Genomic DNA, 72,089 nt, shown 5'->3' with positions numbered 1-72,089 from the left:
CCCTGCCGCCCCGACCGGCACCCCACCTCCATAACCCTTATGTTGCTTCTTAGCTGTGTGTAGGGGAGGGAAATTTTTCTGTAGATTATTTTTACATCCAGAGGAAAGGTTTTGTATACTCAGACATTTAGAAAACCACCAACTCTGAGAGGAATGGGAAAAGGCCTTGCTGGGAAACTGGGTTGGGGGGGGGGTCTCGATTCAAAGGCAAAACTCAGCCTGTCTTAGTGCAAAGTTTCTTGCATTTTCCTTGTTTTTCTCTATTTATTTCCAGGATGCCTTTGTCCTTACCTCTTTATTGTGCAAACTTGTGCTGCTTGCTATGGGCTGGGAATGATGGAAGAGCCCTGGAAACTTACTTCCAAGGATAGGAATCTAGGGGGGAGTCCAGGAGCCTGCCCATTCATTCATTTTTTCCATTCTCTCACTTATTTATTCATTCGATAAATACATAGGAAGCATACATAGATAGGAAGCACCCCAAGGTGTTAATCCAGAGAAGACCATGAGTCATGGAGCCAGGATGCCCAAGCAGGGCATGTTAGCCCTGCCCCCATTTGGAGGGTGATGCACACTCGTTCTCATGAAAATTCCCTCCCTCCCTGTCTTCTTGGGTGGAATTGCTGGGCTGGCTTGTCAATGAGATTAGATAGGAGATGATATGGGAGAGGCATTTCACAATTTACATGGCTATGAAGACTGGCCCCTCATCCTCCAAAGGGGAAAAGAGCCCTGGCCTAGTAATTCCCCAGGGTGGTCTATGCAGAGCCAGATGGCTACTGTTAGTCGATTATTGGACAGATAATAGCACAAAAGAGCACAGACACCAGTTCAAATCCTGTCTCTATCTCTCACTAGCTGTGTGAGCCGGGGCAAGTTACTTCACTTCTCTGAGCTTCAGTTGCCACAGTTGTAAAATGGTGTTAATATCTGACTCACTGGGTTGTTGACAAGAGCATAGGAGATAAAATGTTAAGGTACCCAGCGTGGGACCTGCCATACAGCTCAACACATGCCAACAGAATGCCAGCCAATGAATTGGTTGTCAATTGCATTTTCTGGTTAGACCTTAAAATAAGGATGACTGTGGGGAATTTCTAATGATGAATCTAGGAGAGGTATTATTTAAAAGCCAATGTAGAGTGGGCAGCTTATAAAAATGCACTGTGCTAGCATGACATCTCGGTTCTCTAGAACATTTTGTGGCTGACAAAGTTAAGATAAACATTATTCCCACATTCCCCTTTCAATTCACTCTGTTGCCTGAAATCTCTTACATGCAAATTGGTAGATACTTTCAAAAATGGAACATCGACTCACTTAGGTGCTTGACCCCAGGCATTTGAAGGGCCTCCTGATTTCTTTATTCCAGGACAACGTAAAAGCCATCTCTGTTAATGGTGCAATAGTTACTCTAGGTCTATTGTAATGCCTTTAATAACAGTTGACAGTTAGAAAGGTGACAAATGCAAGTGTCCCCAGACAAATTGTGTGTTGCGGGTCTTGCCGAGGGAACATTTACAGGGCTTTGCCTTTTCGTCAGATGGCTCACTGACAAGTATCTTGGCACGGGGGTCAGTGACTCCCTCAGAGAAGAGGACGTGCCTCTGGAGAGCACGCTATTCCCTTGGGACTACCGAGAGCCCCTTGTCCTGGGTGACAAGCAGCTCTGGTCCTCTGCCGTGCCCTGGCTCTCAGCTGGGACACCGTCCTCCACGGACCCTTCCTCACTCACCTTTTAGGGTCCTGTGCGGTATCCAATCAAGAAGGAGAAAATGGCAAACGCCCCCCCGGCCCCGCAGCTGGAGTAGTTCTAGCCAAGTCCATGCGTCGGTGCACGTGGCTGCATTCACAAGTCCCTCTTACAGCCTGCACGTCGTAGTCTGGACTTGATGTCTATTGCCTAGTCCGCCTCCCAGCCGAGCAGAAGTAGCCATGAGCTGTGGGGTGACACGTTTCCAAGGGCAGGCTGCCAAAAAGTAGGAAGTGACACCTGACAGGGTAGGTGGGGACTCACAACTTGCACGAAGCTTGTACTTCAGTACAACGCTGGAAATGCCACACACACACCCCACCAGGAGCCCTGTAGACAATACCCAGAGCCCACATGGCGGGGTGATACCTGCTACCACCTGCCTAGCAAGACCAGCAAGCTGGCATGCTGGACGGAAGGGAACGGGTAGAGAGAACACTGGGCTTGGCCATTGCCATGAGCATGGATTTCTTATAAGATGCTGGAAACTGGGGATCGAGTTCCATCCAGGTCTGTCTCTAACTCACTATGTGAACGTGGGTAAGTCCCTTCTCTTTGGGCCACAGGCTCTCCCTCAGAAAGCCACTGGGGCTTGTATGACCTCACTGCTCATTGCTGACCTCTGGCCTCTGACTACAGCTGCTGCTATAGGTTGTATCGTGTCCCCGTCACTTCATATGTTGGAGTCCTAACCCCCCGTATCTCAGAAAGTGACCTTATTTGGAATTAGAGTCTTCGTAGTTGTGATCAAGTTTAGATGAAGTCATCAGGGTGGTCTCTAAGCCAGTATGACTGGTGACCTCACAAGAAGGGGAATTCAGAAATGGAGACAGGCTTGCAAGTCGGAAGAATGCCACGTGAAGATGAAGGCAGAGACCAGGGTGACCCCTGCTGACACCTTGATCTTAGACTTCTGGCATCCAGAACCGAGACAATACATTTCTGTTGTTTAAGCCACCGAATTTGTGGTACTTTGCTAAGATAGTCCCAAGACATGAATTCTACACAGCCTACGATACAGCCCAGATACTCTCCAATGTTCCTGCCCTTTCTGAAAATCGGAGTTCCCTTTGAGGGCATACGCTGCTACCGTCTCCTGAGGGACCAGCACAGGACTGTGTTTGTTGGTCTAGTGTATTGAATTCGGTGGTATTCCAGTCACTGCTCGGGGGTTCTTGGGGTTGGCAGGTGTGTCAGCTGTGGCGATCGATGCAGACCTCACAGCCTTGGCTCCTTTGAGCGAATCCTCCACGGCTGGGAAGGGCACGGATGAAATGAGGCCTGTCTGCAGGCCCAGCCCTCCACGGAGTGGTCCTCCCCAAGGACGCTGGGCCATGCCCCACAGGAGAGAGGCCTTGGGCCTTGGAGTCAGACACCCCCAGGGACTCTTTCCTGAGAGCCTGAGCTGGCCCCTCGGCTCTGGGGCTTCCGAGGAATGGAAAGTGGTGCCTACTCTCAAAAAGCAAGTCCAGGCATAGAGAACAGGCTGGTGGTTGCCAAGGGGGAGGGGGTTGGGGGAGGGATGGAGTGGGAGGCTGGGGTCAGCAGATGTAAGCTTTTATATAGAGAATGGATACACAACGAGGTCCTCTGTATAGCACAGGGAGCTGTTCTCAGTATCCTATGATAAGCCATGATGGAAAAGAATATGAAAAAAAAGAATGTAAATATATATATATATATATGTATAACTGAATCACTTTGCTGTACAGCAGTAATTAACACAACATTGTATATCAACTATACTTCAATTAAAAAAAAAAAAGCAAGTCCAGGAATGGGCCCAGTGAAGTGCCCTAAGATGTTAGGTGTTGCCTAAAGGAGGTGTGTGTGTGTGTGGGGGGGGTCATGTACAAAGTGCACAGTGGGATGTGAAGGAGCGTGGCTGCAGCTCCTGGCACACAGTAGATGTTTCATCTCTGATGGCCGTTAACAATCCCTCCCTCACCCCTCCATGGGTCTTGAAACTTCAACTCTCCAGGGAAGGCGTATTCATACAGGGTTCAGATGCTGCTTCAGAGTCCTTCTCAACACAGCACTGCACGCAGATACTCCCAGTTATTCAGAACCAGAGAGTGAGATGAATCCCTTTTGCTATTCCTGTTGTAGGTGGATCGCTAGGTCGCCCACTAGCCGAAACAAATCGGGACTCCTGGTTGGGGACATTCCAGAGTATCGGGCCGCAAACCTCCGGCTTTGCTCCGTCATCAGAGGCCTCCGTGGGCCCTTTTCCCAGCCTGCAGGGATGGGGTTTGTGGGGCGTGGGGCTGAAAAGCAGGCCCAGGAGAGAGTGTGATGAGGCAGGCTGCTCCCCGCTCTGCCCACCCCACCAGAAGAGCCAACTGGAAAGATGACCTCATCAAATAAAAGAGAAAAACGATCCCTCCATTTCTCTTAAACGGGTGTTTATGTGATTTGGGGTAACGAGAGCAATAATGATTATATTGCTCAAGTAATAAAAATCGAGGCGCGTCGTGCATCTTGAGCTGACCATATGGGAAGCATCAGGCCTGGCAGCAGGGGCACCGGGCGGAGAGCTGCCATGTGGCGAGCACAGCCAGGGCGGAGGAAGGTCTTCCTCCTCCTCAGGCACCACCCTGGCTCTGCCCTCTCTTGGGAGACCTCGCGACTTATGTCTTCTTCAAGCAAACAAAACCAGACAGAGCCTCTGGATGACCATATCCCAACGCACACCCATCTGGGCACAATCCCGGGACGGCCTTCAGAGTCTGGGATGACGCTGGGGAAGGGAAAGCCAAGGGTGCAGGAAGCCATGGTCAGCATCTGGCCTTGTCGTCACACCAAGCCTCCAACAGGACCCGTTCTTATCTGTTCCTTTCCCAGCTACTACTGAGGATGGGGGTGGTGCTTTCTGATAGGACCGCCCCCCTGCCCTTCTCACTGCTTTCCATCAGAATCTAATTTGTCTACAGGGTCACAAGTGACATTTCCTCAGGAAGCCATTCCTGGCACCTCCCCACCCCATCTAAATTAATTTCACCCTGTATTTTTTGGAACTCTCTTGAAGAACTCAGCAAGTCCTTTTGGACATTCGAAACTGTGCTGTGGGCCCATCTCTTCGCTAGAATGTGAGTGGCCTGGGGACAAACATCCTGCCTCCTGTCTCCGGAGCTCTCCAGGGGCTGAGTTGTATTTTTTGAGCTTGGTAACCCCATCCCAGGCTCACCGAGGTGGGCTGAGGTGTGGTCCTTGCTGGCCTTACACTTCGTGCCCCACTGCCTGGCATGAAGGCACACACTCTCTAGTGGGCGTGTAGTGGACCCCAAATCCTCTTGAGCTGGGCCAGCCCTCTGCGAGTTGCCTTCCTGGAGAATGGTTACTGGAACTGCACCCTAGTTCCTGGGTGGGCAACAGGCTATCACGTGGCCTGTACCGTCCTCTCTCCTGTATAAATTGGATAATAGCACGGGCCCATTCTTAAGTTCTCAGCTTGGAGTGGCTGGTCCAGAAAGGGGATGCCCCTGGGCCTTCTTATGCCTAGTGATCTCAGCAAGGTCCAAGATGCTATCTGATCCAATAAATTAATAGAACTCTAGTTTTAGAAGAACCTCGGAAAGCAAGCAGTCTTACCGCTTAAGTTTAGAAGTAAGGGAACAGAGAGAGGGGATATGACTTGCCCAGGGTCACAGAGCAAAGCCATGGTAGCAGTAGGAAGAAAAGCCAGGTCCCCTGACTCCATGCCTGCTGCTTGTTCGGTGCATCCTGCCGCCTGTTTCCTGATCGCTCAGCCAGCCAGCTGTGGCCAGGGAGGCCTGTGCGCTGGTGGTTGGTGTGCCCGGGAAAAGGGCTTGGCAATTTCTGCATTCCGCGTGTATAATTTTTAGAAAGCCATTTATCATGATTTGTACTTGATTAATGTAGAATGCCCTTTCAATATGTGAAGTGAAATTGCTATAAATAATTCACTAGATTCTCCATTTGACTGAGTATGTAGATTGTTAAAGGAGAGATTCCAGAGCAGAACGGCAAAATCCTCCTGGTCGAACTTCTCTGAATGATGGTTGTCAGTGTTGATGAGAGTTTGGTAAGAATGGTCCACGGATTGTGCAAATTGGAACAACCCCCTTGGGGTTGCTTTGCGTGTCATTCGCTGACAGACAGGCTCACTCGTCCCCTTCTTCATTTTTTCACCCACGACGCATATGCTAAGCTCTGAGTCTAGGCCGGGCCACCCTCTGCTTTGAAATCCTGCTTCCCCTCAGCCAGGCTGTGGAGTGGGATTTGGTCACAGTTCCCTGGAAATCATCCTGGGGAAGGACAAAGTTCTCTACTCAAAAGTGGCCATGGCAGCATTATTTGTAAATATGGTATATGGAAGTTACCTGCATAGGGCTGCCAGAATCACTCAGGGCCCATCACTGATGCAGCAATTAAAACAGCAGACTGTGAAGACAATTTAGAAGCATGTAAATGCTTATTATGATCAGTGGAAAAAAAAAAGCCTTCTCCAAAGCAGGACTGTCTAGACAGCATTCTATCCATGTAAAACTGAGTGCTGTGAACAGGGGCTGGAAAGGGGTTACTCAAAATGGAAGCGATGGTTTTGTTGTGGAGGGAGTGGTCTTGATTCCTTCTATGTTCCTAACTCCATGTGATGTCACTTGATTGATTTTATTTATTCACTTAAAGGGAAACAAAGCCCGCTGTCTGCAGTCAGGGCGATGTGCTGCAGTTCTGCTCTGCTGCCAGCAGATGGAGATGGCCTGCTTTCTGTTTTCTGGCAGTCACGCTATCAGCAGAAAAGGCTTGGTTTCAGCCTGAAGGTCCTGCAGATTCTCTGCATTTTTATTCAAATATCTAACCACGACTGCTCCAGCACCCGGTGAGCCCTGGAAGTTATTTCTGATCCTGTTCTTTGGCTTCCAGGGAGCAGATCCAGGTTTTATAGGGCCTGAAGCTTATATAATTTGGGGGAACCTCTTTGAGAAAAATAATTCAAAATCATAAATACAAAATCAACTGCAGAGCCTTGGAAGGCGGTCCGTGCAAATTAGGACCGATTTGCTGAATCTTCATTAGCTTCCCAATCAATGTACCGAAGATTGCTGCTTTTCCCCGGTCCGTCTGGCCTGGGGAGTAAGCGCACTGCCTAAGGGAGACCACGAGCTCCTTGAGAGGGAGACCATGTCTTCATTCCCATCAGGCATTGGTAAAAGGTCATTGTCTTTCTTCTTAGCAGTATGACGCTTAGTGGCTGGTAGATACTCACTGACTGGAGGTTATATGAAAAGAAGCAGAAACAGGGCCTGGGAGGAAGTCTGGAACTCAAACCCACTTTGGGGGAATGGGAAGCTTGAAAACGATGCCTCGTTATTCCGTTTTTCTGAGGACATGAGCTGGCTGGATGGCAATGGCCAGAAGGGCTGCTCTGTGGGCTGGATCTCTTCCTTCCTACCCATCAACTACCTGGTCCAACTTATGTCTGGGTCCCAGAAAGTCTGGATTATGCACTCTTATTTAGGTATAGTTTAACAGCTGGAAGACCCCTTCAGTGTGAAATAGGTAAAGGAAGTGGTTTTTTTTTCAATTCTCCTATAGGCAGATAGTTATATCTGTGATTCATCTTGATTGCCCTGTCTCATTTCCTTTCTGTATTTTATATACAAGTAGATCCCAATCTTCCATAATACAAGGATTCTTTGTTCTTACTTTTCTGACCATAGCAATTGTCAATCCCTTGTTATAGCCATGACACCTCCTTCTGGCATCATATCACTGCTTATTCTGGTCTATGATGAGTCAACCAGCATTGGTATCTGATCCTAATAATTTTTATAACTCATCCCTAGGGATAACTACACACTGAATAGGCTTCCCCGTTGTCTTGCCTTCCTCACTGTATTATTTTGGTTAGGCTAGGCTGCAGTAATAAATAAACTCACACATCTCATGGCTGAACACAGTAGAAGTTTATTTCTTGCTCGTGTAATAATCCAGGATGGTCCCAGATTGGCAGGGAGCTCTCTGTTCCACATAGTCATTAAGGGGCCCAGGCTGAAGGAAGCTCTGCCTTCTTTAGCATATGGTTTTCAGTGTCACCTGGGTTATCTCCAACTTAATCAGACAGAAGGAGGAAGGCATAGAAGAGTGGATGTTGGGGGGTTTTAATGGGTAAAGCTTACAATTGGCATACCTTGCTTCTGCTTAAATTCCATTGGCTAAATCTCAATCACATGGCCACATATAATTGCAAGAGATGCTGCGAGATGTAGTCTTCTTGTGTATTTAAGAAGAGGAAATAGATTCTGATGAACAGTCTCTGCCACACCACATACAGCAGGGGTCCCCAAACCCTGGGCCATGGACCAGTACCTGTCTGTGGCCTGTTAGGAACTGGGCTGCACAGCAGCAGGTGAGCAGCGGGTGAGCGGCGAGCAAGCGAAGCTTCATCTGCCGCTCGCTATCCATCCCCATAGCTCGCATTACCGCCTGGACCATACCCCCCCCCCAAAACCCTGCCGTCCGTGGAAAAATTGTCCTCCACAAAACCAGTCCCTGGTGCCAACCCCAAAAAGGTTGGGGACCATTGATGTACAGCACAGCAGATATAAGTTGAGCAGTCTAGATTCCTTCCAGACATTAATTTTAAGATATTGGAGTAAAAAGGTCTTTGCTTGTGTCTGAAGCCAAATTGGAAAAAAAAAAAAAAAGAATGAGAAACAAAAATGAAAACTCTATTTTTGTTGGAATGAAAACACCTATAATCATGAACCGCAAAAATAAGATGGGATGTCATGTGCTGTGAACATTGGATTGAAGTGATGTGGATGCCAATAGAGGATAAATGCCTTTCCAGATCTTGGGGAGATCTGGCAGAGCAGAAAATTCTCCAAAGTAGGTAGTCTACTCTGAGGGCAAATGCAACAGCCCTTTACTTGGAACAGTAAGATCTGGGTGCATGTTTGGCTGCAGGAGCCTCCTGAACCTTCTTGGCAGAGAAGGTAGGAATGAGTGAGAAAACCCACAGTCCCTCTTTGTAAATGTGCAGTGTGTGGAGGAAAACTTGGCGGGTGTTAAGCAACTTACTGGCAGCCATTTTTTTTTTTTTTTTGGTGAGCTAAAATCAAAGAAAAGTTAAACCACCACTTGGTCACTTGCTGTCTGTCACACACAAAACACATCCACAAAACCCAGACCCCCATCTTCTCCCACAAGACCATGAGTCATAAAGGACTTTACTGGGAATCAGGGGATTTTCTGCTAACCCAGACATTGCCCTGGCCCCTCCTCCACACTATTCCTTTCAAATATCTGGTCTAAGGAGAGTTCTGCTCACTCAAGGGTGACTAATAATGAAAAAGGAACCAGGAGATTGGTACAAAAATATCACAAAATGGTGGACAAAAAGGCAAACTAAGCCTACATAGTATGAGCATTTTGATGTGGAGCTGATGCAAGTCATGAATAAATATTTGTCTAAGAACTCAAATAACTTAATAAAAAGTCTTTTGTGAATTAAAAGGTCAATGCAGAGGTGTAAGGAATCAAGAAAGGCAGCAGAAGGAGATTAAAATTGAGCTGGCTGTGTCTAGGTCACAAAGTGGAAAAGAAAACTAAAATCATAGTATCATCATACTGTTAGCTAACGTAGTAGTGAACACTGATGACAACAGGATAAGGATGGCAGCCTTGAGACAATTGAACAAAATGAAATGGAAAATTTTAAAAGTGCTTAGAGAAAAATTGTAGATATGGAAGACAGGCAAAGGAAAAGCAACATAAGCATAAATGGTTTCTTCTTGAAGAAAAAAAGTAAAAAAATTAGAAAATTTTCAAAGATGTAATTTTTAAATCTTTCCTGATATTAAAGAAGATTTGCATCTAAAGAGTGACAGGAGGGACTTCCCTGGTGGCACAGTGGTTAAGAATCTGCCTGCCAATGCAGGGGACACTGGTTCGATCCCTGGTCCGGGAGGATCCCACATGCCTCGGAGCAACTAAGCCCGTATGCCACAACTCCTGAGCCTGTGCTCTAGAGCCTGTGAGCCACAACTACTGAGCCCGCGTGCCACAATTACTGAAGCCCATGTGCCTAGAGCCTGTGCTCCGCAACAAAGAGAAGCCACCACTATGAGAGGCCTGTGCACCGCAGCAAAGAGTAGCCCCCGCTCACCGCAACTAAAGAAAGCCCACGAGCAGCAACGAGGACCTAATGCAGCCAAGAATAAATAAATTAATTAATTAATTAAAAAAAAAAGTGACAGGACACAGTATGTCTTAAGGAAAAAAAAAAAGATTAGTACAGAACCATAGTCTAGTAAAATTGCCTGAATTAAAACATAAAGGAGGGCTTCCCTGGTGGTGCAGTGGTTGAGAATCTGCCTGCCAATGTAGGGGACACGGGTTCGAGCCCTGGTCTGGGAAGATCCCACATGCCGCGGAGCAACTAGGCCCGTGAGCCACAACTACTGAGCCTGCGCGTCTGGAGCCTGCGCTCCGCAACAAGAGAGGCCGCGATAGTGAGAGGCCCGTGCACCGCAATGAAGAGTGGCCCCCGCTTGCCGCAACTAGAGAAAGCCCTCGCACAGAAACGAAGACCCAACACAGCCAAAAATAAATAAGTAAATAAATAAATTTTAAAAAGAAAAGATGACTACTATCTTAAAAAAAAAAAAGATAAAGGAAAAAAATCCTACGGGCACCCAGGTAAAAATGATTGAATTACCTATAATAATAAAATAAAAAAATATAAGTTGGCTTCAGACTTATCCCTATTGAACATTAGAAGACAGTGAAGGAATGCTTACAAATTTTTCAACAAAAGACAATATGACCCAATAACTTTTACCTAGCTAAATTGCCTTTCAATTATACTGGCAACAGGCAAATATTTCCAAATATGCAAGAACTCAGGCGTATAGTTCTCATGAACACTTTTTTTGAAGAAACTACTAGAAGATGAACTTAAACCAAAAAAAACGAAGGGGGAAGCCTGTGGCAAAAATAAATGTAAAACTGTGGATAAAGGTGAAAACAATTATGGAAATTACCATTAAAGACAAAACATAAATGTAGCCAAACATGATAATGGAGAAATACTAAAATAACCAACAAAAGTTAGGGAGTATAAGGGGAGAGAAAGTGAGATTGTGTATATAAGTTGGCTTTCTTATTTTTCATAGTAGAGGTCAAAAAATATTTTTAAGAGTGGCAATTAAAGTTTAAAAGGTATAAATATATTTAAATGTATAAAGTTAACCATTAAAAGAACTAGAAGAACTAAGATGAACAGCATACCCTACAAAATTGAGATGGAGGGGAGGGGAAGTTAGAAGTAAGGGTATATTCATTTAGTTTATTACTGTTATTGAAGAGTAAATAGATACTAGCTAAATAAATAGAGAATTACATACAATATATAAAATTATTCTTACAAAGACTTTCATTAGAATTAAAAAGAGACTATACACCTTTGAAAGTAACAGAAGGAAACACCATACTGAACAAAGCAGAAATTCAAAGTTTTAAACGTTGTAACACTTACAGTAAACATATCTACCATAATAATACACAGAAAAAGTGATTCTCATATTGAATTGACAAAGCAAAACCCAATTAAATGCTAACTATATGATACTTATCTAAATGGAATGACTCAAAAATCAAAAGCAAAAAATAGGCAAAGACATATAAGACAAATGAAAATAAAAGGAAAGCAGACATCTGAAAAGTACTATTAGACAAGTATTAGACAAGCTTGAATTCAAGGAAAAATGAGACAAAGAAGGGCAGAGTACAATACATAATGAAAGTCTAAGAGCAGTGAATATCTATGAATTAAGTAACATGTCATCAAAACTTATAAAACAAAATGTAGAGGAATGCAAAGAGAATTAGAAACACATGCAGGGTAGGAGTTTTAAATTTAGCTCCATTATTCCATGACAAATAAGTAATTGTAGAGGACTTAACCAAATTAGTAAGGTACATTATTAAACTCAGGTTTTAAATCTTCCTTATTAATACCTAATCCATAAGGTAGATTGGTTCTATATTCTGAAATTAGAGAATATGTCTTTTCAAGGGCCCTTGGAATAATCACAAAAACTGATTGTATATTTAGAGTACAGAGGAAGCACTGATACCAAAAAAGATGCTAGATTGTCTGTTGCCAACTTGGCATCACCCTCATCCCTTGGAGAAAAAAGGGACTACATTTCTCAGAATCACCTGCCCTGGAAGTGTTCTGGGGTTGACTTGGCCAAGTGAGACTCTCATGAGATTTAGGAGACCGAAGGGAAGCAGAGATCATTTGTCTCTGGATATAGTGCAATCAGACATAGGGACAAATGAGAGATTCATGATGGCTACTTATTGATAGCTTGAGAACCACCACTTTGTTGCTGCAGGGTGGAAGCTTTCTCAGAGCTTCTTGAGAATTTCAACAGCTTCCAAGTAAGAATTCGAGGAGCCCTCACTTCCATGCTTCAGACTTGGATCTTCAGTGTCTGCTTCCTGGACCTTCCAACCGCAACTTTTACTGCTGACCTGCACTACTAGCTTTCCCCAAATTTAAATAAGCCCAGATTTCTATATTAATTCAAATAATTCAAATTAATCTTTAGTCAAATTTATCAATCTTTTGCATAATGGATAGTTGTTGGCCTACCCAAAATTAGTTTTTGCTTCATCCAGTAATAGGCCCTAATTTTCATTTGGAGTCCACTCTTACCCCCTTGCAGTACTACTGCAATAATAATTCATGTAATCTAAATAATTCAAATAATTCCAAATTAAAACAAGCCCAGATTTCTAAAGTAATACTTCTAGGATACTTAAGTGGCTCTGTTTTTCTGAGTGAACCCAGATTGATAAACAAAAAAGAAAATTAAAGCCAGTTTCTCATGTGAATATAGAAGTAAAAATTCTAAATAAAATACTAGCAAATAGAATTATTAATATTTGCACATGTTATACCTGGAAAACCTAAGAAAAACACTGCAAAACTATTAAAAAGTAAAAGCACTTAGTAACATAGCTGGGTATAAAATTAATATACAAATATTAATAGTTTTCCTTTATTCAAACAACAACCAGATTGAAAATATAGAGCAGAGGTCAGCAAACTTTCTTCTGTAAAAGGCCAGGTAGTAAATATTTTTGGCTTTGCAGGTCATATGGTCTCTGTTATGACTACTCAGTTCTGCCACTGTAGTACAAAAGCAGCCGCAGACAACATGCAAGTGAATGGGTATGGCTATTTAAACTTTGTTATAAAACTTTATTTGCAAAATCAGCCAGTGGCTGGATCTAGCCTGCAGGCCATAGTTTGCCTATCCCTGATATAGAACAAAGGGAAAAAAAGGCCACATTTAAAATCGTCCAAAAAGGGATATTAAAAAAACAAGAATAAACTTAATAAGAAATATGCAATATTTATATGAGGAAAACTGAGGGACATAGCAGAAGATGGTAACATATGGAAAGACACATCTTGGTATTGGATAGAATGACTCAAAAATACAAAGATGTCAAATCACCCTACATTAACATATAGGTTCAGTGCAACTTTTGATACATAAAATCAATTTAAATAAACAATACCTGTACTATTTAATGTTGTTTTAGGAAAAACTAGACACAGCAAAAAGTAATATGAAAAAAGAGGTCTCTGCCAAAAAGCAAAACCAAAAGTACAAAGACACTGGAAAAAAAAATCAGATTGGCTGAGTGCCAACTGGCACCAGCAAGATAGAATTGAAAGGCAATATCTAGGTCCTTACAGAACCATAGAAATGGAATGCATTTTCACGCACTCGGAGGAAAAACAGTTCTGTTAGGTTTATCATCAAACACTGATCAGGTACTTAAAAGGTCATGTAAGACACTAAATCACTGCCCAAATTAAAACGACGTAATAGAACCAGAAACATCAGCCTAAGATGGTCTTGGAAGAGGAGACACTGTAAGTTCAGCCTAGGAAGGTAAAAATAATAATAATAATAATAGCTCAATAGCACTTTTTAAGCACTTGTTGCAGGCCCTCGGTGGTTTAGATATAACTCAATACCTCATAATAACTCTATGCAGTAGCTACTGTTATTATACACTGGATGGAAAAATAGTGGGAGTGAGTAAAATAGTTAAAGGAAAGACATATATACATATACACATATATATGTCAAGTTCAACGTGAGGGCTTGAGAACTTCTTGGGTACTGCTGACTTGTTCCTTCTCCCTCTGATTTGGCTCTAGATAACGTAGATATTAGATCATGAAGTTGCCTATCTGTACTGTTCATATATGAAGCAGGTATAGAGTAGAGAAAGGCAGGATCTCAGTCCCCCAGGCCCCCTGGAAGCAGCTGGGTGCAGGGTAATTTAGGCAGCCTGCTGTAGAGTTGGATCTCCGGTTCAGAGGAGGACATGCAACCCAAGGCAACAGCTGAACCCTGGCAGCAGCTGAGGTCTGATGCCTGTCTCAATCCAGTCTCTGTTGTGGGGAAAGCAGGTGCTAGGGAATGCCGTGATTGGCATGTCCAGGTCTGATTATTTCCAGCAGGCTTCAGGCTTCTAAGCCATGCATACTGCAAGAGTGGGGAGGGGTGGATCCCAAATGAAAATTGTGGCCTATTACTGGATGAAGCAAAAATTAATGTTGGGTAGGCTAGCAAAAACTATCCATTATGCAAAAGATTGACAAACTTGCCTAAGTAAATATTAACAAGTTTTACATGGAAAAATGTAAGCAAAGCTGAAACATAAATGACAAATGGGAATACTAAATTCTAAAGTATATGGCTGATGAACAAGTAATTTCATTAATATATAAAGAGTGCCTGAAAATCAACAAGATAAACCTGTCCTTCTTCTGCTAAAACCCCCCAGTCACTCCGCATCTCACTCAGAGTCAGAGTCAAAGTCCTTACAGTAAACTGCAAGCCTACATGATCTGATAAAGCCTTCCATGTCCACCGTATTTACAACAGAAACCCTCCCACCCCATACTGCCTACCTTTCTTACCCTGCTTTATTTCTCTCCATGGTTCTTATAGTCATCAGACTGTGTTGCTAAGTCTTTGTTGTCTGTTTCCTCCCACTAGATGTCACTGCTGTGTCCTCAGTGCCTAGAACTGTGCTTGGCACACAATAGGAACTCAATGAATATTTATTGAATGAAAGGATGTGAACGAACAGTTCATAGAAATAGAAATGCAGATGAATTTTACTTTTAACTGTGTATATAGAGCTGTTTCATTGTTTCTAATGGTGCCATGGATTTCCACTGGATGGATGTGCTGGAGTTTATTTAACTGGTCCCCTACTGAGGAACATTTACGTTGTTTCCAACAGTGTGCTATTACAGATACTGCTGCATTTGTTGAAACAAGTGGATATTCAAATGCAAAAAACCTGAACCTTTACCGCTACCTCACCATCATCAGAAATTAACTTGAAATGAATTACAGACCAAAATGTCAAACCTAAAACTGTGAAACTTCCAGAGGAAAACATAGGAGAAAATCGTTGTGACTTTGGCTTAGGCAAAAAAATTTATATATGACACCAAAAGCACAAGCCATAGAAGAGCCAAATGATAAGGTGGACTTGGTCAAAATTAAAAATTTCAGCTCTTCAAAAGACACTGTTAAAAGAATGAAAAGACAAGGCACAGAAAATATTTGCAGAGCACATATCTGACAAAGGCCTTCTATCCAGAATACATAGAGGACTCTCAAAAGTGTGTAGTAAGAAAACAAACAGCCCTCTCCAGGCAGCCTAGTACCTTCAGGGACTGAAGCTTGTTTTCTCCCAGAGACCTGCTGCAAACAGTTATGTCGTTCATTCATGCAACAAGCATTTGCTGAGTATCTACTCTGGGCCAGACTTTATTCAAGCACGGGATACAGCAGTGCACAAAACGATCATGGAGCACTCATTCTTGTGGGAAGAGATGGGCAAAAACAAAGGAACGGATTGGTACAGTATAATTGTAATGTACTTACACTTAAGTCTTCCAGATAATTACATCTTCAGTTAACATTTTCCATTGCCACTGAGAAGACAGGAGCCTCAGTAACGATATCCTACAACGATACCAAGCTGTAGACATCCATAGGCATCTGAAGTCAATCTTTCCTCTGTCCTCGAGTATTAGAGGTATTTGATAATACACACCCCTTGAGTCTAGTCCTCAGAACCACTGTCTGCCAAGCAAATTTCAAGCACCTCGAATTGAGGGTACAACACATGAATCTGCTTTAGCGTGTTTACAAAAGTATGTGTAAAATGACCCACGCCCATCCGTATTTTGCCAGATTTCTTCCACACACCACAATCAAGGATGCATATCAGCTCACAGGATTTGGGGCTTAAATCCTTAATTTGGAACTCTCTAATATAGCCTTGCATGTTCTTGAGTTAGACGATGGCATCTTCTAGATCGCTCTCTAAAAGCTCAAGGTCCATTCAGTTGGAGCCTCTTTTACTCACCTTGAGCCCAACCGACGTGTCATTCGTGGAAGCTGAAACATCTTATTATTTGCCCTACTGCTCGTCAGGAGCCAGGAGATCCCCAAGGGAAATCTGCTACCCCAGGGGAAAAATAGATGCTAACGGCCTCTGTTTTTCTGTAGGCATTGGCACATGATACTTGAGTGCTTAAAGTCTGTAGTTCCAACAGCACCCAGCTAGCACTTTAGAAAGGTTAGAATTTATTCCAATCATTACTAACATTACACGCACACATCCTGAGTCTGGGTATCCAAGAGCGGGCGTATCCTCCTTCCTGCTGACTTCCACTGCCCCCTCGGGAGCGTCCAGTCTAATGGACACACAGCAATTACCTGAGAAGGCTCCACACTTCAATTAAGACACATGGGCCCAACCCACAGAGTCCCTGCAACGGGCAATATTTTGATCATCCCAGGTGAGACTGGGAGTGGGATGCAAAAAGAAGATTTTGATGATCTCTGGTAGTCAATGAATACCTACCCCGTCCATGGAGCCAGGGTAGGTCTATGATATATAGGACCACTTCATTGGACTTGTGCATCTGTCCGTGCAGGGAACCCTCACATTGGACTGGTATGTCTCTGCGATGCAGGGGAACTAGGGAACTACCTGATGCTAAAATAGCATCTGCTCTCATCACATCTGTCCCCTTATCCTCCTCTATATTTCTTTATAATGTGTCTTACCACCCACCAGATTGTTTGGTAGTTTGTTCATTTATTTATAAATATCTCCCTTCACTCGGAGCTCAGTTCCTTAGGAGCAGGGACTTTTATCTGCTCACTGATGTCCCTCCATTATTTAGCACAGTGCCTGGCACGTAGTAAATGCTCAGTAAATATTCTTGAAGGAAGAAAGGATGGAAGGAAGGGAGAGAGAGAGAGAAGGAGGGAGGGATGGAGAGAAGGAGGAAGGAGGGGATCCTTTTCACTATGAGGGCACTCTCACCTTTTTACTTCTGACTGACCAGGCTTGGTGGACCAAAGGCCAGAATTTGTCCCACGGAGTTGCCAAATCCCTGCTGAAGCCCCCTGCCTTCCACTTCCTCTGAAGCTCCTCCCCTTTGGTGCTGGGCAGCTGCAAGGCATTGCTGCTTCCATTGTGCAGATGAGGAAAACATGTCATGTTGTAAAAGAGGACCTCACTCCCTGAGGTTTCTGCAGGTGACTACCCAGTGGCCGTGAAGGCAAGAATGCCCATCTTTCTAGAAAACTCTCTTTCCCATGCTGCATTTCTTCCCTTATTAACTCTCCAATGCTGTGAGTTGGGGCTGCCCCCACTGTGAGCTCTCAGAAGATGTTGACTGACTAGCTAAATTATGCTATTGATGTGGCTTAATTAATACTAATGGCTTATCATGAGAATTACAGATATGTACCCGTGTCTAGGAAGTGTCAGTGACAAGAGAATTAAGGTGTCAGTTCTCATAAAACACGAGCAAAAAACTCCTCAGGGTAATTGGAGACAGTTACCTTCTCTCCAAGCAAAAATGCCCTTGAATTACTTTGGTACATGTTTGCAAATCTTGACTCTCTAGTCATCTTAGGTTTGGAATGAGCGTGGTAATATTAAAATTCCACATTCCACACCACCATGCAATTCTCTGTGAAAGGATAGCAAGAAGGATGTGGATCCAGGTGGCATGAGGGCCTGTGTTCAGGAGTGTGTTGAGCAGCACTGTGGAACGGTGGGCAGTGCAACCAAGCATCCGTGGGCAATATATATCCAGGCGGATGAATGTATAGATTAGCATCCTGGGGTTAATTTCACTCTGCAGGTAATTAGCATGTCCTTATTTTGGAAATAAGTGCTTCTGCAGTTAAAATAAATGTATTTAATTAGTAGAGACATTTAGTTCTGAAGTGGGAAGTGAATTTACTAATGGAATAAATGGTTGTGTAAACATTTTATATTCCAAACCCAAGTTAAATGCACCTCCTTCAAGCCATATATGTGAGAGGTGGATCTTACGTTATGAGAACTCATCACCGTGAGGCTTCACGGCACATGCCTCGTGCCAAGTTGAAGGCCAAGATCGCCCAATCTGTCTGAGCCTCCGTTCCGAGTCAGTGACATCGTTCTGGCCTGGTTGAGGGTTGAGTCATCTCATGCAGTCAAGGTCATGGTGCTCTCTCCAGAACTGACCTCTCTTCCCAACTGCCTGCTGGGCATGTGCACTCAGCTGGCTGCTGAGACCTCCTGTTGCCCCCAAGCCCCTCCAACCACACAAACACCACCCTGCGGCTCTTCTTCCATTCACCATTTCTGTTCCTGGCTCTTTGTAAGGCTTGAGTCACCTCTGACTGGACTCTTGCCTCCCACAGTCAAATCAAACCCATCTTCCACAATTCACCATCATCTCCTTGACATCCTGACCTGCTCTCCACCTCTCAGTATTGCCCCAGCTCTGCTAAGTCTGTCTCCTAAACATCTCCTCAATCATCATCTGTCCGCTTTTCCCCATGTCCTTAACCATCATGGTCTCCCTTCTTTGTCCCTCTGTGCCTAAATCTTGCCTTCATCCGGTCTGTTCTCCACATGGCCACCAGAGTGTCTGTTTACAGACCCAAAGCTGGTCATGCCACAGCCCTGCCTAAACTCATAGACCACCCTCCCCCTCGCATCAGAATGAAGCCCCACCTTATGGTTGAGCCTAATTTCTCACACCTGCCTTGCATGTATCTCCGGATAAACTGAGCTCCCCACTGTAGCCTGCGGAAATTTCTTCAGCGTCAGTGCCTTTGCTCCTGCTATTGCTTTGTCCTAGGATGATGAGTTCCTTGGGCCTCTAACCTTGATTTATGAGAGGGGCTGTAGGCGAGAGTGGCCACGGATCCCACAAAGGATCACTCTTCCCTACCCTATTCATTCAACCACACGAGCAGCGTTCAGCCTCTGGGGACCCCTCCTGTGGATGGAGCTATGAGTCTGGGGAGGGGTGTGCTCTTCTCTTCCTGAAGCTCTCCTAGGGCTTGGCTTATAAATTGTGCTGCTTTTCTTCTATACCTGCTCTCAGACTTCAGAGTTCCTAAGGGCACCCCAGGGTGAATATCCCTCCGTTAGGTCTACTTCCCGAGTTTGCTTTGGGCTAAAGGTTTCCCCCCCAGCCCAGATTCTGGCCTGGTGGTGACAGGAGAACGAGGCAGCTCTGCCCATCCCCGCCCCAGCAGCACAGGAACATTGGTTTCCTCTGGTGCTCCCAGGAGAACCCATGAGCTCTGCCTCCTCCTTTTCTGTGTGATGGAAATACCTTGAGCCTTCCTGCTGGGGATCCCACATCACATGCATACAAGCCATCTGCACACATGCAGCTGCATGCGTGCACATGACTTCATGCACACACAGCCACTCCTTGGCTCTGGACCTGGGCTGGAGACAGCTGGGACCCACCGAGGAGCAGACCACAGGAAGGTTCCGCGGAGGAATTATCATGCACCTTGCGATCACAGCTCAGGTGGGCAAGCAGAGGGCAGAAGACTTTGAGACCCAGCAGAGTCAGAGACTTGCGTTGCTGGAGAGCGCCTGCCTCCGGGTCAGGGACAAGGCCCAACAAGGATCCCTGGATCCAGTGGAATTCATTTATTTTATAAATATTTATGGAGCACCAACTACATAGCAGGCACTATTCAATCTAGGCAATGAGGGCGAAACTGTGAACGAGACAGACACAGTCTTCCATGTCACTTATGTTCTTGTGGAAATAAGAAACATTCAAGTCAATTGCCAGGTCCGGTCAGTCTACCTCATCATAACTCTGAGGTCCACTCACGCTGCCCCCTTCTGCTGGCGGTCCTTTGGTTCAGGCTCTCATCATCCTCATTCATTCATTCATTCATTCATTCATCATGTCAACAAATACTTATTTGGGACCTCCAGGGTGCCAGCAGTGTGCAAAACAGACCAGTCATGTTTCCTGGAATTTAGAGTCTAGTCGGGGGAGACAGACATCAGCACGTGACTTCATGAACAGTGTAGATGTTCTCAGCTAACAGTCTGTCCAGGGAGCCTCGAAGGCTGGAAGGAGAAGGAGAGCAAGGTTAGTACTTCCAGGTCACCTGGTGGCCAGGAAAGGCTTACCATGAGCTGAGTCTTGACAGATGAGGAGATATCCTCTAGGTGGACAGAAAAGTGGACCCTCTAGGCTCAGGGAGCAAGAGGGGCAAAGGCACAGGGACAGGACACAGTCTGGGGTATTCAGGGAAATGCCAGTACTTCAGTGTGTCTGAAAGATCAAGGTGGCTGATGGATATGACCGCAGCCACGAAACAGACTGAGCCAGAACTCCGCTGGTTGCCCTGGCGGGATTTCTGGAAGGGATTGCTGAATAAGGCCAGCAAGGTGCAGAAAAGCGTACACAATACGAGCTCGGTTTTGTAAAACAAAGACCGACCGGCCCAAATGTATTTATCTGAGTGTGTGTGTGCAAGTGTGTCTGTGTGCACGTGCGTCTGTGTGCACGTGCGCATATATCTGAATGTGATTATGTGAGCACGTAGAAAAATACGGAAAGATCAAGTCCAGGTTGACATGTGTTATAGAGGATGAGACAGAAGTGAGTGGAGGTGAAAGCAGAGGGAGGAGAGTAATGCAGAAAGGGAAAGAAATATTCAATGAGTGAGTAATGCCGTGGATTTACCTATGGAGGAGTGAATGACTGAACCACAGATTGTAATGGCAGGATTGATATGAGTCTAGCTTCCTGAACATGAGTCCAGCCTGGGGTGGGAGTGGGCTGGTATCAATAGTCTAGCCATGAACCTGAAGGTCCTCGCCAGAGTCCAGGGACCTGGGGTGTGGGATAAGCTCAGGCTCTTTCCAGAAGCCGGAGGAAAGCCAAGGCTCATGAACACTTATTGATAACCAACAGGAGTCAGTATTGTGTAACAGCTGACACATGTTTGCATTGGAATCATTTTGGCTGAGAGTTCTATCTTTGCGCCCTTACAAGCTGGGTGACCTTGGGGAAGGTACTCAACACCTCAGTGCGTACCTCCATTGATTCATTTATAGAATGGAGATACAAATAGCACCTCCCTGGTGGGTTGTTGTGATGATTGAAGGAGTAAATGTATGTACCTCATTTGGGACGGTGCCTGGCATACAGTAACCACTCCATAAATGTTAGCTAATAACAATGGCAGTAATAACCATTTCAGAGTTGAGAGTGCCAATTCTGAAGAATAATTAGAACTTTACTTCATAATTAGACTCAGAAGAAGGGAAAGGAAAATAGCGTTTACCCAATGCCTACCACATGCCAGGTAGTAATACTTTTCCTCATAGAACTTTCATGACAGTTCTCTTGGTATTATGTCCACTACACAAGTGTGGGCACTGAGGCTCAGCGAGGGGAAGTAACTGGGCTGAGGTCACACAGCCAGCAAGTGGCAGTGCTGCCATTGAATCCCAGGTTATCTGATTCCAAGGTCATCTATTGATTGACTTCATGCTTACATAAATGGTGCCCCAAATTCTTGAGTCCAGCTCCTTTAAGTCAGGATAGACCTGCACAGCGATAAGGAAACTTGAGCTGGGGAATGAACGGCCAATGGGGAGAGGGTGCCTTCCTGAGGGATTGACTATGTCCTCTACTACCCTCTTTGGGGTCCTGGACTCAAATTAAAGCTAGAGCTGCTTTCTCCACAAAAATCCACCCAGGCATAGGCACACAGCATTGTGTGGACTGTTTCAGGGATCTGTAGGTCTCTTGAAGCCTGTCCACGAACCAAGTTAAAAAATTGCTGCTCGATGGGGAAAGGAAAACCTCGTGGCTTTAGAGGCCTTCCACCCCCTTCCCTTGCTGCTTTCTTCTTTCTATTCACCCGCCAGCACCCAGTATTTCAGAGAGCGAGACTATAGTGATCTAACCCCCTTTAGTTTTTGGGTGTAGAAACCGAGGCCCAGAGCGGGGCAATTCCTCAGTGATGAGGAATTGAGAGGAGTGATGATCGCCAGCCTCCATGGACCCCTGCCTAGTGCCCAGCAAACTCTGTACCTGCACAGGCTCGCTTAATCTTCATTAGACTCTGGGTTCCAATCCAGCTCTGCCAATTTACTACCTCTGTGGGCAAATAATGAATCTTCACAAGCCTTGATTTTTTTCAAGTGTAATCTGGGAATAAGTCCCAGGGCTGCTGTGAGGATTGAGATACTATGCATGTTCCTGGGGCAGGTGGCGCCCTACAGATGTGATGTCCTGCTCTGTTCCCCTAGGACTGGTCCCTTGTCATGGGATGGTGTGTGGCCACCGACAGAGTGAACACATCCTGGCCCACAGTAGAGGGGGCTCCGAGCATCCGATCTGGGGGCAACAACACGGATGCACACATTTCTGGACACCCGCAGTTTGCAGGAGCTTGGGCAAGGTGCATGCAGGACAGCAAGGCCCTGCCTTCCAGAGCTATATCCTGACAGAGGAACAGAGAGCGGTAGTAATGTAGGGGGCTTAGAGGGCACAGGCTGTAGAAAGACTCAGGGAAAGAGCTATGAGACCCCAAAGGATGGAGCTGGGCAGTGAAGGCCAGAGAACTTTAGAAATCAGGTGTCAACCAATCTCCATGTGGAGCAGAATGCATGATGGGAAAATCCCAGCAGAGTCAACAGTTCTGTGCTCCAGCCAGTAAAGCCGATGGCAAGCCTGACTCTCCTGGAGATGCTGTCCTTCCACGGGCCCAGCCTTCACTGAGCCATACAGGCGACTTCCAGTGCCCCCACCATCCACTTTCTACTCCCGAGTTGCGTAATGGCTGATTAGCCCCCTGCCTCAGGGCCCAGCCAGGGGAGTGAGCACAGAGTAAGCAGAGTATGGGATTGTGGCCCAGCTGGGGTCTTTTCTGAGCAATCTGTGGCAGCTGCTGCCTCACTAGAGGCCTCTGTGTGCCTAGTGGTGCCATGAGGAAAGCGCTGGTGGAGTAGGGGTGAGGATAGCTCCATCTTTCCCACTGCTAGGCACTGTGGAGGTGAGAACACTAAGAACTAAGGAGTTGAGATCAGCTCACAGTGCGGGCAGAGCCTCCCCCGGCCACCAGCCCTAACACTGGGGCCCCCCATGCAGGCCTCGGCCAGGGCTCGCCGTGTTACCCCAGCGGGGCTGCCAGATCAGTCCCCCTCGTCCTCCCCTCTCGCGTCCAGGGCTGTAGTGAAAACTCTCTGGGAAACTAAGCTCCCAGCTAGAGGAGGTCATTTTAAAATAACCTGCAGAAGTTCTTTGAAGACATCGCTGTCGTGGCAGATAAAGGAAACTCGGGGGCTACAGTGTGCTTAGATTTTTAAAAAGCATCTGACAGTGTTCGGCATCTGGGATGAATGGGCGACATGGAGGGTAATGGGAGAGGCCGGTAGATGGTGTGAGGGCTGAATTAAAAATAGCACTTGGCCCTTTTGTGTGTCTTTGAAGGGTCTCTCCTACGAAATGCCATTGGCTACACCCAGTTTCTCTCAAGCCAGACTCCTTCATGAGCCCATTTATTTCTTGCCAACAGACCTTCAGCCCCCTCAGCCCGGCTGCAGGGCTGGCTCCGTAACCCTGACCTTGGAAAGGGTATACCCGGGCACAATATTTTGGACTCCCAGCTAGGATTCCCTCCGACGCAGGGCTCATGTTTCTATGTTGCCCTTTGCCTTAGCTATTGAATACAGTAACCCCAACAGGGATGCAATATGATGTCAAGCCTGGTTTCCAATAAACTGTTTCTTCCCCAGTGCGCTCCCAGGATCTAAATAACACCTGCTAACCGATGCTCACTATGGCAGCAAGTCTCAAGGGCCAGGATGGAATGGGGGGGCATTGGAAAGACCCCCATGTCATTGCACTTTGTCCTCCAGTCTCCCCCATTTGAGCAGTGTTGCTGTAGAGTGGGCAGGAGAGCGGCGTTCGCATTGTGGTCTTATCATCTGTTAGCCGTGTGGCCTTGTGCAAGCCACCTCTCTTCTGTAGGCCTGGTTTCCTGATCTGTGGAGCGATGACTTCTGTGGTTCCTTTCACTCCAGTTCTCTGTGATTCCCTACTGGTGTTTCTTTCTGGATCTACCCACCTAAGAATCACCTGAGGGTAGAAAGACACAGATCCCTGGGTCCCTTGTCAGGCTACTGACTCAGAATCTCAGGGGGCGGGGCTTGGGGCCCTACGTGCCTAACAAACTGTCCAAGGATTCCTGAGCTTTGCAGAACCTGAGAACCACTCGGCCCTCGTGTCAGTAATGTGGTGGTTTTCAACCTTTCTGACAAGGCAGTCTTTTCAACGTGTCGTGAACACTCGTCTCCCAGTGAGCTGTCCAGCACGCCCCTTGTGTAATGTAGATGTGCATCCATAACACGATTGCTAGCTATAGTGTGCCCTGTTGCTGTATTGCCTGTGAAAAGGGGGCTTGGCCTCCCCGGATGGGTGCTGCGGGTTAACAGAGCGCCTACCCATTGGGCCATGCCTTTATTCCCCTCATGCTTCCATCTTTTTCTTTTTTAATTGGAGTCTAGTTGATTTACCATGTTGTGTTAATTTCTGCTGTACAGCAAAGTGATTCAGTTAGACATATATGTACATTCTTTTTCATAGTCTTTTCCATTACGGTTTATCCCAGGATATTGAATAGAGTTCCCTGTGCTCTACAGTAGGACCTTGTTGTCCTGTGTCCATCTTTAAAGGCCAACTGTGACCTTTGGTTTCCATGTAGACTTCTACCCATCCTGCATGGAGAAGGGACTTTTGTGAAAGGCCTGGGCTGGCAATGAGGTTCTTAGACAGCCGTGGAGAGGGGACCAGGCAGGAGAGAGAATCACCAATGAAGGCTGAGGGTTCCTTGGGGGTGAGGCCTCTTCTGATTCACTTCTTTACTCTGGTGCCTTGCACAGTACTGGGCGCAAGGTAGGTGCTCGCAAAGTGTCTGTTGAATGAGTGACCGTAGACCTCTTGCAACAAGCACTGGTCTACAACATATGGTATTAGGTACCTAAATGCTCCCATGCGTTAGTGCCTGAAATGGAGTGTGTATTCGCTCCAACAAAGGAGTTAATGAAAAGAGCCAGCTACCAGTTTCAGGTGGTGAAGGTCCAGTGTCCCCCCAGTATCCCACAGTCCCAGACCAGTGCTGGCGTCTGGCGCAGTGGTGTGCTTCTCTGTGGATTGGTGTTGTCCAGAGACAACCTTGATTCTCGGACTTGCTGGAGGCAAGTTCTACCAGAAGCCATTTGAGCCTGAGATGGTCCTTCGGGCCACTACTCGGACTTGAGGAAATTGTAGGCCAGTGTCCTTGGAAGGGGGGGCAACGAGGGCACACACCTCTCCTCAGAGCTTCCTCTGCACGCCCCCCATGTCCGGCAGGGGTCTATGCATACAACTCCCATTAGCTCGACGGGCTCCTCTGAGAATCTGCTGCTAATAATCAAAATCATAACAATATCTCTGTGACAAGTGACATTTATTGAATGAGTTCATTAAGAACCAGGCACTGAGCTGAGCATTTTCACAAAGATAGTGTTATGCATGATCCTTTAAAATCCTTATCACGGGACTTCCCTGGTGGCGCAGTGGTTAAGAATCCGCCTGCCAATGCAGGGGACACGGGTTCGAGCCCTGGTCCGGGAAGATCCCACATGCCATGGAGCAACAAAGCCCGTGCGCCACAACTACTGAGCCTGCGCTCTAGATCCTGCGAGCCACAACTACTGAGCCCATGCGCCACAACTACTGAAGCCCGCGTGCCTAGAGCCTGTGCTCCGCAACAAGAGAAGCCACCACAATGAGAAGCCCGCGCACCGCAACGAAGAGTAGCCCCCGCTCGCCGCAACTAGAGAAAAGCCCGTGCGCAGCAACGAACACCCAACGCAGCCAAAAATAAAGACCTCCTAAAAAAAAAATCCTTATCACAACACTATGAGGTAAGTATGATTATGACCCTCATTTTACAGATGAGGAAACAGAAGCACAGGCAGGTCAAGTAACTTGCTTAAGGTCACAAAGCTATCAAGTAAAAGAGCCAGGAGTGAGACCCACGTTGATCTGACTTGAAGCTGCGGCCTGAAACTCCACACCATACAAGGCATGCCATGAAGAGACTGGACACACACCCACACAGCACAAACACATGAGGGTGCATAAACGCCTCTCATACCTCCAACGCTCACACACACAGGTACATCTACAACTCGCTCAAGTATATAGTCACATACAGGTAAATATGCAACCCACACAAGTATGTACTCACACACACACTAAATGTACATAAACACCCTCTCACCCGTAGCCTCTCTCACACGTACATACAAATACAGTGCCCTGATTTAAAAACACACACTTAAATATACAGCCCATTCAACTATACTCTCACAAACACACATCTGTATACATCTCAGTTGTCAGTACACACACACATATACAGATCCATATACAGTCCACACAAACACACACTCACACGGACATGTACACTCCCTCACCCATATGCCCACACATAGATACATAAAAATCACACTTATACATACACCCTTCACACCTGCACTCTCACACATGAAATTAAAACCCATCACATGTATATGCACAAATACACATACTCCACTTAGGCCATATACTTTTAAACACACATATACATAATCCCTCATCCATACATTCAAACACTTTCATGCATACAGATACAATTGTCCTACACATCCACACAGACACAGACACATACACAGTTCCAAAGAAATCCTCTCACCCTATCACCAAAGTATACACAGGCATATACACCCCTTCACATATGTACTCAAACATATACATATAGATGCTGTCTCCACTATAAACTCACTATTCACACACTTACTTCTACCCCTACCCATAAATACACACGTACACGTGTGTAGATATATGTATAAACATAGATGCATACATGCATACATACATATATCCCACCCATACACCCGCAAACATTCACAGTTACGTATAGAACTCCCTCATCCATACATTTACACATAGGATATAATCATGTGCCCCTTAATCCACACACTCACATCTACAGACTTAAATATATATGGAATCTAAAAAAAAATGGTTCTGAAGAACCTAGGGGCAGGACAGGAATAAAGACGCAGACGTAGAGAATGGACTTGAGGACACAGGGAGGGGGAAGGGTAAGCTGGGACGGAGTGAGAGAGTGGCATGGACATATATACACTACCAAATGTAAAATAGATAGCTAGTGGGAAGCAGCCGCATAGCACAGGGAGATCAGCTCGGTGCTTTGTGACCACCTAGAGGGGTGGGATAGGGAGGGTGGGAGGGAGGGAGATGCAAGAGGGAAGAGATATGGGGACATATGTATATGTATAACTGATTCACTTTGTTATAAAGCAGAAACTAACACACCATTGTAAAGCAATTATACTCCAATAAAGATGTTAAAAAAAAAACCCAAAACACAGACTTAAATATACGCCCCTCACCCAGCTCTTCCGAAACACATACATAAATGCCCCTTGACATATACTCACACAGTGACACGTACACAAACACTCTCCACAGCCACACACTTTAACATACACACACACACACACACGTACGTAAAATGTGGAACACACACACAAAACACACAGACACCCCTTCCTCCATATACTAACACACAGATACATATAGATTCCACTTGCACATATACCTATACTCCTCCTCCTCCTCCGTACATTTATGCACACACACATATATATACACATCTCTCACACATGTACATTTACACTCACTCTCACACACGTACATATAACCCTATCTCTGCCATGTCTCCCTCAGGCACGTATGTATATACATCTCACACCTACAAGCTCACACATGCACACACATGTATTTCCATCCTATCATGCTTCAGCTCACACCCACAGACCCACAAATGTACAGCTTCAGCTATAACCTCACAGCACACGCTGCACACGTATACACGGGTGAATATAAACCTCCTACCCCATACCCTGAGACACAAAGACATATGTATATCCTGGCCTCATCCATGCCTCTCACGCACACAAATACACACCTGCCTCTTGCAAAAACTCACATATACACACAGGTACCTATACTGACCCTTCACAAACACACTCAGGCACACTCGTTCATATGCACCCACGCCTCACCCACAAATTACACACAAACAGAAATACATATACAACCATTCACCCATTCCATCCACACACACACACCCTCTGTACTCAGACACTCCCAGACGTGGACGTGTACATTCCACCCACTGCCCCGCCATATACACATACGTGTCGTCCACGCTCTCCCATACACTCTCATGCACAGATTTATGTGTGTGTGTGTGTATAAATATATGTATATATATCTCTCCATCACAAGTATAAACATATCCATCACCTACACACTTACACACCTGCACACAACCACTATATATACATGTACACCACCCTCACCCAATCTCCCGCAGACATATTCAAATATAGCCCATTGCCCATACCTTCCCACACAGAGACCTATACATGCACACCCCTGTAATGCATACCTTTAAAAATACACACTCCTTCTCCAGGTGTCCAGACACTCACACACGTGCGTACCACTCCCTCGTTCACACAGTGACATGTCCACACTCCTATACACTCTCTCAGCTGTGCATAGATGCATCCACACTTATCTATAATACAACCGCCCCACCCATGCACTCACACCCACATGCACACGTGCACCTCCCAGACACATTCACACCTGCCGACTCGGTACAGACACCCCTCCCCCTCCCACATACTCACAACCAAGTCCAGATGTATTTCCTTCACCCGTACAGTGACACACGCATCCATACAGCCCCTGAGGACTCCTTACACCATCACGTGTGTACTTACAAACCCCGTCACTCAGATACTCAAACACACATCCTGTATATCTATCCTCCACCTACACACTCATATACACACATATACGTGCTCTCCTTCACCCGTACGTCACCCTGCACATACACGTACACCTCACCCACACATGTAGCCGCCCTGCATTTGTGTTGGCACCAACACCGCCCACATCCAGTTCCTCACCTAATCTTCCATACACACACGTTCACACATATATATACACGCCTCACCCACACAGGCGTACATGTAGAGACCCCTCACTCATACACTTACAGACACGCACACGTAGGCACACATAGGTACATACGCACCTCTCACCCATTCTCTCTCTCTCTCTTTCACACATGTGCACGTGCGCACACACACACACACACACACAATCTCAGATGCGTAGTTACATATACACTCCCTCACCCATTCTCTCACACATACACGGGTTCCTACACACTGTTCACACATACAGGTACCCAATGGGTGCCCTCCTCACCCGTTCTGTCTCACACATACACATGCACGTGTACACCATCATCACCCATACACTCACACGCAGCCAAGTTCATACACTCCATCATCCATTTTCTCGCGTGCACACAGGTACCTATACACAACACACACACACACCCTCACCCATTCTCTCTCCCACCCACACGCATGCCTATACACCATCATCACCCATACACTCGCACACATACGCACTTTTTCATACATTCGAGTTCTTGCTGCGCGTCTGGTGTTTCCAGGCCCTTTGAAAGCCACCCATGTCGTCCTCGGTGTTTGTGGGCCTCAAGCGAAGCGCCCTCTGTCCCTTCCTCCTCCCGGGAAGCACGTGCAGCCTTTCGCCTGGCATCCTGAGCTGTGAGAGGCTGCAGGCATGGGGGCCCGCCTTCTGCTGTCACTCGCCTCTTCCCTCCCTCCCTCTCCCTTCCACTCAGCCTCAAGATGCTGACAGAGAGCGAGTGACACTTCCTGTTCTGTTTCTACGTTTAATTACAACTAACTGGGGACCGGAGTGAAACATTTTAGCAATTTCATCTTAGTGTAAAATCGTGTACTTTCACTTCATTACCTAAAAGGGAAATCAAATGGCTTATCAAAGGTGGAGCTTCCCATTTGCATACGGCTCTGGGATTCATGAAGCAGGATTTCTAACAGTTATAAACTCCCCTCGACTGTCTCTGGGGACCACCGGCTCGATTATGCTGACTGCAGCGTTGTAAAATGACGTTCGGATGTGGAGTCGGGTGGGTGCCCTGCCTGCTGGCCGGGATCCTGAAGCCGGTGTCATCACTTCTCTCTTGAGTCACAGAGAAGCACGCAGAGGCTCCAGCTGTGTATTACGTATCTATGGTGGCAGAACAAAGTCATCCCCAAACTTACTGGCTTAACACAATGAACAATCGTTATCTCATGGTTTGTGTGGGTCAGAAATCAGGGTGAAGCTTAGCTGGGGGCCTCTAGCTCGAAGCCTTGTAAGAAGTTGCAGTCGTGATGGCTACAGTCATCTCAGGTGGGGGGACCCTCTTCCCAGCTCAGTCACATGGCCCTCTCTGAATGGCTGTGTCCTGGCAGGGCAGCTGCCTCCCCCAGGATGAGCGATCCAAGAGAGAGTGAGAGAGTATGAGTACGTGAGAAAAAGAAACCAAGATGGAAGCTGGAGTCTTTCAATGATCTAATCTCAGAAATGACACGCCATCACTTCTGCCATATTCTGTTCTGTTAGAAGTGAGTCCGGCCCAAATTTAGGATGAGTATATTATCCAAGGGCATGAATACCAGGAGGTGGGACCATTGGGAGACATCTAAGAGGCCCCCTTCGATACCACTTACTGCCATGTGCAAGGGGGCCTCGGAAGAGAAAGTATCATCAAAGATGGAGGAGCAGTTGACACCCTTCTCAGACCTTCCTTCAAACTCTCTCCTTCTTTTCTTCTTTCTAGGACTTCTCACCTCCTGAAGACCCTCACAGGGTATCTCATCAATTTATGGTGGGAACAAATGAATCACTTTTAAAATTTTGATCTCATGAGAAACTCAGTTGTGCAGGTAGTGTCTGGCCATGCAGCCATGGAAACTGAGAGAAGGACTCAATGTCTCAATATGAGAAAGCGTGCAGCAGTCCTTAAAAATGAACCAAAGTCCCAGGAGGATGGAGGAATGAGGGCGGGAGCACCATCAAGGCTGACTGAGAGCCACTATTGGAGTTTAAGGAGAAAGGGGAGAGAGAAGCAGGGCGAGTAGTGACCACAAAGAGTGGGTTTGGGGTGGAAAGGTGGAAAGAGGACTTGGGATATTGTGTTGCATATGCTGTGGGATGAATTTTTCTCCTTGCTCCCCCCTACCCTTTCCAGCCTTCTCCAGGGTCATTTAGGAACGTCCTGCCTTACCCCTCAAAGTGTTCCGGAGTTGAGTATGTGATCCCTTTGCAGAGACACTGGGCTGAGGTTGGCCTCAGAGTAACCCAGTTTCCTTCTAGTTACAGGTTGCTCTGCTTTCATGGTGTGCCTTGAGGACCAGATCTTAGTCATCACTCTACCCCCGTGGTTTGGCCCAGTCTTGGCAAACCTAGAGTAGGTATCATAGAGTGGAGAATGTCTGGGGGGTCAAGCCATTCACTTATATCCACATCTTTCTATGGAGCATATAGCAGGTGCCAGAAACTGTGCAAGGCCAGGTAGAGGGGAAGCAAATCACACGAAATAACTCTTGTCCCCTAGAGATGTGTAAGACGGTGGACAGAGGAGCTAAGACATGTGCCGAAATAACAAGGACACAATATAGTGCATACAGGACGGGTTAGGAAATGGTGTGAAGGTTAAGCCAGAGGCAGCATCACTTGTGGCTGTTTGTGGAGACGGTGTGAGATTTCCTGGAGGCTGGACTTGGGGATGTCAAGGAAGTGGGATTCAAGGTCAGTGGAGAGAGACAGACCCAAGCATAAGTATTGTGAGAAGCTGGGGTCCTCCGTGTGGCTCAGGCTTGGGGTCCACACTCAACATGGTGGGGGGCCGGGAGCAGTGACAGCATCACGTTGAACCTCGATCCAGAAAGCTTTGGAAGCCACACGGAGGCGCTTAGGGAGTCTTCAGAGGAATTCGAACAGGAGAGCGCACTGTGCTTTGGCCCAGAAAACATCTGGCAATTGTCTGTCGAGTGGGCTAGAGCTTTGGTCATGATCTGGGCGAGCGGGGCTAGGCTTCTGGATCAGGGCGGTGGTCAGGGGCATGGAGAGGAAGGACTGCATGGGAGAACCAAAGCAGCTGCTGACTCTCTGGGGCCTGATGACGGGTTGGACAGGTGAATTCAGGAGGAAGGAGGAGGCATATCTGGCAGGCTTCAAGCCAGGATCACTGGGGAAGGGTGACATTAGACAAGCACGGGGAGGACCGGAGCAGAGCTAATCAGAAGGCCAGGGGGCCGGCCAGCTTTGCGAGGATGGTGCCGAGGATGCTGCCGGCTGATCTAGCAAATGCAAAACCAGATGTCCAGTTAAATTTGCATTTCAGATAAACATTCAATAAATTTTTAGGATGCTCAAGTCTAAACCATACAATAGTTGACATAAGCGTAACTGTGGGACATACGTATACTCAAAATTTATTCTTTGTTCATCTGAAATTCAAATTCAGCTGGGCCTCCTGCCTTTTTTCCTGCAACCCTAGCTGAGTGGCTCTGTCACCTGGGAGTCAGGCTTGGCTCCCTGACATGTCTCTTCCTGGGGAGGCGGCAGAATAGCAGTGGTTAACTGCGTGGGCCCTGGTGTTAGACCAGCTGAGTTCAAATCCAGTGTCTACCACTTATTAGTTGTGTGACCTTGGGAAAGTGACTCAACCTCCCTGAAAACTCATCTAGGAAGTGGGGAGAATGACTCCTGTGTTGACCACCTACCAGGGCGATTGTGTGGGCCAGATGAGGCAGCAGCATGAGGTAGCGCTTTGAAAACCACGGGGCACCTCGAGGCACCGTAATGATCCCTGTGTGGCTTGGCTATGGATTGGAGAAGTAGGCTGAAGAAGATGAATACATGGGCCTCATTAAGAAACCTGCTGGCTGGTCTGGGATTTGGGGCTCTAATTAATTCTAAATATCAAATACTGAGCTGCAGCTTTTTCTTTCTTCTTTCTGGAAGCTGGGGGAGGGCAGGAGAGGGAAGCAGACCAGCACTGTCCACGAGCTCCCACCTCTGGGATTTCATAAAGTCCAACGGAGAAATATTCTCCAAATAGCTTGCACTTCATTTCCCTGAAGCCGTCACACAGCCGAGACCAGAGCTCCAGGTCCTCCCAGATACCTGTGTCATTGTCACACTGCCATTCCCCAAACCCATTTCTGCTCCACAGCTGCTGAACGCTGGCTGGGGGAGGAGCATGGAGCCTGAGTTCTGCGCGCATCTCTCCAAAGGGGCAAGGCCTCTCATGCAGGCAGGGCTGTCATAGAACAGAGGCGAGACAGGCACCCAAATCGATCACAGCCTGGCATTTGAATAGAATTCTAGGGAAAGGCATATTTATCAGAAAAAAAAGAGGGGGTGGCAGGTATCGGCACAGAAAGTGTGTGTATAATTGTGATTTTCCTCAAAAGCTTGACAAACAAGTCAGGGCGATGTGAAAGACAGAGCGAAGGCAAACGATGGCAATGCACATCCCTTTTATTGCTTGAGATATGCAGTGGCCATGGCAAAACCAACTACAAAACAGTGCCACAAAGCACAGAACTCCACAGCCTGTGTAGGCAGATGCAAAGATTCCCTGAATCAAAATGCTAGGAACTTAAACGTGCCCAAACGTGGGCGGATGGCTGTGTGTGTATGTGGAGGGAGGGGCCGTTTGTTTCTTGCAATAAATTCAGGAGGGAATTTTTCTTCTTTTGGCAGTGCAATGGCTGTCCCTGCTCTTTGGATTAACCTTGGGGTCTGGTATGGGCTGAACTGTGACCAACCCCCAAATTCCTATGTTGAAGTCCTAATCCCCAGTAGCTCAAATCGTGACTATTTGGAAATAGGGCCTCTAAAGAGGTAATTAAGATAAAGCAAGGTCAAGGAGAGACGCCTCAAAAGAAACCAAACCTGCCACCACCCTGATCCTGGACTTCCAGCCTCCAGAACTGAGAGAAGATAAATGTCTCCTGTTTAAGCCACCCAGTCTGTGGGACTTTGCTCCGGCAGCCCTAGCAGCAGGGAGTCAGGGCCATCTCTGCTGGGCTCTTTCTAGTAGAGTCAGTTTACCACATGGTTATTCAGGGCTTACAGGGATTTACTGCTCAATCCTTTGCAGCATCTTAAATCATTGGTTAAATGCAGGGCATCTTCTTGGAACCATAATTGTATTTAGAAATTTCAAGGGAAATAGTTTAAATTTAAACATCCACGGGTGTATTTTGGAGCAGAATACCAAAATTTCACATGAATATTTAAGACGTGGCGAGTTACCTTAAACAAACTGGCTGCTTGCTCCTTGAAAGGCATTAAGATTTAAATTATAGAAAAGCTTGTAAGCCAGTGTTAGGTGATGAGGACCTAATGAAAGGTTTTGATCAGGGAATCTGACCTCGGGGGTTAGTGTTCTGCAGTATCTGGGTGGGTACTTGATTCTTAGACAAGATTTAATCAAGACACCAGCAATTTAAAACCCCCAACTGCTAGCTGAGATCAGGAACGCTAAGGTAGGGGATGAGGGTGGGAGAGGAAGTGGGCAGAACGTTTGGGGGTTTATTTGTTTGATTGGATTTCTTGTTGGTACCTATGATGGTTAATTTTATATGTCAACTTGACTGGGCTAAGGGATTCTCAGTTAGCTAGGAAAACATGATTTCTGGGTGTGTCCATAAGGGTGTCTCTTCTGGAAGGCATTAGTATTTGAATCAGTAGACTTGAGAAAAGAAGCTCACCCTCAACAATGCAGGAGGGCATCATCCAATCCCTTGAGGGCCTGAATAGAACAAAAAGGTGGCAGAAGAGTGAATTCAGTCTCTTTGATTGAGCTAAGACATCCATCGTTTCCTGCCACTGGACGTAGGTGCTTCCGGTTCTCAGGCTTTTGGACTCAGAGCAGGACTTACTCCATCAGCTCCCTGATTCCCAGGCCCTTTGCACTCAGACTGAATGACACCACCAGCTTTCCTGGTTCTCCAGCTTGCAGACACAGATCGTGGGACTTCTCGGACTCTATAACAGTGTGACCCAACTCCTATTTGTATATATGTGTGTATATATATATATATATATATATATATATATATATATATATATATATATATATATATATATTCTATTGGTTCTGTTTCTCCAGAGAACTCTAATACTGTGCCCATGGTTGTAGAAGATGGTAAGTTACAGCAGAGAGTGTGGCAAAGATGGACTGGATACTCACCAGTCCTGTTTTCTCTCCTGGCCACACAGGAAGACTACATTTCCCAGCCACATTTGTGGTTACGTTGGGGCATGTGACCAGGTTCTGGCCAATAGAATGTGGGCAGAAGTGACAGTGTGCCATTTCTAAGCCTGGCCATAAAATCTCCTGCATGCTGTCCATGTTCTCTCTTCTCCTTCTTTAGAGACAGTGGAAGTTCTCTGTTGAAGACTGCAGCATCACTAGATGGAAGTAACCTGGATCCCTGGATCATCATCTGGAAAAGCACCACCAATGAGAACTGCCCAATCCACATTAGATCTTGATGTGAATGAGGAATACATCTTTATTGTGTTAAACAACTGAGATTCAGGGGTTGTATGCCACAGCAGCTAGTGCTACCTGTTTTGACCAATACAGGAACAGAGAGCTTTGATGATTCATCGAATAATTATTGAATGTCCATTATATTCCCCGTACCTTGCTAAGTTCTAGGAATGAGCAAATCAGACATGGTCCCCGCACTCTGAACTTCCAGTTCCACAATTGCACAGATATAAATAAAGTTGCAACTGTGGTAAGTGATAAAGCAAAAAGGTACATGGCGTGGGGAGAATATATAATAAGGGGATTTGATCTATTCTGTGGGGGAGGGCATTAAGGATGGCAGTGGCAGCTGTGCTGTCTGAAGGATATGTAGGCGTTAGCTAGGTAAGGAAGGGGGAAGAGCTTTCCAGGCAGAAGGAGCAAACAGCATGCGTGTCAAACTGAAAGGAGGCCAGAGGGGTTGATTCCTTGGTAATTTTTAGCTAGAGTAACCTGCTCATTAGTCAAAAACTTGCTCATTTGCTTCCTTTAATAGCATCCCTTCCTCATCATTAGGACCAAGCTGCAGGAATGTCTTCACCCACATTTCTTTTCTTTCTTTTTTTTTTTTTATTGGAGTATGGTTGCCTTACAATGCTGTGTTAGCCTCCACTGCACAAAAAATTAATCAGCCATACACATACAGATATCCCCTCCCTTTCACATTTCTTATATACCAGAGATTCTAAGACAGGGAGAAACACAAACATGGTGAGAGGGAACTTTCTGGAGGTATCCCTTGGCATAATTAGGGTTCCTTTCTAATGATAAACAGGAACTTCTCATTTGGAGCTATTGTAGTTTATCACATCAGAGCCCAAGATTATTGACACTAAAAGCCTCAACAATGTGTCACAATCTGCTTGGGGACCCCTTAATCCATGGGATATTGACACCATTGACTATAATGACTTCTTCGGAGGGGAAATAAAATAACTGCCTGATATTGCTGCAACACAATAAAAATGGAAGTTGTGAACTTGACAGTATGAAATAGTTTATTTTCTTTTTTATACAACAGATGTTGTTTGACCTAGAAGAAGGAATACTATTATAGATATTGTGATCAGTCTGAAGGAAAAGAAGTCTAAAAATAAAATACAAATAGCAGCTGTTTGAATTGTCTTCCTAATATATCAGAGTTGACAGCTCTTACTTTTTCGTTTGAGTTGGGATTTGCAAGGAGGCATTTGGATGGGAAGATTGTTTCAGGAGGGCATCCACCGTGTGTGGCATGTGGCCCTTTCTGGCACCGAGAGGCCTCATAGTCTCAGGACATCTCTGAAGTTCTGGCATTAAACCCTGGAACCAAAAACAATCTCAGATCCATGAATCAGGGGCTCTCAAGAGCCCACATCCTTTGCCATGGCATGCCCTGGCTTTCTTTTGCCTCTTTTCCTTCCTGACCACCGATTTTGATGACACACTGACATGTAGATTTCCATTTTTGCACACGGCCCCTATTCTCTACCACAACCATATTTCTTCTTCAGTAGAGAATCAGAAAAAACTGTGAAGAGGCAGAAAATGTAATTATAAAACCGTTCAAAGAATTGAGAGCAGAATATGGCACTGGAGTGACTGATATTAACTAGTGGAGAGCCACGATAATTTGCGAACTACGGAGAAACCTTCCAATTCATGGTTTTGTGTAATTGAACCTTGCCATCATCGACAAATAACAGCTATTTGTTTACTCACACAATGAAGAAGTCTTGCCTTGCCTTTGTCTCCTCTAGCTGAATCTACTTTAGGCACATCAACCTTGGGCTCTGGCTTGCTCTCATTCCTGAGATTATCTTGATTGGAACTATCAACATGGAACAGCATGGTATGATTCTGGGTTCTGTTGCTACAGGAGCTAGGTATTCCTTGAGGACACAGTTCATGACACCCTCAAGTTCTTGGCAGCTAGGTTCCACTCCACAATGGTTAGCCAGACCATGGCTTCCCTGGCTCCAACAATGGTCTGTTCCCTTGAGTCCTGCTGCTAGCCTTCACCTCCTTGGACCTCTTGGTAGTAGAAATCTCTTGACCAATATCTGAACTTGCTTTTCCTTCTAAACACTTCTCCCATTGTCTCACTTCAGCCCTGTGGAATGGAGATACCCAGCCCTGTTTCTTTTCCTTCACCCTACATGTCTTGCTGAATATAGCTCCTAAAATCCCTCTTGAGTCTGTCTGCTTTTCCTCCATTCCCCACTATCTCTACTTCAGTTCAGGCCCCCATCATCTCTTACTTGGACTATTTCAACAATCTTCCCATGTGGGTAGAGTATTTCCTCCTTTAATCCATCCTCCACTCTTTCTGGAAACCAGAGGGATCTTTCTAGAATGAAAATCCAACCAGCTACTTCCTTGATTGAAACCTTTCAATGGCTTTCCATTACTGCAATGATAATTCAAACTTTTAACATGGTTTCATGATCAGGCTCCTGCCTGTTTCTCCAGCCTCGTCTCCTGTTTCTTCCCCATCAGTCAGACTAGACTTGGCTCTCTAACCAGACTAAGATTTGTTAGGTCCCCAAAACATGTCCTGTTCCTACTCATCTCCAGGCCTTTGACCATGTACTTCCCTTTGCCTGCAAAACCCTTTCCCCTTCATCTGGGATAGTGCTACTCCTTTCTCTGATCTCATCCTAGATGCCACTTCACCCATCCTCTCTTGACACTAAATGCTTTCTCTAAGTGTTGGCATAGCACCTTGCCTGTCTCCACACTGATCATAATGAAATTTAATTGGGTTATATGTGTCTCTTCCTGCTACCTTGTGATCTCTTTGAAGTCCAAGGCCACATCTTCTTCCACGCTGTATTTGCGGTCCTTTACATGATCTCTGCCCACAAGGAGATCACAAAGTCACTTGCCACTTTGGGTACAGCAAATGTTTGTAACATAAATGGAGAAATGACAAATGAGGAGCAAGTTCCAGGTGTGAAAATTGGATACCCCACTCCTCCCCTGTCCAGTGCCCTGGTGCTTCTTTTTCCTTTCTGTAGATGATAACGTGGGTCCACAGGCAAGCCCTGTGTTGCAGAAATTGGGAGGTCTGGTTGCCTTGCTCTTGGCTAAAGGTGTGGGGATCCTTTAAGAAGTTTATCCATTTAGGTTTATATTTCCACTAGGAAGTCATGACAAACAGCCTGTGCTCTGAAGTAGTTGACATTGAAGAAGACCAGCAAGCCATTTTTTAGATGCCAGGGCAGCTGAAATTCAGATTGCTGCAGAACAGATACCATCCATTTTTATTTTTATACAAATGTGCTGAACTCCATTCCTTTCCCTGGGCTGCCCTGTCACAGGGGGATTCGTGATATTCACTGGCCATTTCTTTGTCTCTGGCCTTGCTGTTCCCAGAGGGAGGCACGTCCTTTGGATTGATGGCACAATTGCTGCAAAGGGTACTATATTCAAGTAATATCAGGAGGATTTTGTATTCTGTGGCTCTGTTAAACCAGAGGGATGCAGCTTTGGTCTGAGATGGAAGGAAGCTTTGGTGATTGCTAAGCAAACCGCAAGTAATTCTGCAGCCTCCTGATAGGATCGAGGGTTGGGATTAGAACAGAGCCAGAGGGCAGCTCCGTTTGTTAGGCCCTCACCACCTTGAGGCCACAAGTATTTCCTGAATATCTGTTATGTGTCATCATGTCCAGAGGTGATGTCTCTGGTCCACTTCCTGTTCTCAGGAAGCCCCTCAGTCTTTACAGTATGCCTTTTAAACCCATCTCTCTCTCTCTTTCTCTCTCTCTCTCTCTCTCTCCCCAAAAGGAAGGCTTATTTTCTCTTCTCTATGCCTGTAGAGAGTTGGCAACCAGAAGACTCTTCTGAGCACTCTACAATTTGGGACGATCACAATAGGCTACCTAGGGTAGCTGGAACCCAGTAAAGTTGATGAGAAGGTGGCACTGCCAGGTGCCTGGGAACCTGTGAAGGAAATGGCAGCATACTGACCCTTTCCACGGCTGCTGGAGATCACATGCTCCCTCTGTGCGCCCATAGCCAGCGATCATGGCTCCAGGTGGGGTTCCCCTAAGGGCCCTGCATCGGCTTCTTAGCAGAAGCTTCCAACTGCTCTTGCCCAGGTGAAAGTGCTTGCTGGCTTGTGCCCGTGTCTGTGAGTGGGAGGGAATCCTAGCAATTCTGAATCCAGGGAGAATTCTTCTTCTTAAAGAGGTTCCCCTCACGTTGTATAAGGTTTATGCCAAACAAAACCTAGATCCACTCTTTTTTTTTTTTAACATTTTTATTGGAGTATAATTGCTTTACAATGGTGTGTTAGTTTCTGCTTTATAACAAAGTGACTCAGTTATACATATACATATATCCCCATATCTCCTCCCCCTTTCATCTCCCTCCCACCCTCCCTATCCCACTCTTCTAGCTGGTCACAAAGCACCGAGCTGATCTCCCTGTGCTATGCTACTGCTTCCCACTAGCTATCTATTTTACATTTGGTAGTGTACATATGTCTATGCCACTCTCTCACTTTGTCTCAGCTTACCCTTCCCCCTCCCCGTGTCCTCAAGTCCATTCTCTATGGAGAACAGTATGGATGTTCTTTAAAAAACTAAAAATAGAACTACCATATGACCCAGCAATCCCACTACTGGCATATACCCTGAGAAAACCATAATTCAGAAAGAGTCATGTACCACAATGTTCATTGCAGCTCTATTTACAATAGCCAGGACATGGAAGCGACCTAAGTGTCCATTGACAGATGAATGGATAAAGAAGATGTGGCACATATATACAATGGAATATTACTCAGCCATAAAAAGAAACGAAATTGAGTTATCTGTAGTGAGGTGGATGGACCTAGAGTCTGTCATACAGAGTGAAGTAAGTCAGAAAGAGAAAAACAAATACCGTATGCTAACACATATATATGGAATCTTAAAAAAAAAAATGGTCATGAAGAACCTAGGGGCAAGACGGGAATAAAGACGTAGATCCACTCTTGGCAGGATGATTTGACTGTCTTCTTCTGTTTCCATTTGTACTATATTTCATCTGATTTATTCTTACCAATGCTCTGTATTTTTAACCTTTTAGCCTCTTAAGTGGAGATACAAGACCAGACTGTATCAAAAAAGGAAGCTGAGTTTCCTGTTCATTCATTCCTGCACTCATTCATTCACAAATATTTGTTAAGCCCCTTCTGTGTATCAGGCACTGGCATAGAGGTGAAACGAGAGTCAAGGTCCCTACCCTCAAGGGTCTTGCATTTTTGTGGGGGAAATAGATATCAATAGTCATACTAATAAATGTAAAATTGCAGTGATGACAAGTGCTCCAAGTGAAAGTTCCAGACCCTCAACAGCCTATAAGTAAGGGGTTTGTTCTGACCCAAGGATCAGGAAAGACTCTCTGAGGAAGTACTCTCTAGGCAGCCAGAGATACTAGGCCTGCCCTCGAGGACAATTGCAGGGAGTCAGAGGTCAGTTTTACACACAACATCACTGCCCTTGGCAAACCAGGAGAATGGCTACATAACAATTGCGTGGGGCAGCTTACAGCTGGCGTCAGCTTTGTCTTAAGTATACTTTCCCCATTTGACGTTACTTCTGATAACAGCTTGAGCCAAACATTTGGGAGTATTTATTCCCTGTGAGAAAGTGAGCATCTATGCTGCCTACTTTCATCCTCAACTAGTAACAACCCTCCTAAATTTCCTTGATTCTAATTTAGCAAGCTTTCAACTTGACCTCTCCATGGAGGCCACAAGACATAGTGGAAAGAAAATATTCTTTTAAATTAGACAGGTCTGGATTCAGATTGTGGTTCTGCAACTTCTAAGTGTGATCTTGAGCAAGTTTCTTAACTTCTCTGATCCTCAGTTTCCTCATATGTTTTTTAAGTGTACAATTCAATGACTTTTAGTAAATTTACTGTGTTGTACAACCATCTCTATAACTCAGTTTTAGAACATTTTCATCATACTTTCCTCATCTATTAAAGAAGAATAATACCCATATTAAAAGGTTTTTATAAGGATGAAATGAGATCTTTATAAAAATAGATATTTCTGTGCATGTAACATAGAAAATGTTCAAAAATGGTATGAAAGGTGACTTCAGCAAAATGCCAGAATAAGGAAACCTAAAATTATGCCCCTCCCTCCAGAAAAAGAATGAAAAAAATGGCAAAGACTATCAGAATCAACTTTGGAAATCTGGAAGTTAAATAATGTTTTCATCAACCCAGGAGGACACTTATTTTAAAAATGCACAACTGAATCTCAGTAAGAACAGCAAGCTTTATGGTGTTTTCATTTACCCTAGTCCCATCCACCACTACCCACTGCAGAGGTAACCTTGAAATTCACAGCCCATGTTCCTGATTCTGGAGGGAGCAGAAGAGATTTCAAGCAAAGAATTGTTATTTCATCTGTCTGGTGGTTCCCTGGAAGACCTAGTCAAAAGCTTTCTCTTTATTTCACCTGACTCAGAAGTCACCCAGTGCTAAAGTTGCTACCCTGGGGCATATGTCAAAAATATTTACAGGCAAATGTTTTAGTCTCTGCTGCTTGAGGCAATGGATAACAATTGGGGCAAACACTAGACTAACCAAAAAGGTTTGGAGGAAAGGCCAGGGGATGAGATGTCTATAAGGGCTGTATAAAGCTCCAAAAATTTAGATCATCCAGTTTTAGGAAAAGGAAGAAAAATGAATGAAGAAAAATGAACAGGGCCTCAGAGACCTGTGGGACACCATCAAGTCTACCAACATCTGCATAATGGGAGTCCCAGAAGGAGAGGAGAGAGACAGAGGAGCAAAAAGAACATCTAAAGAAATAATGACTGAAAAATTGTCCAATTTTTGGAAAAACATTAATCTGTACATCCAAGAAGCTCGATGAATTCTGAGTAGGATAAACTTAAAGAGATACACACCTGGACACTTCATAATCAAATTGTTGAAAGACAAAGACAAAGATAAAATCTTGAAAGCAGCAAGAGAGAAGTGACTCATCACATACAAGGGAGCCTTGATAAAATTCATAGCTGATTTCTCATCAGAAACTATATATGGTGGCCAGAAGGTAGTGGGATGAAATATTCAAGGTGCAGAAAGAAGAAAATCTTTCAACCAAGAATTCTATATCCAAGAAAACATTGTTGAAAGAAATTTAAGAAGACCTAAATAAATGGAAAGACAGCTCATGATGATGGATTAGAAGACTTAATATGGTTAAAATGGCAATACTCCCCATATTGATGTACAGATTCAATGCAATCCCTATTAAACTTGCATCTATTGCAGAAGTGGACACGCTGATCCTAAAATTAGTATGGAAATGTAAGGGAACTTCAATAGCCAAAACAATATGTAAAAGAAGAACAAAGTTGGAAGACTCACAGTTACTGATTTCAAAACTTACTACAAAGTGTCAGTAATCAAGACAGTGTGGTAGTAGCATAAGGATAGACAAAAATCAATGGAAGAGAATTGGGAGTCCAGAAATAAACCTGTACATTTATGGTCAATTGATATTTGAGAAGGGTGGCAAGAAAATACAATGGTGAAAAATAGTCTTTTAAACAAATGGGACAATTGGATATCCAGTTGGGAAAAGAATGAATGTGTACCTGTACTTCACACCATATGCCAATATTAACTCAAAATTGATCAAAGATGTAAGTGTAAAAGCTAAGTCTATATAACTGCAAGAAGAAGATATAGACATAAGTGTGACCTTGCCTAGGCAATGATTTCTTAGATATGACACCAAAAGCAGAAGCAACCAAATAAAAAATAGTTAAGCTTCATCAAAAACAAAACTTTTGTGTATCAAAGTACACTATGAAGAAAATGAAAAGATGACCCACAGAATGGAAGAAAATATTTGCCAACCATATTTTTATAAGTGATTTGTATCCAAAGTAGAATTCAGTAATAAAAAGACAAATAAAATTAATAAATGGGCATATGAGTCTTCTTCAAAGAAGATATACAAATGACCGAGAAATACATGAAAAGATGCTCAACATCATTAGGGAAATACAAATCAAACCCACAGTGAGATACCACTTAACACTTACTAGGAAGGCTATAATTTTTTTAAAAAAGGAAAATGCAAGCATTGGCAAGGATGTGTAGAAACTGGAACCCTCATACACCACTGATGGCAATGTAAAATGGTGCAGCTGCTGTGGAAATCAGTTTGGCAGTTCCTCAAAAAGTTAAACATAGGGTTACCATATGACCCAGCAATTCCACACCTAGGTATATATCCAAGAGAAATGAAAACGTATGTCTACACAAAACTTGTATGCAAATATTCATATTAGCATTATTCATAAGAGCCCGACTACTCAAATGTTCACAGTGGAATATTATTCAGCCATAAAAAGCGTTAAGTACTGACACAGCTACAACATGGATGAACCTAGAAAATATTATACTAAGTGATAGGAGCCAGTCACAAAAGTCCATATATTGTATCATTTCCATTTCCATTAAATATCCACAATCAGCAAATCCATAGAGACAGAAGGTAGATTAGTGGTTGCCAGGGGATGGAGGTGTAGGGAGGGGGTTAAGAAATGACTGGGAACAGGTAAGAGGTTTTTTGAAGAGGGGTAATGGAAATGCCCTGGAATTAGATTGTGGTGATGGTTGTACAACATTGTGAACATACAAAAAAACTGAACTGTGCATTTTTAAATGGTGAATGTTATATGAATTTTATAGACTATATTTTTAATTTAAATTTTAGGTTCATGGCAAAATTGAGCAAGTGAGGTACAGAGATTTCCCATCTACTCCCTACCCCCCACCTCCCAACACACACAACCTCCTCCAGTATCAGCATCCTGCACCAGAGTGGTATATTTGTTACAACTGATGAACCTACATTGACACATCATAATCACTCAGAGTCTATAGTTTACAGCAGGGTTCACTCCTGGTGTTGTACATTCTATGGGTTTCAACAAATGTGTAATGACATGTACCCACCATTGACGTATCATACAGAATGGTTTTACCACCCTAAAAATCTGTGCTCTGCCGATTCATCCCTCCCTCTCCTCCAATCCCTGACAATAACTGATCCTTTTACTGTCTCCATTGTTTTGCCTTTTCCAGAATGTTATATAGTTGAAACCATACAGTATGTAGCCTTTTCAGATTGGCTTCTTTCACTTAGTGAGTCAAGTGAATTTTGTCGCAATAAGAAGTTGCCCAAAAAGGGGTGGAAAAAATCATAGTAAAGTCATGGTGTTGGTGGTAGTTATTATTAATAAAACTCCTAGAAATAATTTTTTCACTCAACATTTATTGACTAACTACAATATGCATGGAATAATTTATGCAAATATAAATAAGGCAAGATAGCTCAAGGCACTTAGAGTTTAGTAGGGGAGAGAGACACATAAACAGAAAATTAAAATATCAGTTAGTCATTCAGCAAATATTTCTTAGATGGCTCCTAAGGGTCAAGCCATGTACAGTGTGGCAAGTGTGGTGAGGGGGACACCATAGTGGTCTTGTGAGCCCAGTGTAGGGGGAGAAGCACAGCACCCTGGTCACATTCACCCAGTGGTGGGGTCAGTGAACATGACACTCTGGGAGGGTTAGGGACATACTGGATGGAGCATGTCTGAAACAGGGGATCCAGGATGGAGAGGGTGCATGAGGTCATGAGCTAACAAAGAAGATGGAAGTATCTGAGGATATTTAACCCAGAAAAGAGGAGGCTCAGTGAGAACTAGTTGCTTTTCACTAAGTATCCGATCCTCAGTGGGGAGGCTGAGCAGGGAGCAGTCCCAAGGGGTCAGGCCCACAGGGCCAAGGTGAGGCACTGGGAACGGGTGTGATGTGTGGTCCTGGTGGATGGAGCTCAAGGGTAAGGATCGGATGGGCTGTACTATAAGGAGAGGGTCAACGTCAAAGCAGAAAACGAGTCTAAAACAGGGCAACAGCTTCAGGGCTAAGACAGGAACAGAAGTTGAAGAACAAAGCCAAACAGGGATCAAACACAGGGGAGATGAGAACAAGGGTTTCTGAGTGGGGACAGCAAAGTGACTAAGCCTGTATGATCTGAGGACAAATTGCCTGCATTTGAATTTTGGCTTGGCCACTTGCTAGTTTAATGACTTTGAGCAAGTTACTTAACTCCTCTGTACCTCAGTTTCTTCATCTGGGGATAGCAATAGTACCTACTATTGTATTGTAAAGATTAAATAAATTAATATACATAGAGCATTTAATACCTGGCAATATGTGTTAGCTGTTATTATAGCTAATGTTTTACATACTTCTAAGTTCTGTTTGTGTTAGTAAGCTGAGGTCATTTGAAGAGACTAAGACAAATATCAGCTCCCTTTTCAGCCTGGAGGGCTACTGGACTTGTTTTGTGAAAATCCCCAAGGATGCCATTTTGACTATGTAGCTTGGAGGAGAGCTTCCATCCCCTTGCCACTCTTACCAGCAGGCATTGTGAGCCTATGCCATTGTCGAGAACTCTCCAGACACCTGGAGTGAAAGAGCTGTGCATAAGAGGGACACACAGCTTGGAGAACTGAACTCAAGGAGAGCCTGGGGGCTGCCATTTAACCACAAATTTCTTTCCTCCTCTCCTATAGCAGTTCTACCAATAGAGATTCCTTTGGAAGTCCAAGCCCCTCCCTGAATGTAAATCCATTTCACCAAGTCCTTCTGGAATCTGAAGATTACCAATGAAATTGGAGTTGCAGCGGGGGCCACAATGACTGAGCAGGAGGGTCTGTAACTGTGGTTGATCCAGAGGAATACTTCTCAACCGTGGCTGCACACTAGAAACACCCGGAGAGTTTGTACCATATGAATGGCTGGGTCTCACCTCCACAGATTCAGAATTAACTGTTGGTGAGGATTCTGGCCACAGGTATGTTTAAAAAGCTCCCCGGTCGATTCAACTGTGTAGCCAGGGTTGAGAACCACTGAGCTAAAGATAATGGCAAAGCAAGAGCAAGTGATCTAGACTAAGTGGACAACCTGGGAACTTCTGTAGTCTCCATTTCTTTCAATTCACCACTCATCATATGGCACGCATAACACTCCCCAGAGCAGTGACCCAACCAGCCTGGATGCATGGGCAGACAGACACCACCAAGCTTTAGACACACATGAGCCTCTGACAATAGACTGGCTGTGGAAGTATGGGTTTTCCATGGGCAATATCTGCAACAGAGAGCAGGAGCCTTGCTGGGTGCTTCCATGGAGATAGTGGTTTGCAGGATTAGCTATTTGAGTGAGTAAATAATAAATTTGTAATGTTAATTTGCAAAACGATTTGTTTTGGTGAATTCATTTATTTTGGGTGATTTGCCTTAAGAGTGTTTGAATGTGTTTACAACAGAGAAGACTAGAACCAGAGCCTATTTTCATTTATTAGGCATATAATTGTTTTGGATGGTCAAACGAAGTTTGATTACCTGATATAGCATAATGTGGCCATAATCTGACTGCCACAATCTCCACAAATGGTGATGTGATATATATGTGTAACCATCAGCTACCAATCTTGTAAACATGAGCAAACGGACAACAGCAGAATTCTGGCCTCGGATCTACAAAAACATAAAGCAGACCAACTTTCTAAGCCAAGAAAAAACAACACATGACTTGCCAGGATTCACAGAATTGACACTCTGTGTAATATTCCACTGTATGGATGTACCACAATTTATTTAGTTTTTCACCTGCTGAGGGACATTTGGATTGGTTCCAATTTGTGACTATTATAAATAAAGCTGCTTTAAGGATTGATATACAGGGTTTTGTATGGACTTAAGTTTTAATTTCTCTTGGAAGAATGCCCAAGAGTGCTATAGGTGGGTCATATGGTTAGTACATATTTGACTTTATTTTAAAAAGCTGCCAAACTGTTTTCCAGAGTGGCTGTACCATTTTGAATTCCCTCCAACAATGTGGAAGAGTTCCAGTTGCTCAGCATGCTTGCCATACTTCATTTGTCAGTATTTTTTATTTTAGATATCCTGATAGGTGTGTAGTGATATCTCGTTGTGGTTTTAATATGCATTTCTCTGGTGACTAGTGATGCTGAACATCTTTCCATGTGCATATTTGTCATCCATATATCCTCTTTGGTAAAATGCCTGTTCAGGTCTTTTACCCGTTTTCTAATTGAACTGCTTGTTTTCTTATTGTTGAGTTTCTTCCTATGTTCTCAGTATAAGTCCTTTATCAGGTATGTGATTTGAAAATTATTTTCTCCAGTCTTTAGATTGTCTTTTCATTTTCCTACAGTGTCTTTTGCATAGCAAAAGCTTTCGTTTTTGATGAAGTCCAATTCATCAATTTTTCCTTTATGGTGTCATGCCCAAGAACTCATTGCCTAACTTCGGGTTACAGAATTTTTTTCCTATGTTTTCTTCTAAACGTCTTATAGTATTATGTTTTACATTTAGATTGATGCCCCATTTAATTTTTTATAAAGTGTGGGTTAGGGAGAAAGAGATTTTTAGACTTTGGGTGGGGTGGGGGAGGGTTGTTTTCTTTTGCTTGCCTATACATGTCCAAATTTTCCAATACCATTTGTTGAAAAGACTATCTTTCCTCTGTCAAAAATCAATTGAACACATTTGTGAGGGTCATTTTCTGGACTCTCTTCAGGTCCATTGATCTATGTGTCTATCCTTCTGCCAGTACCACACTGTCTTGATTATTACTGTAGCTGTATAGTAAGTTGTAAAAGGGTTAGTTGAGTCCTCCAACTTTATCCTTTCAAAATTGTTCTGGCTATTCTAGTTCTGTTTCCTTTTCATGTAAATTCTAGAATTAGCTTGTCTATATCTACAAAAAGTCCTGCTGAGATATTTATTGGAATTGCATTAAATCTGTAAAATAATTTTGGGAGAATTGACGTTGTTAGTGTGCGAAGTCTTCCAATCCATGAATACAGTTTGTCTCTCCATCTATTTTGTCTTTTATTTTTGCTATCAGTGTTTTATAATTTCCAGCATATTATCCTGTACATGTTTTGTCAGATTTATACCTAAGTACTTCATTTTTTTAAGCTATTATAAATGGTATATTTTAAAAATTTGGGTTCCTAAATGTTCACTGCTAGTATGTAGAAATATGGCAGATTTTTGTGTGTTGACCTTGTATCCTGTGCCTTTGACAAACTCACTTACTAGTTCTAGGAGTTTTTTTGGTAGATCCCTTGGAATTTTCTACATTAAGCAATCATGTCATCTGCAAATAGGGACAATTTTAAACCTTCTTTTTGAATCTGCACGCCTTATAGTTCCTTTTCTTTCTTTATTGCACTAAGGCTTTCAGTATGATGTTGGATAGGAGTGGAGAAAGCAGACATTCTTGCCTTATTGCCAGTCTTGAGAGGAAAGCATTCAGTCTTCCACCACTGTGTGATGTTAACTGTAAGTGTTTTTGTAGGTCCCCTTTATCAGTTGAGGAAGTTTTTATCACAAATGTATAGTGGATTTTGTCAAGTGGTTCTTTTGCACCTACTGAAAGAATCATGTGGTTTTTTTCTTTAGGTTGTTAATATTGTGGATTTTATCCAGTGATTATTGAATATTGAACCAACCTTGCAATTCCAGGATAAATCCCACTTGGTTGCAACATTATTATTTTTGCATATTGCTGAATTTGATTTGCTAATATTTTGTTGAGAAACTTTGCATTCATGAAGAATATTGGTCTGTACTTTTCTTATAATTAATTTTAGCCTCATAAAATGAGTTGGGAAGTATTCCCTTCTCTTCTAATTTTGGGAAGAGATTATATAAAATGGGTTTTATATCTTCTATAAGTATTTGGTACAATTCACCAATGAATCCTTCTAGGAGTACTGATTTCTTTGGGGGAAATTTTTAAAATACAGATTCAATTTCTTTCATAGATACAGGGCTATTTTGATTATGTATTTCACATTTGATGAGTTTTGGTAGATTGTGATTTTCAAGGAATCAGTCCATTTCATCTAAGTTGTTGAATATATGTAAATAGAGTTGTTCACACGATTCTTTAATTTTACTTTTATTGTTTACAGGTCTGTAGGGATAGCCATAATTTTATTCCTGATATAGATAATATGTCTTCTCTCTTTTTCTTTGTACATCTTATTGGGTGTTATCAATTTTATTGATCTTTTCAGTAAACTTTGGGTTTTGTTCATTTTCTCTGTTAGTTTTCAATTTCAGTGATTTCTGTTCTTGACTTTACTATGTCCTTTCTTTCGTTTGATTTTTTTTTTTTTTGTATCAAAGTGGAAGCTTAGATTATTGATTTGAGAACTTTCTTCTTTTCTATAATAAGTGGTTAGTGCTATAAATTTTTCTCTGTGCATTCTTTTAGCAGCATCCCACAGATTTTGATATGTTACATTTTCATTCAGTTAAATATATATTTCTACTTAACTGAGACTTCCTCTTTGACTGGATTATTTAAAACCCTATTATTTTATTTCCAAGAGTTTGAGGGTTTTCCAGACATCTTTGTTATTGATCTCTCACTTAGTTCCCCATCCCTTGGAACCAAAGAAGTTTCACCTCTGAGGGTTTTAGGTGCCTGTGGGCCCTGCTCCAGTAATTGTAATTTGCCACCTAGATTCAAACACAGCAGATAAGTTGTGGAGCTGGGATTTAAAACTAGTCATTTCTGACTCCAAAACTTGAAATCATCCTTGACTCCTTTTCTTTCAATATACCTCATAGCCAGTCAGCAAACCCTATGAGCTCTACTTTCAAAATATATCCAGAATCTGAACACTTCTCACCACCTTCATTGATACCACTCTGTTCCAAGCTGCTATCACCTCTGGCTTGCCTTATTGCAAATAGCCTCCTGACTGGACCCCCTGCTTCTGTTCTTACCCCAGTCCCCTTCCAATTGGTCTCAGTAGAGCAGGCAGAAAGAAACTTTGAAAATATATCCTGTTTCTTCTATCACTGAAACTTTCCACTAGCTCCCCATCTCACTCAGAGTCAGTTAAAATCCTTACGGGGATCTATAAGGCCTTCCGTGCTCTGGTCCCTTGCTGTCTTTCTGACTTCATCTGCTACCACTCTCCCCCTCACTCTCTCCACTTCTGCTGACCCTCAAATAAGCTGGCCCTGTCCCTGACTCAGGGCCTTAGCAAGTGCTTTTTCCTCTGCCTAGAATCCTCTTTCTTCAGGTTTCTCTTCCCCTCCTTCATGGTTTTACTCAAATGTTACCTTCTTAGGGAGGACTTCCCTGCCCATCCTGTTTAAAATTATACTCCTCCCCTGTCCCTTTATTTTCCCTCTCTGAATTATTCTTCCCAGTAGCACTTTTCACCAACTAACATACTGTATCATGACTTATTTACCACATTTATTGTCTGCCCAAACCCTCACTGGAAAATAAACTCCCATGCAGGCAAGGATCTTCATTTTGATCATCACTCTATTCGAAGCATCTATCAAAATGCTTGACATTTAGTAGATGCTTGAAAAATATTTGTTGAATAATGGATGAATAAATGAATGAATGAATTCTTTTTACTACTCCTTGATGCTTCAGCAAAAATAATAATTGTCACTAATAAAAGCTACTATTGGGACTTCCCTGGTGATCCAGTGGTTAGACTCCGTGCTTCCACTGCAGGGGGTGCAGGTTCAATCCTTGGTTGGGGAACTAAGATCCTGCATGCTGCGTGGGGTGTGGCCAAAAAAAAAAAAAAGCTAGTATTTATTGAGGGTCTGCCACTCAGGTGCTGTGTGTGCTTCATCTTATTTAATCATCCAAATAATCCTGTAAGATAGGCTGTATTATCTATATTTTACAGAGGAATAAGACTGCTATTAGAGAGAATACAAGGCAAGACAGAGGTTAATAACAGCGACCATTTGTTGAACATGTTACTAAGTACCAGCTATTATCCCAAGAGCTTGCCATGCTCTATCTCATTTAATCCTCCTAAAACTCTATAAAATGGGTGTTATTATTTTTCTCATTTTGGCAATGAGAAAACGGAACCATAGTGATTTTAAATGAGATGCCCAAGGTTACACCACTGCCTAAAAGTGGCCTTGGGGTTCAAACCCAGGCATTGGACTTCAGGGCCCAGGCTCTGCTCTTCTATGCCCTAGTGTGATCTCAAGAAATGGGAATCAAAGGTAATGACTCCCAAGTTTCTGGCTGGAGCAGTTGGGGAGATGTTGACGCCATTTACTGAGGTGGACAAGGCTGGGATAGGAATACATTTGGAGAAAGAAAGAAAATCAAGTTTAGCTTGGCCCATACAAAGATGTTTATGAGATGTTCATGATGATGTTTATGAGACATCCAAGGGGAGATATAAAGAGAGCAGTTGACTATGCAAGTTTGCAGCTCAGGGAAGAGGTCTAGACTGGAGACATCAATTTGGAAACCATGTGCATAGAGTTGGTATTTAAAGCCATAGGAATGGATGTGATCCTGGCCCCTTCTGTGTCTGTGGTATGCACACATATATTGGAGCTAAAGGCTGCCTGGGGAAAGAGAGAATCCATGCCAAATGTATGAATGAACCTGCCCTTTGAGATGAGCACAAGCCCAGCTTGCATGTGATCCACAGGCTACCACCATGCTGAGTTGGAGATGGATCCTCTTTCTGTCAACATTGAAAAGCACCTCCCCTTCTTTCCAGCCATCTCTCAGGACCTGTAGTTTGAATCATCCGCATTACAGTTCCTGTCAAAAACCCAGAGGAAGCCATTGATATTCAAGAGTGCTAGTTTTAGGGAATTCCTCCAAAATTTCAAAGCTGTATCCCTATATCATACCAGAGCTCCAGGAAGCTACAGACCTGGTCTCTATCACTCTGTCCCCCAGTGGAATTGCCTTTACAGAACTATAGCTTAACATTATACATTTGGATTTTCCTGAGGGTCCACATAATAGATACCATATGTGGAATATCAGTACATTTCTTGGGTAAAAGTCCTGTTAAATATACCATCCATTATGTGGTGCAACTTTCCTTAAGCAAAGACCTAGGAAACAGTTTTTCTTAAAGTTCTGAAATGAGAAACAGGTTGTCTTTCTTGACAGACTAGGGTACTTGCTTTTGTGAGCTGCTGAAGGTCCTCTAGGCCATCACCTCTCCGTCTTTGCCTTATCTTCCAGGAACCTCAGAGTCAATTTGTTGCTCATTTTAAACAGTTTCTCTTCATCTAGGTCAGGAGTCACAAACTGGGGCCCAAATGTTGCCTATAGATGAATAACATTCAGCTAGCTTTGTATTTAAAAATAACCACATGGCTTTTGGGATGAATATATCTAGATGTAGAATATATATACATTTAAGACATCTCTCAATTGTCTTAAATCTGTCCTGATTTGCACATTTATGCTACTTGCCTGGTCCCTGTAGAGTTTGCAACCTCTGACCCAGATCTTCCCATGTAATCATTTTTCCTCCCCTCAATTCCTTATTAATATTTGGACCTTCTATTTTTTACTCTTGTTTAAACAATTTTGGTTTCATTGTATTGCCACTCAAATATTGTATTTAGGCTGCCTAAAATCCTTCTAGAGAAGTAGGTTACCAAAGGGGAAAGGTCAGGGGAGGGATAAATTGGGATTTGGGGATTAACAAATATACACTACTATATATAAAATAGATAACTGATAAGGACCTACTGTATAGCACAGGGAACTCTACTCAATACTCTGTAATAACCTATATGGGAAAAGAATCTGAAAAAGAATAGATATATGTATATGTAAAACTGAATCACTTTGCTGTACAGCAGAAACTAACACTACATTGTAAATCAACTATACTCCAATATAAAATAAAAGTTTTATAAATTACATGGAAGGAGAGGTGTCAAAAGAGATAGAAAATATGAAAGAATGGTTAAGAAACATTTAAGATAGAGTAAAAATTCCAATATACATCTAATGAGAGTTACAGAAGAAGAGGACAAAGAGAACTGGTAAGAAGCAGAATTTTAAAGCAAATGAGACTGTACCTTACTAATGTAAAATGTTAATAATAGGGGAAATTGGGTGTGGGGTATATGTACTACCTTCTATCTTTACACTATCTTTGTGCTTCTGTAAACCTAAAATTGTTTTAAAATAAAGTTGATTAACATAAAAAATAAAATAAAAATTTTAAAAGACCCCAAAACATTGCTTATACCTCCACATGCATTTGTATTTCCAAGGCTAATTATTTAAGAGTGGTTTCTTTCATCACACTACCCCATGAAATTGTGTCGGAATTCACATTAAAGCTCAGCCAACAAGCACTTTCAGAGCTCACAGAGTTCAAGTTGGCCAGAGATCAGATGGAAATGTTGGGGCCCGATTCCTTGGAAGGATGACAGGAAGGTGAGGTGGAGGTGATTTAGAGGAAAGGGCATTATTCTTAATACCCTTCATAATCCTATTATGAAGCTGGAGGGTGAAGATTAAGATTTATTAGCTATAGTAAGACCCTGTGCCTTCTGGAAAATGGTCAATTGGTGAAAATACTGATAGGTCCCATGTCAAGGTGGGCCATCTCACTTTTGTCCCCTGGACTTTTTGCAACTGTTTTCAGTGCTAAGCTGGGTATCCAGGTTGGACCATCTGACCCTCTCTTCCTCTATGGACATTTTTCTACCTTGTCTTAAAGGGCAAGAACACAGAAGGCTGCCATCAAAATTAGTGAACTTTGTGAAGCGGGAAGTAAATAGCCTGTGGATTAGGAGGCTAAAAGAAGGATTTAGAATGATTTGTGAGTCATTGATCTGTCCTCTTTCCAGTTAGCAAGGATCAATCAGTGATTTCTTTACAACACGTGTCCCACCCACTTCATACGTGCTTTCGAGGTGGTCAGGTCCGAACAGCTCAGTGTTGGTAGGGACATTGGAGGCTATGGGGTCTAACTTGCACCTAATGTCTGAATACCTGGCAGTTTTCATCCAGCTTCTGTTTGCATGACTAAAATGATAGAGAATTCACTACCTCGTGAACCGTGGATTCCATTGTTGAACTTCTCTAAATGTTGAGTGTCTCTTCTGTGAAATTAAGATCTGTGTGATATAATGGAAAGAGCATTGGCTATGGTAGAGGACAGAACTGAAGTCAAGATTCTGTCTCCCCTCACTTGACTCTTGGCAAGTCCCTTTATCTCCCCAAGTCTCAGTTCTACTGATTTTAAAAGGAGGATAATGGTACCGACTTCATGGGATTGTCCTGAGGATTAAAGGAGACCATGTAAGTGTATGTCCATTGTGTGGCATGGGAAAGGAGTTCAATGATGCTTGGTTCAAAATGCTTTACATGTAGTTTGAGCTCTTTCTCTGGGAGCCTAGTGACTACATATAATCCCTTCTCCTTGTGATGTCCCCACTAAAATGACTGAACACGCTGACGGTGCCCATCTGGAACCATCGCCTCACTAGCTGAAACCCTTTCCATCCTGAAAGGCTTTCCCATGCTGTGAGTTCAGACCCTTCCTTTCTCTGATTGACCTTCTCTGGACTTGATCTACTTTGACGGAGCAACCCTAAAAGTGGGGGGCCTAGCCAGGGTCCCCATATGTCATCCAGAAAAGCCTACCCACTAGCCAGTGTCTGTCAGCTCTAGCCCCAGAGGTAGCTTATGAGACAACGCCTCTACAGAGCCCCTCTTGCCTTGTTGAAAAGCTCTTCAGTTGTATTATGGCCTGATGGCAAAGAGGATGGCCTGCATCCTCAAGGGATAGACCACTTGCCAGCCTATCTTTAATTTTAATACTTCAATTATCCCCTAGTGCCTCTTTATGGTCACCATCACTTTCTGCTAATTTCTTGATTATTCTGCCCAGGCAGTAGTAGAGCCAATCTTCTTCTCAGTTCCCAATTTTCATATCTTTAACTGTAATTAGCCTTTATCAGACTCCAGATACTTCTCATCAGAATCCAGTCTTTAAATCGCAGACTGATTGGAAAATGAGGGGCAGGGTTCTAAGCAGCCCCGATCTGGAGGCCCTGTGGAAATGAACGGTTTGCCAGTGATAAACCTGGCTGTTTTTGTGCCAGTCTCTCCTTACAAAGGGAATGAGTTTGGTGGAAATATCTGAGACTAGGGGTTGGGCCACTTTCCTCTGTCCTTGGCTGGTTGGGTAACCTTAGGTAAAAAAATCTTCTCTGCGCAAAATGCCTTACCTGTTTTTTGGTTTTCTTTAACATGTTGATAAAAGGCAGAGTTTTATTTATTTATTTTTAACATCTTTATTGGAGTATAATTGCTTCACAATACTGTATTAGTTTCTGTTGTACAACAAAGTGAATCAGCTATACATGTACATATATCCCCATATCCCCTCCCCCTTGTGCCTCCCTCCCACCCTCCCTAACCCACCCCTCTAGTTGGTCACAAAGCACAGAGCTGATCTCCCTGTGCTAGATAGCTGCTTCCCACTAGCTATCTATTTTACATTTGGTAGTGTATATATGTCAAGGCTACTCTCTCACTCCGTCCCAACTTACCCTCCCCCCCCCCGTGTCCGCAAGTCCATCTTCTACGTCTGCGTTTTTATTCCTGTCCTGCCCCTAGGTTCTTCAGAACCATTTATTTTTCTTTTAGATTCCATATATATGTGTTAGCATACGGTATTTGCTTTTCTCTTTCTGACTTACTTCACTCTGTATGACAGACTCTAGGTCCATCCACCTCATTACAAATAACTCAATTTCATTTCTTTTTATGGCTGAGTAATATTCCATTGTATATATGTGCCACATCTTCTTTATCCATTCATCTGTCGATGGACACTTAGGTTGCTTCCATGTCCTGGCTATTGTAAATAGAGCTGCAATGAACATTGTGGTACATGACTCTTTTTGAATTATGGTTTTCTCAGGGTATATGCCCAGTCGTGGGATTGCTGGGTCGTATGGTAGTTCTATTTTTAGTTTTTTAAGGAACCTCCATACTGTTCTCCATAGAGGCTGTATCAATTTACATTCCCACCAACAGTGCAAGAGGGTTCCCTTTTCTCCACACCCTCTCCAGCATTTATTGTTTGTAGATTTTTGATGATGGCCATTCTGACTGGTGTGAGGTGATACATCATTGTAGTTTTGACTTGCATTTCTCTAATGATTAGTGATGTTGAGCATCCTTTCATGTGTTTGTTGGCAATCTGTATATCTTCTTTGGAGAAATGTCTATTTAGGTCTTCTGCCCATTTTTGGATTCGGTTGTTTGTTTTTTTGATATGGAGCTGCATGAGCTGCTTGTATATTTTGGAGATTAATCCTTTGTCAGGTGCTTCGTTTGCAAATATTTTCTCCCATCCTGAGGGTTGTCTTTTCATCTTGTTTATGGTTTCCTTTGCTGTGCAAAAGCTTTTAAGTTTCATTAGGTCCCATTTGTTTAGTTTTGTTTTTACTTCCATTTCTCTAGGAGGTGGGTCAAAAAGGACCTTGCTGTGATTTATGTTAAAGAGTGTTCTGCCTATGTTTCCCTCTAAGAGTTTTATAATGTCTGGCCTTACATTTAGGTCTTTAATCCATTTTGAGTTTATTTTTGTGTATGGTGTTAGGAAGCGTTCTAATTTCATTCTTTTACATGTAGCTGTCCAGTTTTCCCAGGACCACTTATTGAAGAGGCTGTCTTTTCTCCATTGTATATTCCTGCCTCCTTTATCAACGATAAGGTGACCATGTGTGTGTGGGTTTATCTCTGGGCCTTCTATCCTGTTTCATTGATCTATATTTCTGTTTTTGTGCCAGTACCATACTGACTTGATTACTGTAGCTTCGTAGTATAGTCTGAAGTCCAGGAGCCTGATTTCTCCAGCTCCATTTTTCTTTCTCAAGATTGCTTTGGCTATTCGGGGTCTTTTGTGTTTCCATACAAATTGTGAAATTTTTTGTTCTAGTTCTGTGAAAAATGTCATTGGTAGTTTGATAGGGATTGCATGGAATCTGTAGATTGCTTTGGGGAGTATAGTCATTCTCACATTGTTGATTCTTCCAATCCAAGAACATGGTCTATCTCTCCATCTGTTTGTATGATCTTTAATTTCTTTTATCAGTGTCTTATAGTTTTCTGCATACAGGTCTTTTGTCTCCTTAGGTAGGTTTATTCCTAGGTATTTTATTCTTTTTGTTGCAGTGGTAAATGGGAGTGTGTCCTTAATTTCTCTTTCAGATTTTTCATCATTAGTGTATAGGAATGCAAGAGACTTCTGTGCATTGATTTTGTATCCTGCTACTTTACCAAATTCATTGATTAGCTCTAGTAGTTTTCTGGTAGCCTCCTTAGGATTCTCTGTGTATAGTATCACGTCATCTGCAAACAGTGACAGCTTTACTTCTTCTTTTCTGATTTGGATTCCTTTTATTTCTTTTTCTTCTCTGATTGCTGTAGCTAAAACTATGTTGAATAATAGTGGTGAGAGTGGGCAACCTTGTCTTGTTCCTGATCTTAGAGGAAATGGTTTCAGTTTTTCACCACTGAGAATGATGTTGGCTGTGGATTTGTCGTATATGGCCTTTATTATGTTGAGGTAGCTTCCCTTGATGCCCACTTTCTGGAGAGTTTTTGTCATAAATGGGTGTTGAATTTTGTTAAAAGCTTTTTCTGCATCTATTGAGATGATCATATGGTTTTTATCCTTCAGTTTGTTAATATGGTGTATCACATTGATTGATTTGCATATATTGAAGAATCCTTGCATTCCTGGGATCAGGTGTGTGATCCTTTTAATGTGCTGTTGGATTCTGTTTGCTAGTATTCTATTGAGGATTTTTGCATCTATGTTCATCATTGATATTGGCCTGTAGTTTTCTTTTTTTGTGACATCTTTGTCTGGTTTTGTATCTTGAAGATCTCCTCTCTTACCTGTTTTAAGATTTTCTATGAAGAGAAAAATAAATTCATTGATGGAGAAATGCTTTGTAAAGCACAAGTTCTGAATTTGTGCCAGGCTTGCATTACCATTAATAATTATCTTCTAGCATCTGATGGGCTGGCTGTGAGTGTAACTAGAATCTTTGTGCATATATATGGGCCACCAGCCGTGACGCTGGGGCCTCAGCTTGTCTGGATCTACCAGTGCTGCTGTGGGTCTAGGGTTCCAGGCATGGACTCCTTGGTGAGGGCTTACCCATTCAGCCTTCACCTTACCAAGCCTGCCTCACCAGTGTGTTTGAGATCTAATTTTTCCTATCCATACCGTTGTTAACTTGCCACTGGCCCTACACAGGGTACAGCCCCTCCTACTGTATCCAGAGCCTGAGCACCAGGTGTCCCCCTCCCACTGTTGGGACCCCATTTCTCTGACTGCTCCATCAATGGTCAGCACCTTCTCTCTGATTTCTTCATGTCCTGGCCCATCCTGCATCTAACACGCGTCTCCAAGTTTGTGATACATCTGGACACACCCAGAAATAACGTTTAACCAGATGTCTGGGCCCCCCGTGGCCCAGTCAAGTTGACACTTAAAATTAGCCATCCCAAGTCCAACCCTTGTCAACTTGGCATCCATCCACATCTTTGTAAACCATACTTAATCTCCAAATGAAGAGAATAACAAGGTGGTAATTCTGCCTTCCATGACGCAACTATCCTGCACACAACTGAACATGCATTAAGTCCTTCCCCAGAAGAGGAGGTAAAGTCCTTGAGTGATGTTTACTCTTCTTCACATACTGTAACTGAAATACTATGATGGATAATTACAACAGTGGTAACCTGTGCAATGTCAGAGCTTCCACATGACATCCATATATCATGCAGTGCTTTATGCTCTACCAAGGGTTTTCACTCAAGTGTGAAAAAACATCTAGACCTCTTCAGAACTAGCCAGAATGCCAACTTCTAGAGAAGGCTTTTAGTAATGCAAATGTCAAGTTCTCCTTGCCTTTTGATAAGCTGGACAGATCCTATTAGAAGGTTCCCATAGGAGCCAACAGATGCCGTGCTGAAGATTTTGCAAATCAGAAGCACAATGCCCCCAGGGATGTTTGTTATGCCTACCTCAAATCAGACCAATAACAAATGGAATTTATTTCAATGACCAACTCAGGGTGTCTGGGTTTTGGGAGGGCTGGTGGGGGATGGGTGTGCCAACAAATGGACTACAATGTGCAAGTCTGTGATACCCTTTTATTTTCTAACTCTTTGTTTCAATATTATCTGTGACAGGTCTTGCTGTTGTCATGTTTTGTTTTGTCTCAATCCTAGCTATTGTAAAATTCTCGGAGGTCAAAAAAGTGCAAGATAATAAAACCTTAGGGAAAAAATGAGCCACTGGCTTAGAGAGTGAGTATATGAAGGGCATTCTAGGGTCTTAGGTACTTGAATTCACACAAATTGGCCTTTAACACAGGTTTTATGGTGGTGGAGGCATCATCTTCCACATAGGTTCCCACTGGAAATGTGGTTTGTTTCCTAGTCCAGAGTCTGGTTTGAGGCAGATTATGGGTCTGGGATGTCCATGCCTCAGTTGACAAGATTGAGGCTTGTGTCAAGCTGTCAAGCTGCCATGGCAGAGCCTTGAGCTTGCAGAGCTGGTAAATCAGTTCTCTAATGGCAATCCCTTTGCCTCTACCCAGAGATTTGTAAACCCCAGTGGCATCTTCAGATCTCCAGGTAATTTTCAGCATTCTTGGATCCTGAAAAGTAATGTGTGTTACATATTCTTCCCCAGAACCCATTATTTATGCAAAGCGCAATTCTTGGTACATCAGAGAGAACATTATCATACAGTGAGATTTATCTGTGGCCCTTTCATGGTTGGTAACACATAAAATTTCTCCTTGGACTTCCCTGGTGGCACAGTGGTTAAGCATCTGCCTGCCAATGCAGGAGACATGGGTTCGAGTCCTGGTCCGGGAAGATCCCACATGCCGCGGAGCAACTAAGCCCGTGAGCCACAACTACTGAGCCTGCATGCCACAGCTACTGAAGCCCGTGTACCTAGAACCCGTGCTCTGCAACAAGAGAAGCCACCACAATGAGGAGCCCGCGCACCGCAACGCAGAGCAGCCCCCACTCGCTGCAACTAGAGAAAACCCGAGCGCAGCAATGAAGACCCAACGAAGCCAAAAATAAATAAATAAATAAATAAATAAATAAATAAATAAATAAATAAATAATTTTTAAAGAAAAAATAAATAAATAAAATAAAATTTCTCCTTTAGCCCAGATTTAAACTCTACCTTGATTTACACATTATTGAAAACATTACAAAAATAAATCAGTTCAATTTTTAAAGTTCCTGTATGGTATTTTGAGAACAGCCAAATTCTCCTGCTTGTCTGGACTCTTTCCCGCCACCTGCCCCAGCTCATGGCAGGCTAAATAACTGTGGAGAAAAAACAGATTTTCAGCTGCGGCTCAGATTACTCTGTCACTCTTCCTGCGTGGCAGACAGATCACTGCTGACATGGAGAATGAAGACAAGAAAATTACTTCATTATAGTGTGTCCTGATCAATTACAAACATGTAGGAGTTGGGTCTGTCCATCTGCTGCTCTGATCTGGCCCTGGACGTAGCTCTGGGTTATGAAAACAAGGATTGTGTTGCCTTAGCCCCCAGGAATTAGCAAGCGAGAGGTTTTCAAATCCACGATCAGAGTTGCTCTTCTGCGGTGTGTTCCTTTCTTTTCAAAGGTCCAGAGGAGGGAAGGCAAGGGGCTTTCTCAAGGTCAAAGCATAAAGTGATAGCAGAGTCAAGTCTAGATCCAAAAGAACGTGTCAGGTCTCAAACATTGTAACCTCAAGCAATGGCAGTTGATGCTTAGTTTTACCAGTAAACACTTCCCTTTGCTCCCTTCCAGAATCCAGGGTCCCCAGACCCTGTAGCGCTCACCTCTTTTATAATGGCTGAGAGCTCTTAGGATGTAGGAGCCTGGCTTCCTGGTTTATGTCACTTGCCCCCAGGTCATTCTTCATAGCATCAAGCACCTTCTAGCACTGGATGTTTGTTTGCTCATTTAATTTTCACAACAATCCAATGAAGTAGGTGCCATTATTTTCGTCAGTGCTTAGACGGGTAACGTAACTTACCCTACGTCACACAGCTATTAGGTGGTATAGCTTGGATTAGAAACTGGAAGTCTGGCTTCAGAGCCCACCTTTTGAACCACTATGCTACACACGTCCACCATCCCTTACCTAGGAGCCATGTGTGGTTGTTCAGAGAGTTGAACATTTCAAATTTTAGAAAGATAACACATCGCACTATATTGTATATTACCTGATACTAGGGCAGGAGCCTGTAGTCAAACAAGTGATGTTTCTGCAGTGAAATGTATGAATATTCACATTATGTAGGATAAATGAAGATTATAAATCCCCGCTGCCTCAAGTTCAAGTCGGGTTTTGTCATAGTTAAGGAGAAATATTCCATGCTCTGATCTACTGGAAATTGGACAATGCAAACAGGCAACCGAGGACTTGTTCTCAACATAGCTCTCACATTGCTCCTCTCCCATCTGTCCCTACAGCTGGCTGCTCGAGTCAGGGCCACCATCGCCTCTCACCTGAATGTTGCAATAGCCCGTCCTCTGACCATGAAGCTGACAATGATGAGACTTCTAGAAGGTAGGAGACTTGCTGGCATTACAAGGGGCATTCTAGTCTTTGACTATGTTGAGTCAGTCCTTCATATCCAGGTTTTCCCAGGCCCTAGGCTTTTCCCTTAGAGAATCATTCTTCCTGTATTCCAGAGTGTCAGTTGCCAAGCATGTGTTTCATCACTGGACAAAAAGAGACCATCAACTTAGCCACTGTCTGATTCAGTTTGCTCTTGAGCCATTCAATTGCATTCACCTGCTTCATGTGAGGTGGTTCTGTACCACAAGGGGCTACAGGGCAAAGGGGGCTGGGTCATATTCATCTGGCTTGGTGAGTCATGAAACACATCAAAAGGCCCTGGCCCTACATATTTAAAGTGATGAAAGGGAAAAACCTACAACCAAGATTACTCTACCCAGCAAGGATCTCATTCAGATTCGACGGAGAAATAAAAACCTTTACAGACAAGCAAAAGCTAAGAGAATTCAGCACCACCAAACCAGCTTTACAACAAATGCTAAAGGAACTTCTCTAGGCAGGAAGCACAAGAGGAGGAAAAGACCTACAATGACAAACCCAAAACAATTAAGAAAATGGTAATAAGAACACACATATTGATAATTACCTTAATGTAAATGGATTAAATGCTCCAACCAAAAGACATAGACTGGCTGAATGGATACATAAACAAGACCCATATACATGCTGTCTACAAGAGACCCACTTCAGACCTTGGGACACATACAGACTGAAAGGGAGGGGATGGAAAAAGATATTCCATGCAAATGGAAATCAAAAGAAAGCTGGAGTAGCAATTCTCATATCAGACAAAATAGACTTTAAAATAAAGACTATTACAAGAGACAAAGAAGGACACTACATAATGATCAAGGGATCAATCCAAGAAGAAGATATTACAATTGTAAATATTTATGCACCCAACTATACTACAAAGCTACAGTAATCAAGACAGTATGGTACTGGCACAAAAACAGAAATATAGATCAATGGAACAGGATAGAAAGCCCAGAGATAAACCCACGCACATATGGTCACCTTATCTTTGATAAAGGAGGCAAGAATATACAATGGAGAAAAGACAGCCTCTTCAATAAGTGGTCCTGGGAAAACTGGACAGCTACATGTAAAAGAATGAAATTAGAACACTCCCTAACACCATACACAAAAATGAACTCAAAATGGATTAAAGACCTAAATATAAGGCCAGACACTATCAAACTCTTAGAGGAAAACACAGGCAGAACACTCTTTGACATAAATCACAGCAAGATCCTTTTTAACCCACCTCCTAGAGAAATGGTAATAAAAACAAACTAAACAAATGGGACCTAATGAAACTTAAAAGCTTTTGCACAACAAAGGAAACCATAAACAAGATGAAAAGACAACCCTTAGAATGGGAGAAAATATTTGTAAATGAAGCAACTGACAAAGGATTAATCTCCAAAACTTACCAGCAGCTCATGCAGCTCAATATCAAAAAAACAAACAACCCAATCCAAAAATGGGCAGAAGACCTAAACAGACATTTCTCCAAAGAAGATATACAGATTGCCAACAAACACATGAAAGGATGCTCAGCATCACTAATCATTAGAGAAATGCAAATCAAAACTACAATGATGTATCACCTCACACCAGTCAGAATGGCCATCATCGAAAAATCTACAAATAATAAATGCTGGAAAGGGTGTGGAGAAAAGGGAACCCTCTTGCACTTTTGGTGGGAATGTAAGTTGATACAGCCTCTATGGAGAACAGTATGGAGGTTCCTTAAAAAACTAAAAATAGAACTACCATACGACCCAGCAATCCCACGACTGGGCATATACCCTGAGAAAACCATAATTCAAAAAAAGTCATGTACCATAATGTTCATTGCAGCTCTATTTACAATAGCCAGGACATGGAAGCAACCTAAGTGTCCATCGACAGATGAATGGATAAAGAAGATGTGGCACATATATACAATGGAATATTACTCAGCCATAAAAAGAAACAAAGTTGAGTTATTTGTAGTGAGGTGGATGGACCTAGAGTCTGTCATACAGAGTGAAGTAAGTCAGAAAGAGAAAAACAAATACCGTATGGTAACACATATATGGAATCTAAAAAAAAAAAAAAAATGGTCATGAAGAACCTAGGGGCAGGATGGGAGTAAAGACGCAGACCTACTAGAGAATGGACTTGAGGACACGGGGAGGGGGAAGGGTAAGCCTGGACGAAGTGAGAGAGTGGCATGGACTGATATATACTACAAATGTAAAATAGATAGCTAGTGGGAAGCAGCCGCATAGCACAGGGAGATCAGCTCGGTGCTTTGTGACCACCTAGAGGGGTGGGAGAGGGAGGGTGGGAGGGAGACGCAAGAGGGAGGGGATATGGGGATATATGTATACATATAGCTGATTCACTTTGTTATAAAGCAGAAACTAACACACCATTGTAAAGCAATTATACTCCAATAAAGATGTTAAAAAAAAAAAAAAAGGGCCCTGGCCCTGTACAAGAGAAACCTTTGCAGAACTCAGCACCTGTGATCTGAGAGGGGTGTACACCACTCTGAATTTAACAGCATGGTGATGTCTTCCTGGATGCTGTCATCTTTGGCCTTCTGAAAGTCTGATTCCTCTGGCTGACAGTACGAGTGGCTTACATCAAAATGATTCCTCACATGTGGACAGCACTGTCCAGAGCACAACTGTCCAGAATTACGTGTCATGGCTGCATGTAATTCTCACATCAGCCCTGAGATGGACATAGGCCTTGGCAACCTCCCTGCAGACATCTCTGGGGTCCACTCAGAAATACTGAGTTATTCATAGAACAAAAATGTTATTCATAGAACAAAAATATTAAACTGCCATAGCTAAATTCTTATATTCTTCAGTGAGTACACTAGTGGTTTATTACTTAAATTATTTCCTGAAGAAGACCTACTAAATTGGGGAAATTCAATGTGTGGCTGAACAATGGTTACACATTTTGATGGTAGATGAAATGATGTGGATATTAAATGATTACAAATAGATCACAAATATTATTATAGAGATGACAAAAGTAAACATCTGTAAACTGATAAAGTAAAAATGTGTGCAAAAATGCTTCTATTTTACCCAAAGCGAAAACTAATGAAAAGCTAAATACAAAGTCGACAGCCACCAAGAACAAAGTCTTCCGTGCAGGCTACATAAGAAGAAATATAAATCTATGATGAAAAAATGTACATAGAAAGGTGACTTAACAGGTGAAGCAGATAAAATATAAAAGTATTGCAACATTTAAAGCATTTTTATATATTCAAAAATAAGAGTAGAGTTTAAATAAATGCAGTTTATTATATATCAATTATACCCCAATTACAACACATGAAAAGGAAATTATAGCAATGGTCATCCAAAGAGGCTCTCTGTGGACACCTCGGTAGGAGGGGACCATTCTAGGAGGACCAGTTAACACATGACACTCCAGCCTTCAAGGCAGCCCAATGGATCCTGGGACATGAGCCACCCACTACTTACAAATGACATCTTCTGCAACCCATGGCATTTTAGTTCTCTGGAAATTTTTTCTGAAGACATAGTAGTTCAAGGCTGAAATCGTTATTTTTACCAAGCCCATATCACGTCTTATGTGTTTGCAACTGAATAGTAGCCAAACTAGGCCCTTCTGTTCTCCCCCCACCTAGGAAGTCCTGGAAGCGATGAAGTGACTTTTCTAAGGTCATGAGGCCAGCCCACCCAGGACTGAGACATACTTCTCCAGTACCAGTCTTGTGACTACACCACCAGGCAGCCGTATTATGCTTTTACTTTTGTCAACACTCTTTCACTTCTGTTAATTCTACTTTTAATGGTAATGGCCCTGTGAGATATCAGACAGGCATGAGTATTCCCGTGCTATAGATTAGGAAATTGAGATCTGGAGGAGCTAAGGCACTTGCTCAAGACCTGACCAATCCCTCTCTAATATGAATACTAGACTAAAGCCCTTTGCGCTCAACCATATTGCTTTGATTTGTGGTTTAGGACATGTGTCAGGACAAGACTACGACAGTCTCTTAGGGCATAAGCCTACCACAGTGTCTTCCTTGCATACTGTAAGTACTCAATCACCATTTTTTTTTCTCTTTTTCTTTTTGCTTGGGAGGAGAGTTGAAACGTTTCAATGCTTGCTCATTAAAGCCATTCATCTTTTACTTCATAAAATAACAAACCAACCTAACAAGGTTACATCTCTCTTACCTTTAGGGTTAATCATGTCACCAGAACATTTTTCAAAATAATTTTTTCCCTGATAGCTTCACAGGAGTGTCAGCCCTTCCAAATGTCTTCACTGTCTCCTCAGGCTGACACCTCGAAATTTACCATTTATACCATCAAGCTGTCATTTGCTTTTGATGAAATGACTTGACTACAAAAAAAAAAAAAAGATTGTTATACTTTTGGACTGAAAGCAAAGAAATGGATTCCTTTGGTGAGCAGAAATCTATTATTGATGCGTTCATCCATTTGTTCTCTCTACCCCAGGAGGGTCACCGGGGACCCTGGATTCTGTGCAGACTTCCCCTACCTGTTAATGACTTGTTCCAGAAGTTTGAACAGCTGAACCATAACAGAAAATACCACAATCCAACCAGGGAGAGGAATAGCTATTTTCTCTTCTCACGGGAGTCTATTGCCATGGCTCCCTCCTTGCTTTCTCCCTGAACTTCAGTGTGGAAAGGGGTAAGGAGCAGACTTTAGTGTAAAACGGATTTGGGTTGCAATCCCTGGTCCTCCACTTAATTGTTATGTCATCTGAAGTGAGTTCTTCTGAATCTCTTCAAGTGTCAGTTTCCACCTGTGTATAATGGGGTTCATACTGGCGTTGACTTTGTGGGCTTACATGAAATAAACTTACATGGAGAACTTGGCCCCATGCTTGGTGCTAACGGTGGGTGCTCTTGTTCGCGGGATGAGGAAGGTCATGTTGAATATGTCTAGTCAGGTCTATGGCCAGTGGATAGGGCTGGACCATGTAAGCCTCTGCGTGGGCAAGTTAATTTCCTGTAGTGTGAAATTGCTGGGCCAGAGGGTATGTGAGTTTTAAATTGACACAGACAGTGCCAAATTGATCCCTAGAAAGATGGCATCTATTTACACTTTCACTAACTCTGTATGAGAGGGCTGTTTCCTCTCAGCTGCACCAGCACCGGGCATAACATAGCCTTGTGTTTTGCTCATCCACTAAGCAGAAAATGGTATTGCATTGCTTTGATGTACGTTTCTGTATTTGTTCATGAGACTGGACGTATTTTCTTGGGCCCACTTTAATTTTTTTGTTTAACATCTTTATTGGAGTATAATTGCTTCACAATGGTGTGTTAGTTTCTGCTTTATGACAAAGTGAATCAGCTATACATATAAAAGAACCATCTATCTGGGTACTCTGGTTGTTGGGCTGGGTTGCATCCAGAAGACGCCCTACCGGGTGAAGTGTGCAGGGTGCCACACCAAGGTCGTCTTTGGATCATGGCAGCCGCCTGTGCATGGGGACCTCAAAGACATGAGAGAACTGTTTCCCACTTAGGTGGGCTGAGCATGTCACAGCCTGTGCCAGCTCTCCTGCCTCTGGTCCCGGGTGGAGGTGGGGAAGCAAGGGAGAATTTCAAATTACTCAGCTGAGAAGTCACAGAAATGACCTGAATTCCCAACTCTGCCATTTACTCACTGTGGGACTGTGGGCAAATCACCCATGCTTTCTTAACAAAGCCATGGGAGCAAGAAGAGGTTGGGACTTCTCCTTTTGGCAGTCCACTCCACTTAGTGTTGTCAGATGAAATACACGATATCCAGTTAAATTTGAATTTCAAATAAACGATGATAATTTTTTAGTATAAGTATGTCCCATGTAATATGCTTTTTGCTTTTTGCTTTTTTTTTTTTTTTTGCTAAATTTGGAGACCTGAGCTACAGCACCATTTCCACTTCCGTGTATACTTTTTGCATCCTCATGTCAGTCTCTCTGAGCTTCAGTCTTCTCTGCTGGAAAATGGAACTAATAACATCAGCCCTGAAGCCCTCACAGGGCTATTGTGGGGATCAGATGGGATGATGCATATGATACTGTTTGGCAAATTATAAAACGCTGTTCAAATATTAGATGGTCGTACCAGTACTTATATATATACTATAGTATATAGTATATATAGTATATAGTAAAACTGGCATTATGCAGGGGCTCCTGCAGTGAGAACCCCCCTTCCTCCCTTTGCCCTCACCAAACAATATATAGGGAGGTGTCTGGGAAAGTGTGGATTGCATCTCATGGACTACGGTATGTATCTCCAATCCAAACATAACAACGTTTCATATTTTGCACTAAATAAGCACTTGGGTTTAAATATAACTCTTTCTGTTAAATCAATATTTTAAAAAATTGTCTGCATGGGGTAATTATTTTCCCTAAAGAGCACCAGGAATACATTGCAGCCTCCTTCCTGCTTAACAGTGTATATTAATAAAAGGTCTATCACCCTCAGAATGCTTATTACAGTGACAAATCACTAGGAGAAGGGGGAAATGATTTAGTACCTGCTCAATTCCGCTTATTCAGATCCTGCACATTCCAAATCTGAGGCATGCAGCCCTGGTTGGAGGGCAAGTGGGAAGCAATGATTTGGGGGGAAAGGGACTGGGTCAGTTTTCCACCTGGATATCGTTTTCAAATTGTAGCCGAGCAATTAAATTTTTTATTACTGAAGTTCGATCGCCTCCCTCCCGCCACCAACTCTCCCCAAATAGCAATTCTCTTGTCTTCTCATCGAAGTGAGCTGTGCTGTAACTTTAAGAGCATGAAAGCAAACGTAGGGGGGAGGTCAGTGTGCAGGGCACCCAGCAGGTTTGATGTGTCAGTGGATAAATGATGGGATCACATCTGGAACAGTTTGGTGAATAAATAAAATGTGAAACCTCATATATCACTGCCCACCTTCCAATCTGTAAGGGAAAGAGCAAATAAATTCTCTAATGACCTTGTAAACACATAAAAAATATTGAATAAACTCTAGAAATTTTGTGGCTAAAGTGTCCGTATTAAATAACGAATTGAAGGGCGGGAAAATGCTTGAAATACAGAATGAGCCTTCCTCATAAACTGTTGTTTTATTTTATGTGTTATTTATTAGTCCACACTTGTAGAGCTCCAGATAATGTAATTTAGATTTTAACTCAGTGTCATAGAAACGCTCTTCCTGCAGAGATGTTCCCAGAGGAGTTTTTATATCTACACCTAGGGACTCGTTCTAGATTTTTATGGCTTTGCCTGCCACGAGATTCTGCCATCTATACTCATCATTAATTTATGCATATCTCCAGTGCCTGTAACTCTAGGAAATCTTTGGGACAACACAGGTACAGGAAATTCCATCTGCCAAATATTAATCGTAATTGAGGTGCAGCTGAGGGCTCCTCAGGACAGGTTTGGAAAGGGGAGGAGGCCGGAAATGACATGTCTTGGCTCTGTCAAGGATACATCACACATATCCGTCTAATATTAGACAGCAATCGGTGAGCAGGTGGTGTCCCAGCTCCTGCCCCAGGAGACCTGGATTCTAGTCTCAGTGCTGCCCCTAACTTTCTGTGTGACCTCAAACAAGCCTCTTCTCTCCCTACCTCTACTTTCTCATCTGCAAAATAAATGAGGGTGGCCCTACGTGCTCACCAAGGGTCCTCCCAGCTCTGGCATTTCTCGATGCTCTGATTTGTCAGGTGGGACAATCAGCAGCTGTCTGACCAACAGGTAAGTATGATCATGGTACTGAGAGACACACGGGCAGGTGAAGCCCTTCTGCAATTCCGTCAGTGATCATAAAAGATAGTCTGAGCCAACTCTTGGGCTTTGCCACCATTTTTAGGTATCATGTGCTCCCAGGCAGTTCTGTGGGTAGATCTACCAATTCAGAGACACAGCCATGTTTCAATCAGTGTGATGCATTGTTAATGAACACGGGGTTGCTCTGGAGGATCTGACCGAACTTTACATATGTTGGACCGGTATTATTGTCTCATGCCAGGTCTGAGGACATGGGGAGCCAGCTACCGTCCCTTCTCCTTCCCCAGCCGATGCCTTTGGGCCACTTCTCTTGCAGAAAGTGTGCCTGGTTGAGGCTGGCCACCCCAGAAGCCTGGTTCAGGCCCTTGAAGGAGAAGCTGGCTTGCTCTCTTTCTCTCTCTCATCCTGTTCCTCCCTGTCCCACTAGGATGGCTGATCTGGGGGAAAGCTGCTGACTTGCAGGTCTCCTCTTGGTTGTCAAAGAAGGATCTGTTAATGTGATAATGAAGCCCTTGGTCATGACTCTGAGTGGCCTTCTCTTTTGCATGTATTGAACACATCTGCAAATACTCAGTTAAGGATGCAATTAGGCAGTTGTTTCCCCAAATGACAGATGGTCAGCTCACTCCAATAATTGCCCCAGCAGTTGAGTATTTGCAGGTGTATTCTGGACATTTCCCATCAGACTGCCATGGGAACCACAGTTACATCCAGAGAGAAAGTTTGGCAGGGACCTTTAAATGATCTGTCCCCTGATTCCTCTGTTGCTCATTTTCTGTGCTTCCAAGTGGGAAATTCCTATCCAGTTGACTTCGCCCCTCTGAGGTCCCAGTGACTGTGTGTCTCAGAAATCTTGGAATGGGAACACACACTCTGTTGCTGGTTGGCGGAGTTGTGTCCGAGGAGGAAAAGTCAGCTCTTTGACTTCCAAAAGGATTTGTAGCTGGGGCAAGATCTCTCCTCATCCCTCAGTCTTCATTGGCTCATTGGGATCCTTCATCTGTGTTCAATTTGGGAGAGGGGAAAGGGGTAAAGCTGAAATCCAATCGCGGGAAGGACTGACTTCCAGGTCTCTCTCTGGGCGTGTCACTAGACACGCATCTGAGGATTTGGAAGAGAATGTCATCCATTGGTGAGACAGGCCTAGTGTGGCTGTCCTCTCACCAGTACCGTCTTAGGGGTGCAAATAAGCTGGGGCTGTTGGGCCAAGTCCAAGTGCTAGTTCTGCTTCCGGCTGCCCATGTGACCTTGGGCAAGGTATGTGACCTTATCTCCTTGTCTATCTAAAGTGGAGATAGTACCACCTGCCAGACAGTCACGCAGATTAATTGGGGTGATGTTTGTGAAGTGCTGTGTAAACTGTGAAGTACTGTTCCAGTACTTTACACATGGCCACTCCTTTACAGGGACAGTTGCTACATCCTCACTCTGTGGGACTTTCTCTCATGAAAATTAGAGTGTTTTCTGTCCAGATGAGGAAATAATGTATATAAATACAAATCCTGGTACAATAGGAATTCACGTGTTAATTGACTGCACAAACAAAGCATTAGTTCTTGGATTAAAAATAAACATTGGAAGATGAGGGGAGATTTTTCACAGTTTTAAGTTCTCCCCAGGGCAATGCCCCCCATTCCCTCCCAGTTTCAGTATGCACAGACTCAGGAAATGGGAAGGGAGGTGGCAGTAACGGACACGGTGATGGTGCAAGTGAGAAACATCCTTCAAGTATCCAGAGTTAGGTGTGTTCCTCCCACCCACGCCCAATGTCCAGCCTTGGTGGGAAGGTTTTATAGGGCATAGACTAATGTGTATTTGATAAGTTATTTTTTAAAATATATTTTATTGAAGTATAGTTGATTTACAATGTTGTGTTGATTTCTGCTGTACAGCAAAGTGATTTAGTTATATATAAATAAGTATAAATATATCTATATTCTTTTTTATATTCTTTTCCATTATGGTTTATCACAGGATATTGAATATAGTTCCCTGTGCTATAC

The sequence above is a fragment of the Eubalaena glacialis genome, chromosome X (genome assembly GCF_028564815.1).
Source record: "Eubalaena glacialis isolate mEubGla1 chromosome X, mEubGla1.1.hap2.+ XY, whole genome shotgun sequence".
Classification (NCBI taxonomy): domain Eukaryota; kingdom Metazoa; phylum Chordata; class Mammalia; order Artiodactyla; family Balaenidae; genus Eubalaena; species Eubalaena glacialis.
The sequence above is the reverse complement of the archived record's forward strand: the minus strand, read 5'-3'. Positions refer to the sequence as shown.